The sequence below is a fragment of the Tamandua tetradactyla genome, chromosome 23, assembly GCF_023851605.1.
Source record: "Tamandua tetradactyla isolate mTamTet1 chromosome 23, mTamTet1.pri, whole genome shotgun sequence".
Classification (NCBI taxonomy): domain Eukaryota; kingdom Metazoa; phylum Chordata; class Mammalia; order Pilosa; family Myrmecophagidae; genus Tamandua; species Tamandua tetradactyla.
This window is the reverse complement of record NC_135349.1, coordinates 26,324,758-26,396,205: the sequence shown is the minus strand read 5'-3', so window position 1 is coordinate 26,396,205 and position 71,448 is coordinate 26,324,758. Positions and strand designations below refer to the sequence as shown.

General features: G+C 44.1%; 1 protein-coding gene, 1 long non-coding RNA gene and 1 pseudogene across 10 annotated transcripts; 2 read left to right on the top strand and 1 right to left on the bottom strand.

Annotated features, from left to right (window-relative positions):
* Positions 1 to 6,538: 6,538 nt before the first annotated feature.
* LOC143666571 (uncharacterized) lies at positions 6,539 to 7,177 on the bottom strand. Its single transcript, XR_013167684.1, has 3 exons — positions 7,136 to 7,177; positions 6,757 to 6,912; positions 6,539 to 6,630 (listed from the first exon to the last, which is right to left on the bottom strand). It is a non-coding gene; the product is annotated as an uncharacterized LOC143666571 (long non-coding RNA).
* A 36,623-nt stretch (positions 7,178 to 43,800) lies between these two features.
* Positions 43,801 to 70,858, top strand: KDM8 (lysine demethylase 8). Of its 8 annotated transcripts, none has more exons than XM_077141485.1 (9): positions 43,801 to 43,926; positions 50,266 to 50,798; positions 53,021 to 53,187; positions 54,427 to 54,559; positions 57,478 to 57,522; positions 68,390 to 68,539; positions 69,104 to 69,154; positions 69,584 to 69,676; positions 69,765 to 70,858. In XM_077141485.1, exons 2-9 carry the CDS (start codon positions 50,298 to 50,300, stop codon positions 69,927 to 69,929), a joined length of 1,305 nt encoding a protein of 434 aa, XP_076997600.1. In that variant the 5' UTR covers positions 43,801 to 43,926; positions 50,266 to 50,297; the 3' UTR covers positions 69,930 to 70,858. The 8 variants fall into 8 exon arrangements, with proteins under 8 accessions (XP_076997600.1, XP_076997597.1, XP_076997596.1 ...); XM_077141482.1 differs by lacking the exon at positions 43,801 to 43,926 and adding an exon at positions 43,933 to 44,055; XM_077141481.1 differs by lacking the exon at positions 43,801 to 43,926 and adding an exon at positions 43,933 to 44,073.
* LOC143667339 (heterogeneous nuclear ribonucleoprotein A1 pseudogene) lies at positions 54,481 to 61,223 on the top strand (annotated as a pseudogene). The gene is made up of 2 exons (XR_013167994.1): positions 54,481 to 54,559; positions 57,478 to 61,223. The product of XR_013167994.1 is annotated as a heterogeneous nuclear ribonucleoprotein A1 pseudogene (transcript).
* Positions 70,859 to 71,448: the final 590 nt, after the last annotated feature.

Genomic DNA, 71,448 nt, shown 5'->3' with positions numbered 1-71,448 from the left:
GCTCAGAATAGGGCTCCCATCCCCTAAGCAAAATACCTGGAAGATGCTGTCTTAGGCTCCAACCCAACGCAGCTTCCCGTGACCTGCAGCCACCTGAAGCCATCCTCCTGCCGGTCGGCAGGGTGGCAGGCGCTTCCTTGCTCTCTGTCTGTTCCTAGCGCTACCATAACAAAGGACCACACACTGGGTGGCTTAACACCACAGAAATGTGTTGTCTCACAGTCCTGGAAGCCAAAAGTCTAAGATCAAGCCATCAGCAGGGCCAGGCTTTCTCTTAAATCCTGCCCTAATCCAGTTTGGCCTCATCTTAACTAATAACATCTTCAAAGTTCCTATTTCCGAATAGGGTCACATTCCCAGGACGGGGGGGTTAGAAATTGAACAGATCTTTTTTGGGGGACACAATTCAATCCATAACAACTTCTATGCAGGCAGGTTGCAAAATTCAGCTACTGACACCCTTTGTCTCAAAGGCAGCTTACCTTGTGATCCCCCTAAAAAGACCTACCCAGCCCTCCCTTTCCCCCAGGCTCAAACTCTACATTCCAAGGTTCTTGTCAGCTTGAATTTGAATTCCACCTCTGCCATTTATATGCCCTATGACCTAGGATACATACTCAGAGCCTCAACTTCCCTCTATGTAAAAAGGGAACTTATTCTTTCATTCAATTATAAAGTCAACAAATATCTACTGTGCACCTACTCTGAGCCAGGCCCTGTTCCAGGTGCCAGCGATGCCAGTTGTTTAAAATTCCTGCCTCAAGGAGCATATATTCTAGTGGGCGGGATGGGCATTGAACAAAAGAAGGAATGAAAGCGTACAGAATGGGAGAAGAAAATTAGTGCTGTGGGGTGGAAATGAGAAGTGGGGGGTGTTAGGTTCACATAAGGTGCAGAGACAGACTGATCACAGGTGAAGGAGTTTATTCAGGCACCAGCATGGTGGGGGTCTGAAGTCAGCTTCAGCCCGCCCAGGGAAAACAATGGAGGATCTTTTATATCTGAGGGACTGGGCAGGGGGGATAAGCGGCTGGAGGCTTTGGCAGGTGCAGGAAGCTGAGGACTAAGCAATTCTTCATTAGTGGGGTTTAAAATGAAATGCTCTGCAGTCACTCAGGGTTGGTACTGCCAGATGGGCAGATATTGGGTAGGGGGTTATCATAGGAATGCAGCTGTGCGCGGGGGGCAGGTGTTATTGTGTCAGAGGGTTATCATAGGAATGCAGCTGTGGGGGGCAGGTGTAGGCTCAATTACAGAACTGCTGTAAGGGAATATCTGTTAAGGGCTAGTCATACCATGGGGGAAGGAGTCTTGCCTAACAGAGGGGAATACTGCATTTAAAACAAGATGTTTGGGGAAGGCCTCGGTGAGAAAGGGACATTTGAGTAAGGCCCTGAAGTCAGTCATATGGATCTGTGGGTGAAGGGAGCCCAGGCAAAGGGTGCGGAAATGCAAAGGCCCTAAGGTGGGGGTGTTGGAGGGGGGCAGCCGGGAGGCCACTGTGGCTGGAGCAGAGTGAGCACGGAGGGTGGTAGGAACAAGTCAGAGAAAAACAGGGAAATAATAATAAGATCTGCATCAAAGGGCTAATTCATTTATTCAACAAAGATTTATTCAGCATGGATTACGCATCAGACAGAAGGGCTGTCATAAGGATTAAATCAGATCAAGTAAGGGCAGCTCCTGACACAGAGTAAACTCTCAATGAACGTTAGCTATTATGACTGCAGAGAGAAGGGTTCACTGGCTCTTTGGGCAGATGGAGGCATCAGAAGAACCTGAGCACCAGCTCTGCTTTCTCAGAGCTATGGTTGCAGGGAGAGGGTCTCAGGAAGGTGGCCACTGAGGAGGAAACCAGGGTAAGGCCATGCAGAGTCCAGAGGTGCTGCTTCTGCCACCTCAGCAAGGACTCACTTATAGCAGGGCGTGTGCCTGTGTGAGTGTGGGCGTGCATGCATGCATGTGTGTGTGTGGTCTCTTCTCTATCTGAACCCCATCTGCAACATAACTGCCTATTATTTGTTTTTATTAGAGATGTTATGGGTTTACAGAAAAATCATGCAGGAAATACAGGGTCCCTTATACCTACCACCACCTCCACTATTGTTAACGCCTCTCATGGGTGCCGTATCTTTGCTGCAATTGATGAAAAATATTATTATAGTTGCACTATTATTGATAGTCATTGTTTACATTAGGGTTCACAGTTAACTTAAAATTTCCCCTTTTAATTACATTCAGATATAAAACTCGGTACTGTTAATTGCATTCAGTGTTCTGTTACCAATTGCTCATTGGCTGGGCTCCACCCAGCCCAGGCACCACCCAGCTCAGGCATCCTGTTCCCTTCACTACCCACATCCGCCACGAGGGGCGCTTAGTGCGTGCCTTGCCTCTCCCTCCCACCAGAGGATGGCTTTCTCCGTTGTGACAAAGGGTTAAACCTTCACTTTCCAAGAGTATCCACCTCCCTGCACCTCCCAGAAACAGGTAAACAAGCACACTCCCTCCACCATGCTCTTTCAGTTCTCCCTCTTAAAAGACCAGGTTCCAGAGCTGCCATGATAAGATGTGGCCTGAGGTTCCTCCTGCTTTTTAGGAATGTCCACCCTGGGAAGGCCTGGGGAGGTCATGCAGACCAAGTCTACTTAAGCACTGAGGCACATGCTCCCTTTTTCCTACTGTCCCTTGAGGTTGTCTTTCCTAACCCTAGAGTGATAAGACCTATGACGAAAAGTCACAAATGCACACATACATTTCCCGCTCTTGAGAGCTGCTGCATAGAAAAGATTGTCTAGGGAAACACCTGCTTCTCAAACTTCCATGCAGGTGAATTGCCTGGGGATCTCGTTCTGAGTCTGTAGCTCTGCGGGGGGCCCAAGACTCTGTTTCTAACAAGCTCTCTTGTGAAGCTGATACCGTTGACCCAAAGACCACACTTTGAGTAGTAAGGGTAGGGGCTAATGTGTAATTTCCATCCCAGAGGCTGGGACAATAACCCTTTTCTCCCAGACTCAGGACAGATATCAGTTATTCATTGAAACAACATTTATATTTAAAAATAAAAAAAGAATATTTGGAACAACTCAAGAATCCATGTACAGGAGACTGGTTAAGTAAACCCTAGTGTATCTGTACATTCAATGGTGTACTGATAAATGTTTAACAACCAGCTCTTTGAGGAGGAAAACACTGATTTATAGAATTTGCCCAGTTCTGTGGCTTTTAAGGCACCAATGTGTTATCAATCAGCTCACAAAAAATGGCTGAAATTTTAACAATCAACTTTCAGGGCCAATATGAGCTGGCTCCAGCATTCACCATTGTGCAGCTGTAAAAAAAATATTAATGATAATAATGAGGACGCTCTCTCTGGACTGATATAAAAAGATCTCCAGAATATACTAAGTGGAGAAAGCTAGGTGTAGAACAGCATGTATAATTTGCTATCTTTCATTAATGAAAGAGGGAGAAAAATTCAAACACACATATACATGTAATTGCTTAGATTTGCATAAAGAACTACTGGAAGAAGACACAAAAAAATAACAATGTGATCATCTATGGGGAAGAGGAAAACATGATGGGCCAGAAAAAGAGAGTGATGCTTTTTTGTAAATAGCTTTCTATGTTGTTTTAATTGTTGAGCTATGTACATGAGATATAAAATCTATTCAAAAAATTAAATTAAGCAAGAAAACAGATCTAAATGCAAACAAGTGGCTGACATTCAGGTGCAAGAAATAACCCCTTTCTTTATATTTTAAATCGAATTAAACACACATACACACCCATTAGTTAATGTAGGTAATAAGCTCAGGAGTTTCCATTTCAAGAGGCCTCTCCTGACTGTGAATGCCGCAAGCATTCCAGGGTTTAATCCAAAATAATTAGTAAGGGTTGGTCTTCAGATCCTGTTGTCATCATCCTTAGGATTACTGCTTGGGGCCAAGAACATGGGCTCTATGTCTCAAGTAAGTTCAAATCCAGGCACTGCCATTCACAGACTATGTGAACTTGGGCAAATTACTAAAAAAAACTCTCTTGCCTCAGTTTCCCCATTTGTAAGCTGTGGGTAATGACAGGACCTAGTTCACAGGGTTGTGAAGATTAAATGACTTAGTATTTAATACTGCAGAAAGAGTGCCCAACACTTAGGAAGTGCTTGGTAAATGTTTGCTACTGACAGCGTAGCTGCAGTGATGCCCAAGAACTGGTCTTTGGGGTGATGACAAATGCCCCTCGGCAGTACTCTCCACTGTTACAGGTTTATGCGGGCTCCCTGGGCACTCTTCCCAAATCCAGGACTTGCCACCTTCGAGGGCTCTTTCACAAAGGAGCCCGTCCACATCGCCGCCACCATCAGGACCTGGGAAACCTCCTCACCCAGTTCCAGAGAGGACAAAATCCCACCTTACCCTCCAAGCACCGGTCCCCAAGCTAGCTAGCTCCCTCCATGGAGTCTCAAACACACAACATTTTACACCCATCTCCTGAAGTGCCTGTTTAAAATGCAGAGTCCTGGGCCCACCTCCAATGCTGGGGAGCAGGACCCAGAAGTCTGTATTTTCAGCCATTTCCTGGTAAATCTTACACACCCGGAGGTTTGAAAACCTCTGCATTTGGAGCAAGATCATGGGGGAAATTGGAGGAAAGATTTCTGATGAGGCTAAAGTACTGAGAAAAAAGGGGAAAGGACATCAGTTTTCAATAACTTACACTGTCCCTAGCAATAACTTTGGATCAGTTCCAATTTTTTAAAAGTAAATCATTTCTCAACATGATTTAAAAAGCATTATTTTTAAAAGCATTGTTTATGACCAACCTAAGCTGTGATTACAGTCCCCACCACGTATTTGGGAGGCTAGGACTTGGGTCTAAACCTTTTTGACCCTTGGAAACCTTTCTGCTTACCAAATCTTGCCCAGAACCCCTAAACAGTATATTCATATTTTATGTAAATTTTCACCATGTGACTTGGAAATCAGGCAATTTAAAAGTATTAATAAAGACTCCCCGTATGCTCAGATTTTGAAATAATGCAGACCTTGCTTTACATTTATTCCCCTGGGAAATTTAGTCTTGAATAATGCATGGCTTTGGGAATGAATCCCTTGCATAAATCTGATAAAAGCATTTCTGTTCTAATGGGGAGAGGTGGGGAGGGGGGGCCGCCACTCAGTTCTTTCTATCTCCCCCATAAGAAACTGTGGTCTGGATATTGTTTGGGTGTGTCTTTAAGTTTTTAAGCTAAGATTTCTTGAACTACTTACCATACTAAGACCCGTACACTCATTCACTCAATACATATTTGTTAAGCTACCTACTGTGTGCCCACACAATAATCTGAGCATATCACGGAGAGCAAGATAGAAACTTTCCTGTCTTCATGGAGTTTATACTCTGGTCTAGTCCTCCCAAGAGGAGTCTTGAAAATAAGTAGGAACATTCCAATTGGGACAGGGGGAGTTAAAAAAAAAACAAATAGGTAAGCCTGCTCAAAAACTCAGAGGCAAAGAGGGCTTGTTATCTTTGGAGACTCAAAGAAGGAAGCAAGAAGGACAGGGCTTGGAGCAGAGGACAAGGCAGAAGGTAAAGCTATGGGCAGTTGCTATGAGGAAATATCTCCAGACTCTTCCATTCCCAGCAAGCAGGGTTCCAGATGGGAAGAAGGGGCTGTGCTTCTCATTGCACATGTATGGATTCTGCATACGGACATGCCATCCCCATGTCAGCATGTATTGCGCTGCCCATGGGTTAAGCCTCTTATTCATAAGGGCATGGAATTTTCTTCCTCTGAAAAATCTAGATGCTATGGCAACATTATATTTCATTCTGCTTCTGCAAAACTGACCGAAAGTCCTTCTTGTTCTTCTCACATTGAATTCTGCGTATATTTGAAGCCCAGTATTCTACTGCGGATAAGGAAACATGGCACTGGAATCTTTGGGGCGAGGGGTGGGGTGGTGTGAGAGGTATCTCGATGCCATGTCTGGTACATAGCAGGTACTGAATATCTGATTGTGGAACCTGGGGTTCCCTATGCCTACTTGCCTGACTAACAGTGGTGACTCAGAGATCTTGCTTCTACAAGAACTTTGCCCTCAAGAGTCCAATTTTCCCATCAAATGTATTTGTGGGATTCCCCAGAAGCTGGGCATATGTATTCACAAACAGTCTGAGCCCACTAGGAAAGAGTAGCTGCTACCTCACCAGGCACCAAAGTCCCCACAGCAAGATTTCCTATGTCACGCCACAGCCACCAAGGATACCTACCCACCAACTACAGGCTCTTGAAAGGGACTGAAATTTGCCTCCTTCTGACCAGTCACTGGGGGCAAGACTAAGGCCCCCAGGCTCAATACCTCTTCTCTTTCTTGCCTGGGTACGAGGAAAGAGTGCTTTCCTCAGAATTCCTACTCAGTCCCCCAAAAAGCAGCAGCCTTCTTGAGGCCCCACATAACCTTGGTGATAGGAAGATTTTTCCCATCTTCTGCTCCTAGCAAAATGGCAATTCATGAAGAGTCATAAAACCTACCTTACATATGATAAAATAACTGTGTTACCATAGAGGGGTTGGGACGTATTCAAGCCCAGTATCAAGGTGGTCACAGACAGGCATGCAGAGACCTGGAAAGGGATGGGAAACAAGGGAAAAAACTAGGAGTTTGCAGATTGGATTAGGAGTATAATGGGGAAAATGCAAGACCTGAATTTTGGAGCATATTTTGGTATTGGTTGAATTCACAAACTTACAAGATAGTATTCTGTTCGAAGCAACTGTTTAGGCAGGGACTAAAGATTCACGTGGTATTATTGGGGTTCCACTAAAAATTGGTGATGGTAAGGAGGTAACGTGGAATGATGGGCCTTTTCTTGAGCATGTTTTCATCTTCAGCATTCAGCCCAAACCTAAAATACAGGAGAAACTCAAAAAAAAAAATTTGTTTCTTGTACTGAATGGTGGCAGCGATGAAAGCAGAGGTGGTGGAGATGGCAATAGGGATGACAATGGTGATTACAAGGAGAGGAGAGTGGTAGCGATATGAATGAGGATGACGAAAGGGTAGTGTGAAGGGTGACAGTGAGTACTCCCATAGTACTCCCATAGGTGGAGGGGTGCTGGCCAAGTTACCGGTGGTGACGGCAGCAGTGACGGTGCTGGTGATAAAGGAGCTAGTAAAGGTGGTGATGGTGTCATAATGAGAGCAGAGATGATGGCATTGATGGTTTGGTGATGGCAATGGTCATGATGAGAATGATGGCAGAGATGGTGGCATGGTTTGGAGCTGACGTGATGATGGTGATAGCACCAAGAATGGTGATCTTCATGGTTATAATACAACAAGGACAGTGGGGGTGGGGGTGAACGGGGATGGCTATAATAGAATGGAGGTGATGAAAATGGTAAGAGAAGAAAAAGAAAGGATGGAGAAGGGAGGGGAGACAGGAGGAGTCTGGAGCAGTGTTCAGCCTTGTTCATAGCAGAGTAGTTCCATTTCTTTCCCTTTGGTCACTGGAAGTCAAAAAGCTCCTTATACCCCAGGCCAGGGGCTGCTAATCCATACCACCGCTTCATCTTAGCTTCTGTAATATACAGCCTTGACATTTGCCCTTCTTAGGAGGAAGATTGGCTCAAACAAGGTTGCATGCATACACAAATGCCCTTCCTCCCCACCAATGTCTCAATCACAAAGTAGGTTCTCATGCAAGCAAACAGAGCCGTATGATGTGGTAGTTAAGGATCTAGGCCTTGGTGTCAGCATGGATTTGAATCCTGAATCTTGCTATGTGACCTTTGATAAGTTACTTAACCTCTCTGAGCCTCAGTGCATTCATATAGTAAAATGAAGCTTGTAAGAGCACCTACCTCCTAGGATTGTTGTAAGGATGGTGGGGGACAATGCTGCGAAACACATGGGCCAGTGCTCAGTACTACATGAGGACTCAAAATTGCTGGTCATCATCATCTTCTTCATCTACCACTGCTGTTACACAAGTGGAGGGAGTTTGCAACCAAGGTACCAGCTCCCAGGATTCTGTGGGGTGGAAGGTTGACATCAAGAGGCTCCTTTCCCAGACTCTGCCTGCTTTCCAGTGCTCTGTCTATGGGAGCACACCCAACAGAACAGAAGATTCACCCAACTTTCACAGCAGCTGCTGCAGAAGTTACAGTGGGAGCCCCACATGACAGGCAGCAGTAAGGCAGCCAGGTTGCCTCTGACTGTGGATGACAGAGGTAGAGTCTCCACCTGAGCAGTCTGGTGGTGGAATTTTAAATTTTCCTGCCTGGATAGCCTCCAAGTCTGATTGTGACCCTCCAAGAAATTCTCTGCGCTATTGAATTACCATTTCATTCATTCTACCAAACAAAGTCTCGAGTCTACTGTGCATCAAGTCCTCACGGTCCACTGGAAAAGTCTAACAGTGTGAGGGCAGTGGAGAGGGGGATTTGTGTGTGACCCGTGCCCTGATGGGAGCAGCAAAAATAATAACAGTGATAATAATAGCACTTAATGCTTGCTCAATTCTTACCACATGCCAGAATTCTCTCTAAGCACTTTAACTCACTTAATTCCTGTAATAATACTATGAGATAGATAATATTATTATTCCTATTTTACTGATGAGGACATTAAGGCACAGGGAGGTTAAACCACTTGCCCCATACCTCATGACTTATAAGTAGCAGGCCAGCACCTGAAGCCAAGCAGCCCACCCTGAGTCTGACTCTTAACCATTTCCACATGGCCTCTCTGAGGTCATTTAGGGCACATAACAGACTGTTCTAGTTTGCTAGCTGCCAGAATGCAATACCAGAAACAGAATGGCTTTTAAAAGGGGGAATTTTTAAAATAAATTGTAAAGTTGCTAGTTTACAGCTCTAAGGCCGAGAAAATGTCCATAGAAGTCTATAGAAATGTCTAATCAAAGGCATCCAGGGAAAGACACCTTGGTTCAAGAAGGCCAACGAAGTTCAGGGTTTCTCTCTCAAGTGAGAAGGCACATGGCAAACACAGTCCGAGTTTCTCTCTTGGCTGGAAGGGCACATGGTGAGTAAGGCATCGTCTGCTAGCTTTCTCTCCTGGCTTCCTATTTTATGAAATTCCCCTGGAGGAGTTTTCTTTCTTCATCTCCAAAGGTCACTGGCTAGTGGGCTCCCTGCTTCTCGTGGCTATGTCATTCTTCTCTGCTCTCTCTGAATCTCTCTCATTCTCCAAAAGTTTCCTCTTTTATAGGACTCCAGAAACTTATCAAGACCTACCCAAACGGGTGGAGACATGTCACCACTTAATCCAGTTTAACAACCATTCTTGATTAAATCACATCTCCAGGGAGATGATCTGATTACAGTTTCAAATATACAGTATTGAATAGGGATTATTCTGCTTTTATGAAATGGGATATAGATTAAAACATACCTTTTCTAGGGGACATACATCCTTTCAAACCAGCACGCAGAGGCACCTAACCTAGTCTCAGGAAAGGGAGGAATAAAGGAAGGTTGCCTGGAAGCAGAGTTGGCTACCCTGAGGCCTGAAACCTTAGTAGAAGACAGAGAGGTGGAGAAATGTGGAAAGAATGTTCCTCACAGAGGGAATAGCTTCTGCAAAGGCTTGGAAGTGAGAGAAATCCTAGTGCGAGCCCAACTCACTTCTCAGAGCCATTCCAAACACAATAGTACATGGAGAGCGTAAAAATACAGAAAATGAGAGGAAGCTACCATTGAGGTTTGCTCGGTATGTTAGGATTGTATTCATCAGGACAAGTGATACTAGCTGCTGTAACGAACTGCAGCATATCAGAAGTTTACACAATACAAGTTTATTTCTTGCTCATGATGTGTCCAATATGGAAATTTGGAGCCAGCCTCGTGCCATCTTATGGCTCTGCCACCTTCTGAGGCAAGGAAGGGTCAGTGAATGCTTTCTATTAAGGACCAGATAGTAAATATTTTTTTTATTTTGCAGGCTATACCGTCTCTTCCACAACTACTGAATTCTGACATTGCAGCGTGAAAGCAGCCATAAAGAATGCATAAACAAATGGATGTGACTGTGTTCTGGTAAGACTTTATTTATAAAACAGGCAGCAGGTAGGATCTAGCTCAGGGGCCATCGTTTGCCAGCTCCTGTTTACGTTGTCAGATGTGTCTACTGCATCTTCACATTCAGTCAGTATACAACAGAGAGAAGGATCTCACATGGGAGGTTTGAATAAACAAGATTTGGCAGTGTGATGACATAACTTAGGCCCACATTCCACCGGCCAGAACCCAGGCACATGGCCATATTCAACAGCAAGGATGCAGGCTGTGTGCCAGAAGAAAAAGGAAAGGGATGTTGGTGAGCCCACAGCAGTCTCCGCCACGTGCAATTTACATGCATTCTCTTACTTAAATTTCTGAAGAAGATATCAGCGTCCCAAAGAGGATCACACACTGGCTCAAGGCCACAGAGTCTGTGGCAAAAGTCTGTCTTAGCATTAAACCTCCAAAAGCAGGGTCCCAAAGGAGGAAAAAGAAAAGGGACAAGTAACTCAGCAGGAAGGTCAGGGGAATCAAAAACTACTTCACAAAAGCGGACAAGTTTGAGCTAAAACTCATTTAAACCCAAAGCCTGGGAAATCACCCCTGATTTCGCCTTCTCCCTCACCTCGTTCCAGGCAAGAGTACAGAATTATTGCCCAGCTCCCCTCTGATTGCCACATCCTGCCACAGGACCCCAAAGAACCAAAGTCCCGATGTAAAGCTGTCCCTCTAGGACATTATAAAGAGAGATTTCCCAGGGTGAAACAGAACATGTTCCATTTAATAGTATTAGTTTAATTTATGACTTCAAATATGGAACCTATGGTCTGTGGGCCTCCATTCGTGTGTCAGGGTGGCCCATCCTTGGTGTCCTCCACCCTCACATCTTCGCCAAAGCAAATCCCATTGCCTCTATGCCCCAAATACCTCCCAAATCCACCCCACTTCACTCCAATTCCACCATTGCCAAACCTGCCCATACCTCCATCTGGACGACAGCTAAAGGGCCTCCCTGCTTCCTTTCTCAACTAAACCATCCTTTTCCCATCCAGCAGTCAGAGCCATGTTGATAAAACACCACTCAAATCCAGTTATTCCTCCGCTTAAAATCCCACAGCAGCTTCCTGTGGTTCTTCAAATATAATCCAGATTCCATGTCACTGTCACCTCTCAGGTTCATCTCCCACCCATTGTCCCCTTTCTCCTTAAGTGCTGGCTCTTCCTTCAACACACCCAGTTTGTGCCAACCTCAGGGCCTTTGCACTTTCTATTCTCTGTACTTGAATCATTCTTCCCCTAGATAGCCAAATGTCTTGTTACTTCAGGTCTCTGCTCAAATATCACCTCCTCAGGGAGGCCCTCCCTACCTTCCCAAACTAAGGATATCTGTCCCCTCACCTCATTCCCCTCAAAGCACTGCCTTCTGTGCTGTTTTGAAACTGTTGCGTACCCCAGAAAGCCATGTTCTATAATCCTCATTCAGTATAGGATCTTTTATTGTTTCCATTGAGATGTGATCCACTCAACTGTGGGCGGTATCTTTAATTAGGTGGTTTCTGTGGAGATGCATCTCCACCCATTCAAGGTGTAGCTGCTTACTGGAGCCCTTTAAGAGGGAACCATTTTGAAAAAAGCTTTAAAGCCTACAGAGCCCACACAGCCAGAGACCTTTGGAGATGTAGAAAGAAAAAGCTCCCAGGGAAGCCAAATGAAGAAGCTGGCAGAGAAAGCTGGCAGACATCACCATGTGCCTTCCCTGCTGCCAGAGGTGTTCTGGTTAGCATCAGCCTTTCATGATTGAAGTAACCTCTTGCTGGTGCCTTAATTTGGACATTTTCATGGCCTTGGAGCTGTAAACGTGCAACTTAATAAATTCCCTTTTTAAAAGCCGTTCTGTTTCCAGAATATTGCATTCCAGCAGCTTTAGCAAACTAAAACACCATCTGAAAGTACCCACTTTATTTATTTGTCTATGCTTATGGTTTTTCTCCCTGCAGGGCCATGTAAGCTCCAGGAGTGCAGGGGGCCAAATCTGTTTTTCTTTTTCTTTACCTTCCAACACAACCTCCGGCTTATTATATTTACCAGATTGAAAAATTCAATAGATATTTGTTGATCAGGGGGCTGCAGGTGGACGCATTTCCAAGAAAACTTTAAGAAGCAAGCAGCACAGCTAAGCTGACCCAGCAGGGTCCCTGCACTGTCCCTGCACAGAGAGCCCTGCAGCCCAGGAGCACCCTCAGTCCAGGGCAAACCACGATGGCCAGCCAGCACGGGTTCTGGACAGTGGTTACCAGACCAAAGGCTAAAGCCAGGCCACCTGGATCTGAATCTCAGTTCTGCCACTCCCCAGCCATGGGACCTTGAGCAATTCGCTCAGCCCATCCGTGCCCCCATTTCCTCATCTGTAAAATGAGCATAATAGTAGTACCAACCTCACAGGGTTAGTGTTGGAATTTCACTGAGTTAAAAATCTGTAAAGCACTTAGAACTGTGCCTGGCACATAGTCTATTAAACAAAATAAATATCCCCCTGCCCCAACCTGCTGCTGCAGACCCCACCTCTCCCCTCACCTCAAGGGAAACACCACATGAATACTCAAAGCTTGTAGCATCTCCTCTCACACTGAAAGTAATAGCCATGAGGTGGCAGTTACTGTCTCTTGCCGGTCCTGCAAAGCGACCTGTTCAAATGTCAACTGCTGCATGTCACCTTAGCTGGCGGAAAGTTGTTCTGCCTGGTAACAGCTCAGAAATTATGACATGTCCCTGTTCTACATGGAAGTACAGGCCCGGGCTGTTTGTAAGCTTTGGCAGCTGCCAGTCTCCACAGAGCAGATGGCAAGATAAAAATCCAGTGCTGGGAGCAGGCTGATAAAGAGCCGGCATTCCTCACACCCCACTCCCCAGCTGAGACGGGACTGAAATGTATCATCAACCTTTGTGCTCCAACACCTGACAGTCCTGCCTGCACTGGCCAAAGGGGGTTGTCACCTCCTGATGATCCAGGGAGAGTCTCCCTTAAAAAGAGGAAGTGGCAGGTGACCCAAGGAGAGTCTGAAGATCAATCCCAGCCTCAACCCAAATGCCTCCTCATATCAGAGACCCTGGACCCCTTCCTCCTTAACTAAAGAGATACTGGCCTGTCTGGTTGAAAGTCCATCATAGACAGTGGTTCTCAAATCTGCCTGCATAACAGAATGACCTCGGGAGGTTCACCCCAGGCAAATGATTTAAGACCCCTTTGGTAAGATGGTGCTCTGACACTGGTATTAAACACACACACACACACATAAAAGAACTCCCCAGGCACAGTCACAGATAAGAACCCTGACAAGAGATTTCAATTCAGATATAAGTAGCAAGTATTGAGTGCCTACAAGGACCAAAGTCTACTCTCTTATTTTGACCCCACAAATAACCCAGCAAGATAGGTATGGTCATTCTCTCATTCGCGGTATCACAATAATCTCAGGATTGATTGCTTGGGACACCTTTATAAATCTAATATTTTCAGATCTTTCCTGTTGGTTCTGTTTCTCTAGAGAACCCTAACACAAGCTTAAATAAAAACAAAGCAAATATTGGCAAAAATAGGCCCTACCTAATAAGAGTGAGGACTAATTAAGATATTCTCTGAACTAGTGCTTTTCAGACTAGCACCATTAAACATCACTGGGAACTTGTTCAACATGCAAATTCTCAGGATGCGCACAGACCATCAAATGAGCCTCTCAGGCTGGCAGTCTTCTAAATGATTCTGCTACCTGCTCAAATTTGAGAACCATCTTTGGAAGATAAGCTGGACCCTGAATATATGTTAGCAGTGTTGCGTCTCATCCACAAATTTGGGTTGCTCGAGAAATGTGTCATTGTTTAAGAATTTCTTTAACCCGCCAAGTCTCTGACTCTAATATTCCATTTTGTTACGTGGGCGTAAAAGGAAACTTCAGTCCTTCTTGACTTTACCCCTCCTTTCTGGTACTGAATTGATGATGTTACAGTCAGTTTCAGCAGTCTGTAGGTCATCTACCCGAATGATTTCTACCCATTTCTGTCCACACAGCCCCTTCAGAAGCAGCAACTCTCTGCTGCTTTCAGAACCTGCCTGGGGCCTCAGAAAGTTCGCTGAAGCTGTCTCTGGTGCCATCGTTCAGAGTTTGAAAACACAGATGCCCAGAGGGGGCTAGGCTAATCAAGAAAAGGAATGAAGGGAAAGTTGGAGATGGTGGCCCAGTAGAGAGTTCACACCAGGGGCAGCCTCTGCACAGTACCATCCTGTTGCCTCTTGGGAATACAGACCTAGTATTGCCAGTCCCTTTTTCAAGAGAAACTGCAAATCTAGATCTGAACTTTCAAGAGAAATTTGAATAATTCAATCTTTTAAATGTTGGCAACTCATTCAAAGAAACACATACAATGAAAACACTGCCAGAACCAAGCCAAGCATAACTGTGGGCAAGATTGAGTCCAAAGGGGGCTGAGTTATGGCCTCTAGCCTTAGAGGTGGTGTCTTCTCCCAGGTCTTACTGCCTCCTTAGAGAAGTGATAAGAAGTAGAGCCCAGAACCCACTGCTCATTACCCCATCCTTACCTCTCTCCCCCCTTCCCTCCCTCAGCCAAGGAAAATCACTTTCCAGTTTGGAGACGAGAGTCCTGTTCTCCTCTCCTTTCTCCAAGATGCTTTGTCTGTGTCATTAATTCCCTGCAGTCTCTTGGTTCTTCCCAGAATCCTCTAAGTTCACCTAAACGAAAAGAAAAGGCAGAAAGACTTATGAGCTCTTTCTTCTTCCCCTTCTGCTGTATCCCTCCCCTGAGGCCACAGCTGCCTACTGTGATGAGAAGAAGGAAAAGGGAGAACAAGAGGAAGGCAGAACAACAAAAAAGATATGCAGCTTCTTGTACATAAGCAGATGGAAGGAGGCAAGGGAGTGGACCAAGCAGCCAGAAGTTAGGTCCCTGGGACCTAATTGGGATTCAGTTCATTCCTTCCCATTGCATTCCTCTCTGGAGGTTGGGGAGAATGGAAGGAGGACTGGGATACAATTTAGATGGGATGGTTAGGAAGGCGCTCTCTCAGAGGTGACATCTGAGCTAATACCTGAAGGATAAAAGAACCAGGGAGAAGGCGTCCCAGGCAGAAGGAGCCCCAAGTGCAAAGGCTTCTGAGTATGTTCAGAGGAAGCAAGGGGGGCAGGTTGGCAGGAATACTGAGTGTGGCAAGAGGGCAGGCAGGGGAAGTGGAGACACGGGCAGGGCCAGGACAGCAGCGTCTTAGTGCACATGATGGGGAGTTAGGATTTGGAAGTTGGTTAGCAGGGGGATGGCATGATCTGCCTGATAGTTGTTGTTTTTTAACTTTTACTGTAGTAATACACGTATCACTCAAGCTTACCCATTTTAATCACTTTCAAGCATACAATTCAATAGTATTCATTACATTCCCAATTTTGTGTTTCCGTCTCCAATATCCACTACCCCCATGTTTTCATCACCTCAAACAGAAACTCTGCACCCATTAAGCAGTAACTCCCTCTTCTTCTTCCCATCCTCCCAGATTATACAATATTTGTCTTTTTTGCATCTGGCTTCTGTCACTCAATGTGACTCTTCAGGGTTCATCCACGTTGAAGCATGCATAAGAACTTCAGCTGAATAATATCCCACTGAGTGCATATACCACATTTTGTTTTCCATTCATCTGTGGACACTTAGGTTGCTGAATGATAGTTTGGGGATCACTTTGGCTGTTGTGTAGAAAAGTGTAGAGAGCGCTAGAGTGGCAGCTGGGACACAAGAGCTGTCATCATTGTCCAGGAGGAAGATGATGGTGGCTCAGGCTAAGGGGTAATAGAGAAACTGGAGACAACAATGCTTGGGTGCAAGACCTATTTTGGAAATTAAAGGAGAAATCTCAGGATGACTCTTTGTTTTTTTGCCTTGAGCATTGCTAAACATTGACTTAGGTCATTCAGTCATCATTTTAGTCAACAAAATTTACTGGCCACCTACTTTGTGCCAGGTCCTGGACTAGACCTTGAGGGGCTACAGAGGTCAAGAATAAAAGGTTGGTGCCCCTAAAGAGCACCCAAAATAACCTGAGCTTTCTTGACTTCTGATTTGTGGAGAGGAAGAATAAAAGGGGACAAGGTGTTCCCCAGAATGAAAAATCCATTCATTGGTTCAGCAAATATTTATTGAGCACCTACTGCATACCAAGCACTGTTCGAGGCACTGGGATTTGCAGTGAACAAGACAGATGCGGTCCCTGCCACCATGAAGCTCATATATTATGGAGCAGACAGAAAATAAACGTCTTTCTTAAAAGTATATGGTATGTTAGAAAAGAGGTAGGGACTAGGTAGAAAGAAAGGAGGGTGTGCTGGTTTGAAAGGAAGTATGCCCCCTAAGAAAAGTCATGTTTTAATATAAATCCCATTTCTTAAAGGTAGAATAGTCTCTATTCAATGCTGTGTATTTGGGACTGTGATGGGATCATCTCCCTGGTTGATGAGATTTAGTTAAGAACAGTTGTTAAACTGGATTAGGGGATGATATGTCTCCACCCATTTGAGTGGGTCTTGATTGGTTTATTGGAGTCCTATAAAAGAGGAAACATTTTGGAGAGAGAGACTCAGAGAGAGCAGAGAATGCTGCAGCACCACGAAGCAGAGAGTCCACCAGCCAGCGACCTTTGGAGATGAAGAAGGAAAACACCTCCCGGGGAGCTTCATGAAACAGGAAGCCAGGAGACAAAGCTAGCAGATGATACCGTATTCGCCACGTGCCTGTCCAGCCGAGAGAGGAGCCCTGACTGCGTTCGCCATGTGCCTTTCCAGATGAGAGAGAAACCCTGAACTTCATCGGCCTTCTTGAACCAAGGTATCTTTCCCCGGATGCCTTTGATTGGACATTTCTATAGACTTGTTTTAATTGGGACATTTTCTCGGCCTTAGATCTGTAAACTAGCAACTCATTAAATTCCCCTTGTTAAAAGCCATTCCGTTTCTGGTATATTGCATTCCAGCAGCTAGCAAACTAGAACAGATTTTGGTACCGGAGAGTGGGGTGCTGCTGCTGCAGTTTGCAAATACCAAACATGTTGGAACGGCTTTTTAAATGGATATGGGAAAGATTCTGGAAGAGTTGTGAGAAGCTTGACAGAGAAGGCCTAGAATGCTTTGGAGAGACTGTTGGTAGAAATGTGGACTCTAAAGATACCTCTGATGAGGCCCTAGACAGAAATGAGGCACGTGTTATTGAAAAGTGGAAGGAAGGTGATCCTTGTTTTAAAATGGCAGATAATCTGGCAAAGTTGGCTAATGGTATTGGCTGGAAGGTAGATTGTAAAAGCCATGAACTTGTATATTTAGCAGAAGAGATCTCCAAATTAAGTGTTGAAAGTGCAGCCTGGTTTCTCCTCACAGCTTATAGTGAAATGCGAAAGGAAAGAGATAAGCTGAGAACTGAACTCTTGAGTAAGAAGAAACCAGAAATTGAGGTCCCGGAAAATTCTGGGCCTACAGAAAGGGAGACTACAGAGTATAGTGTGGATTTAACCAAATGTGGAACCAGTCAGCCATTTCAGAGAAAGTCAGGATCGGACATGGAGTTATCCAGGAAAGATTTGTGGAAACTCCTTATGTCTGATGGGCATGATCCAAGGCTACTGCATAGAAAGCCGACGAGAGTGCTGTGGGACCTGTATAAACAGAGCCGCTGCCAGTCTGGACTGAGGGGTTCAGAGAAGGGACACATTGGAGGAAAAATAACTTCAGAGGCAAAACCGTGGAGACTGAGGTCTGAAGTCAAGAAGCCTCGGGCAAGGAGAGCGGACCCACCCAAGCCCATGGAGAGGGTGAGTTTGCCCCAAAGGCAGAGAATGGGCCTTCCACCTTGTTGCAGTGGGAGAGTCATGCCGCCTCAGGTCTTGGAGAGAGTGAAGCACGTTCCTTGGGGTTTGGGGAGAGCCTGGCTGCCACCACATGGAGGGGTTGAGCGTGTGCCCCGGAGATGGCAGAGAGCCCGGGTGTGGCCCCAATGCTTGGAGAGGGTGGAGCTGAGAGAAAGGTGGTCTCCCCAATATCCCCCAAGGTTGCATTCAGAGAGAGGCAGGCGTAGGCATTTGGAAAGGGTGGGACTGCCACTTTCTAAAGCCCTGAGGATAAATTACTCTCAGACTTTGAAATCTAATGGACTTTGCCCTGCGGGTTTTCGAAACTGTATGGGTCCAGTGACCCCTGTGTTCCTTCCTCCCTATGGAAATGTGTCTGTGTATCCTGTGAATGTTCCTTCTTTGTATGTTGGCAGCAAATAACTTGTCATGAGTTTTCAAAGGTCCAGAGTAAATGGAGAGAATTTTGCCTTAGGACAGACCATGCCTGTAACTGACTTGATGAGATTTTATACTGTCTCCAATTTTGTACTTCATTGTATTGCTACTGAAAGGTTTAAGGTTTCTGATATTGTTATGAAGTTAATATATTTGTATATGGGAAAAACATGTCTTTTTTAGGGGCCAGAGGGTGGAATGTGCTGGTTTGAAAGGAAGTATGCCCCCTAAGAAAAGTCATGTTTTAATATAAATCCCATTTCTTAAAGGTAGAATAGTCTCTATTCAATGCTGTGTATTTGGGACTGTGATGGGATCATCTCCCTGGTTGATGAGATTTAGTTAAGAACAGTTGTTAAACTGGATTAGGGGATGATATGTCTCCACCCATTTGAGTGGGTCTTGATTGGTTTATTGGAGTCCTATAAAAGAGGAAACATTTTGGAGAGAGAGACTCAGAGAGAGCAGAGAATGCTGCAGCACCACGAAGCAGAGAGTCCACCAGCCAGCGACCTTTGGAGATGAAGAAGGAAAACACCTCCCGGGGAGCTTCATGAAACAGGAAGCCAGGAGACAAAGCTAGCAGATGATACCGTATTCGCCACGTGCCTGTCCAGCCGAGAGAGGAGCCCTGACTGCGTTCGCCATGTGCCTTTCCAGATGAGAGAGAAACCCTGAACTTCATCGGCCTTCTTGAACCAAGGTATCTTTCCCCGGATGCCTTTGATTGGACATTTCTATAGACTTGTTTTAATTGGGACATTTTCTCGGCCTTAGATCTGTAAACTAGCAACTCATTAAATTCCCCTTGTTAAAAGCCATTCCGTTTCTGGTATATTGCATTCCAGCAGCTAGCAAACTAGAACAGAGGGGAAGGCTAAAGTTGGAGGGAGAGATTGCAATGTTAAATGGTAAGTTCTTAGATGTGATATTTGAGCACAGATTTGAAAGAGGGAAAGGAGTGAGCAGAAACGGAGAGCTCCAGGCAGGGGAAACCAAAGCTTCAGAAACCCTGAGGTGGGGACCTCTGGCATGTTGAAAGAGGAGCAAGGAGCTGGCATGGCTGGAGCAAACCAGTGAAGCAGCAGTAGGTGAGGGCAGAGAAGGAACAGGGCTGGGTCTGTAGAGCCTTGTGTGCTGGAGTGAGGCCTTTGGATTTCACCCAGAGTGAAATTGGGACTCCTCAGAAGGTCCAACTCGACTGGGGTCCACTCCCCTCAGCAATTTGTCTGTCCACCCTCCCTCACACTCATTAACCCCCTTAAATCCCAAGGAGGGCCAGTCGTGGCTGCCTACTCTGAATGGCTTCACCACCTCACCCAGCTCATCTGGTGTCTCTCCGGGCCTGGCAGTGCATGTGATTTAGAAGTCCCTCCCCGGGATTGTGTATTTGAGGACATCTGTTCTGTTTTTATTGCTTCTGGCCAGGACTTTGGTACTCCTTCACAGATCAAATCACTGCCTCCCTTCCCCGCTAATTCAAACAGCTGGTTACCGCTCACCGATTCCTCCACTCTAATTGCCAAGGGAAGAATTATAAATAAATGTGTACAAGCAAACAGATGCTGTCATTTTAAAAATCGATCTATCTAGCAAAAATGCCCCACTTAGGATTGAAGTGGCATACTGCAGAGCATGTGTCTTGGTGGCATTTTAATGAAATCAGAAAAACAATGACAGAGCTCGCGAATAGAATCCAAAGGGGCAAATGGACAAGGACAGAGGGAGGGAAAAGGGAGTATGAACCCACTTTGTAGCTTCATTGTCTGGGACCTGAGAGCCGTAGAAAAGAGGCAAGGCTCTCTCTCTCTTCAGCATTTGCTTCTTTCTTTTCTCCTTCTTCCAACCTTCCCCACCTCTTAAACTTGCTTATGACGTCAAGTCTGACTCATTTGTTATTATTTTGTGTCTCAGAAGCAGTAGATAAAGGTTCTGCCCTCGTTTTTATTTCTAGAAACTTCAATCCAAGATGAAGTGCTGCTTGTCTTCCTTATTTCCTGGGCACATGGTAGGCAACAATTTCCTAGCTTCCCTTGCAGCCAGCTATGTACAAGAGGCTGAGCGAGTGGGAACAGAAGTGATGGTTGCCAGGCTTGGCCCACAAAAACCTTCCACATGAGATCTGCCAGGGTTTTTCCCCATCAATAGCTGAAAGAGGAGGACCGAGAAGATGGAACCTTGGATGAAAGGAGTGTGGGTCACTGATTGCCTGTGTGCATCGCAGCCTCCTGCCATCCACACTGGGGTACAATGACAGAAATAAACATATATCAAGCCACTGAAATTTGGGGATAGCTTGTTACTGTCATTAGGGTCTTACTCTAATCCATGAGTCCCAGAGTTCATATTATTCACTCATTCATCCATTCAATGCATGCATATTAAAAACAATAACATCTAATTATCTCCTTCACATATCACAGCAATCTGGTAAAGAATCAACATGAGCCCATTTTTTTTTTAGATTGAGGAAATGAAGTTCAGGAATGTTAAGTAACCTGCTGAAAGATACAGCTGGTAATAATAATAACAGCTATCATTTATTTGACATGTGTATGTGCCAAAAACTTGCATATATAAATGTTTCATGCATTATCTCCTTTACTCCTCATAAAAATCCTCATGAGGCAGATGTTGTTATTATAGCCATTTTGAAGATGAGAAAATTGAGGCTCAGAAAAGGCTGCCTCATTCCAAAATTTAAATTCCTAACTAATAGACTAAAATTACTCTTGTTATATTAAGCACAATTTTAGAGATAAAAAAAGACTCCAAACCCAACCTCAAGAAACGCAGAATAAAGTCTAAAATGAAAAGAAAAAGAACTGAAAAAAAAAAAATGAAATATCTAGGAATTAATCTAACCAAGGATGTAAAGGACTCATACACAGGAAACATTGCTAAAGGCAATGAAAGAAGACCTAAATAAATGGAAGATGTTCCATGTTCATGGATTGGAAGCTAAATATTGTTAAAACGTCAGTTCTACACAAAGCAATTTACAGCTCAACGTAATCCCAATTAAAGTTCCAACAGTCATCTTTGCAGAAAAAGAAAAGCCAACCATCAGATTTGTATAAAAAGGTAAGGAGCCCTAAATAGCCAAAGTCATCTTGGAAAATATGAAGAAAGTTGGAGGCCTCACAATTTCCCATCCTAAAATTTACAACAAAGCCAAAGTAATCAAAATAGCATAATACTGGCACAAGGATAAACATATAGCCCAACGGACTAGAATTGAGAGTTCAGAAATCAACCCTCATGTTTATGGCCAACTGATTTTTGACAAGGCTGCCAAGTCTACTCAGTTGGGAAAGAATAGTCTCTTTAATAAATGGTACTGGGAAAACTAGATGTCTATGAGCAAAAAAAGAGAATCCTCTCTCAAAAATCAACTCAAAACAGATCAAAAACCTAAATATAAAAACTGGAAATATAAAACTTGTGAAAGAGGGTGGGCCGCGGTGGCTCAGCGGGCAAAGTGCTTGCCTGCTATGCCGGAGGACCTCGGTTCGATTCCCGGTCCCACCCCATGTAACAAAAACGGAGAAACAGAATACAATAAAACAAGAAAAATGTTTAAAAATGTTTCCCTTTCCTCCTTCCTTCCTTCCTTCTATCCTTCCTTCCTTCTCTCTGTCTTTCCTTTAAAAAAAAAAAAAAAAAAAAAAAACTTGTGAAAGAAAATATAGGAAAGCATCTTCAGGACTTTTGGTTAGGCAGTGATTTCTTAGACTTTAAACCCAAAGAATAAACAATGAAAGAACACATAAAAACTTTTGTGCACCAAAGGACTTTGTATGAAAGTAAAATGATGACCTATTCTATGGGAAAAAATATTTGCGAACCACATGTCCAATAAAGGTTTAATATTCAGAATATATGAAGAAATCCTACAACTCAACAATAAAAATACAAACAGCCCATTTTAAAAATGGATAAAATACTTGAATAAACTGTTTCCCAAAGAGGATACAAATGGTCAAAAGGCAAATGAAAAAATGCTCTCCTTCGCCAACTACTAGGGGAATGCAAATCAAAACCACGGTGAGAAGACTTTCACACCCACTGGAATGGCTCCTATTTAAAAAATGGAAAATTACAAGTGTTGGAGAGGACATGGAGCAACAAGAACACTCATTCATTGTCGGTAGGAATGTACAACTGATACGGACACTGTGGAAGACTGTTTCTCAGTTCCTCAGAAAGTTAATTATATAGTTACCATATGACCTGGAAATCCCACTTCTAGGTATATACCCCAAATAACTGAAAGCAGGGACTTGAACAGATATTTTCACACCGACATTCGTAGTGGCATTATTCACAATTACTGAAAGATGGAAGCAATCCTAGAGTCCATCAACTAACGAATGGATAAACAACATGTGGTACATACGTACAATGAAATATTCCTTCATAAAAAGGAATGAAATTCTGATACATACAACATGGATCGACCTTGGAGACCTCATGATGAGTGAAATAAGCCAGACCCCAAAGGACAAATATTGTATGACTCGTTAGTATGAAATAATTAGAATAAGCAAATTCATAGAGTCAGAATCTAGAATATAGGTTACTAGCAGATGGGTTAGGGGTAGGAAATGGGGAGTCAAGGCTTAAATTGTTTCTATTTGGGTCAATTGAAAAGTTTTAGTAATGAATGGTGGTGATGATAGCACAACACTGTGAACACAATTAATAGCACCTGATTATATATTTGAATGTGGCTAAAAGGGGATATTTTAGGTTTGCTATGTTACTAGTATAAATTTTTTTAAAACATAGGTCTGTACAACACAAACAGTGAACTCTATTGTAAATGATGGACTATAACGCATAATACAATTATAAAAATGTTCTTTCATGAATTGTGGCAAAAGCACCACATGAATGCAAGGTATTATGGTGGCATATGGAAACTTTATTTTATGCTTGATTTTTCTGTACACTTACAACTTCTCTCAAAAAAAAAGAGAAAAATGCATAGTAAAATCAGTAAGGTAAGAATGTGATAATGGCTCTTCACCGTGCTTTTCAGAACATTTATTGCACTTGATGCCCACCTCCAAATACCAGTAGAACCCACCCCTCAGTGTAATAATGAAAATTGCCCTCAGAAATTTCCATTTGACCTCTGGCAGGTGATACTGCCTTTGTTGGGTGCCACCACCCTAGATCAAATTGTGCCTAAAGTCAAACCAATTTCTTCGGACCTTTCAGTTAGATGAACCAATAAATTTCCCTTTTTAAAAGGTAGATTGTATGTGAGACCACTCTCAATTGCAACCAGAAGAATCTCGTCTGAGACCCCGCCTCACTCAAGATGGTGGAATGAGACACTTTAGTGCTCCAATCCCCCACAGAAGCTTTGAACAATCAGCAAGAAGCAGCAGAAACATTTTCTCAAAAGTTTGGAAAATAGTTAAAGAATTGCATTCACAGGAGGAGCACTGAATTAAGAAAAAGCATACTTTAAAGCGGTAGGATCTCATGGTGCCCTGGCTGGTCCCTCCCTCACCCCTCACGGTTCTTTGTGGAACCAGCCTATATTCCAGAGTGGATATCTGATCCCACTTCCAGGAAAGCAGAGTAACCCTCGTGCACATACCAGGCACTTATATGTCTGGGCCAGTCTGTCTGATGACGGCCTGAAGGACTCACCTCCCAGAACTTGCCCTGCATGCTTAAGACAGTTCATAGAGTTCTCTTACAAATTGCTCTGACACAGCAGTCAAGTGGATGCCTCGGGAGAAAATTGCTGGCTGTAGGATAAACAGCATAGTAACTGGAATTGTGAGGAAACTGTTTCCTAGGGAAAAGAGAGCAGTCATATCCTATCCCTAAATGGAGAAATTCCTGTACCCAAGAAAAGACACATGTGCAGAAAGGATCAGGGTGGCACCTATGTTTTTGGCCTGGAGCTATCCTCTAAACACACTGTATAGATAAACTCTGAAGGACAGCACTTGAGCAGGTCAATCTGCAAAGACTGGGAAAGGTGTTTTCTTTTTTCTTTTTTTTTTCCATCTTTTATTTTTTATTAGGTCCTGGCATTCAAAGAAAGCTGTGTCATGACAGTAGCTGGATATAACTTAATGAACAGATTCTTCAGTATCTAAATTCCAGTGATAACACACTAAAATATTTAAAAGTTTCAACAAAAATTTTCCAAAACATACACAGAAACAAAAAACAATAACTCAGGCAAAGGAGATTAAACTATTAGAAACCTCCCGATCAATGAGGAGATCAGACCAGACAAAGTCTTTTATTAAATGATCCTAAATGTGCTCAAAGAGCTAAAGGAAAACATGGGCCAAGAACTAAAGCAAAATCAGGAAAATAATAGATGAGCACACAGAAAATATCAATAGAATATCATTAAAGATGGAAATTTTGCAAAGGAACCAAACAGAGCTGAAGAACAAAATAACAGGAATTAAAGTTTCCCTCCCCCCAACAAAAATAAATAAACCAAAAAGAAACCTAAATCAAAAACAAAAAATATATAAATATAAAAATATTTTTAAAATAAAATATAAAAATAGCTTTTAAAATGTTTCAATGAAAATTTTTTAAAAACCAAAAAAATTTTTTTTAATTTTTAAATCTCTCCAGATGTCACCAATGACCAAATTCCTTTATTCTTTCTGTTCCTCCATTTAAATGCATGGTTTGCATCCTCAAGGTTGTCTCATGGTCACAAGATAGCCCCTGGAGCTCCAGCCATCCCATTCATGGTTGAGGTATAAATAAGGAGAAAGAGCAAACACAATCACATGCCAGTTAAATCCACCCTATTTTTAAGGCACTTTCCCACAATCTCAACATACTTATGTTTTATTGGTAAGTAATTAGTCATATGGCTGTCTTAATCTTCCAGAGAGACTGGGAAATGTGTTTTTTTAACTAGACACTTGTCTACCCACAATGAAATCCTTGGAAAGAAAGAATGGGAGGATGGATATTGAAAAACCATTTGCATACTCTGTCACCCACTGTATTGGAATTGTCAATTTATAATTTTTGTCTACACTAGATTGTAGATTCTTTAAGGGAAGGAACCAAGTGTGGTAGGGTCTCTAAATGGCAATGCATTTTCATGGTTTCTTTTTTTTTTTCTATTCCTTTGGACACTGAATGAGAGTACATTCTGTATCTTGTTCCTTCGGGTCTGTTCTAGTTTGCTAGATGCCAGAATGCAATATACCAGAAACGGAGTGGCTTTTAAAAGGGGAATTTAATAAGTTGCTAGTTTACAATTCTAAGGCTGAGAATATGTCCCAATTAAACAAATCTATGAAAATGTCCAATCAAAGGCATCCAGGAAAGGTACCTTGGTTCACGAAGGCTGTTGAAGTTCAGGGTTTCTCTCTCGGGTGAGAAGGCACATAACAAACAGGTTCAGGGTTTCTCTCTCATCTGGGTGTGGCGAACATTGCATCATCTGCTAGCTTTCTCTCCTGGCTTCCTTTCATGAAGCGCCCCAGGAGGCGTTTTCCTTCTTCATTTCCAAAGGTCGCTGGTTGATAGACTCTCTGCTTCTCGTGGCTATGTCGTTCTGCCCTCTCAGAATCTCCTACTTTCTTCAAAATGTCTCCTCTTTTTATAGGATTCCAATAAACTAATTAAGACGCGCTCAAATGGGTGGAGACACGCCTCTACCTAATCCAATTTAACAACCACTACTGATTAAATCGTATCTCCAGGGAGATGATCTAATTACAGTTTCAAACATGCAATGCTGAATAGGGATTAGAAGAAGCGGCTGCCTTTACAAAATGGGATTAGGAGTAAAATATGGCTTTTCGAGAGTACATACATCATTTCAAACCAGCACAAGGGGCTAGCACATAGTAAGAGCTCAATAAATATCAGAACAGAGGCAGGGAAGGAGGGAGAAAGGTCATATAACATAAACGAGAGAGCTATGGTTTTCTGTTTCTTCATGCCTATGCAGGTTTGAAATTATTATGTACCCCAGAAAAGGCTTGTTCTTCTAATTCTGATTCAATATTGTAGGGAGGGACCCTTTGATTAGATTGTTTCATAAATAGATACAATCCACTCAATGGTGGGCATGACCCTTTGATTAGATGGAGGTGTGACTCTGCCCATTCAAGGTAGGTCTCAATTAGGTTACTGGAGTCCTTTAAAAGAGGGAACGTTTTGGAGAGAGCTCAGAATCAACAGAGCCCATAGAGCCAACATGAGATGCAGACATGTGGAGACACAGAAAGATGATGCCCCCTGGGGAAGCTGCTTGAAACTAGAAGCCAAAGACCCCAGCAGATGCCAGCCACCTGCCTTTGCAGGTGACAGAGGTGTTCTGGCCCCCTCGGCCTTTCTTAAGTCAAAGTGTCTTTCTTGGGATGACTTAGTTTGGACATTTTAATGGCCTTAGAGCTGTAAACTTGTAATGTAATACATTCCCTTTTTAAAGGCCATTCCATTTCTGGTATATTGCATTCCAGCAGCTTTAACAAGGTAATACAATGTTCAAGATGGAGTCTCTAATACGCTAATTACATTGAATTTTAAAATAGCAGCTTACCTCAGATCAGACCATTCCTAGGGAACACACATACACCCATGCACATACGTGCACACTACTACTTAATGGTTAAAACTATTGCATCAAAATAAAACATATGGCAACCCAAATATGCATTTATTACATCTAATTGGGAGGGACATAATCAAGTACATGAATATTTTAGCAGTTCCCAACATGCAGATCGCCATGCCAAGACCCATTCACTCGCTAATCAGCACATGCCCAACTTTTTGGTGCAATGGGTTGGAATGACACTTCATTCTTTACCTCTCGGCAGCAGTATTTGGGTGGTCTTTCATTTTGAGTCAGTTATCATTTGCTTCTGCTTTTAAATAGTACCCCATGAACAGAAAGGCTTGGGAGCTTCCCTCCCACCGGAGTTTATAGACTTGATAAGTGTCTGTGAAACACTGTAGGCAAAGGCAGGCTGGGTCTGGCTGTAAAATCAAATAGAAAATTCTGATCTTTTAATGTAATCTCTGACTAATCAGCTTTAATGAAGAGATTTTGGTGATTGTTGTTTAAGCCACAGATTGAGTGGTGAACAAATGGGAATTAAGGGAGATTTATTTTCTGGCCAATTTCAATAAAGACCAGAGTTCCCATGCAGAGAGTAAAGTGAGAACACACTGACAGTGTTCCCCCAATTGTTGGTGATTCAGATCCTACCCTCAGAATTTGCCACAGGTCTGAGTTTCACCTAGCAAATTATTCACCTGTATTTTTCTTTATGTCAACTCAGTTCACCTGTTGTTGTTGTAAATTTTGCATCATTATGTGAATGAAAATCAAGTATCGCTTGCTTTAGTTAGAAGATATATTCATCAGGAAAAGCTAGTCATTGCAGGAATAACGATTCACTCCAAAAACTCAAAGATAAAACACAACAAATGTCAATGTTTTGCTCAAGTTACATATCCAACATGGGTTAGCAGAGGACCTTGCTCCACTCAGTGACTCTGGGACTCAGGTAGAGGCAGGACATGCCATCTTAGAACACGGAGCCTCCTCAGGCATCAAACAGGAGATGAGCGCTCAGAGAGTCACTAGCTGGTTTTTAAACCATTGCCTGAGACTGGTTACAAAGCCCTGACTCATTGCAAGAGACCTGGGAATATGGGGTGGACGTGTATTGGCAGAGGATAACTGCAAAAAAATAAATTAATAAAAATAAGGCAACATTATTAAATTCTACTTAGAATGCTAAGCTGTGTGATAAAGAAATATGTTAAAGGCATACCTAGCTACAAGCTGAGACTTTCTCCTTGATTCCAACAGAATGATTAAAGGAGAATTCAAAAGGAAATAATTTCGTTACATTGTGACTCAATGTGTTCTGTATCAACTAAAATCATCTTTAAAAAGGCCAAACTATGGAACGAGTTTCCCTGCAGCAAATAAGAAACCAGGCAGGGCAGAAAGAGGTTTCATGGAAAAATAAAAATCCTTGAGTGTGCAACAACATCAGTAGTGAGGCAGGTAGTATTTTCCAAAGATGATCATAATAATACATCCCACTGTACATATTCTTACAGTGGGACAATGACAGACCTCCATCGAGGGAGGGGGGTCTGCGTTCTGTCCCCTTGACTCTGAGTGAGCCTGTGATCATGGCAGAAATGAACTCCATGACTTTCAAGACTGTGTTTTTTAAAAAGGCAATATCCCCCAGTAGCAATGAGCACACACCACTCCCAGACTTGGTTTCTAATATCATTCTCCAATAAAAGGAGAATTGTATTTTCATACAGTTTTCCAATGTCTAATACCAGCTCCTTGGAGAAATGGATGGTTCTATGGCAGGAGTCCAGGACAGGAGCAAGAAAAATACACTGTGAGCCCAGAACATCTTGGTAGCACCATAAACTTAAGAAAGTGCTCAAATACACATGTGTGTGCATGCATGCACACACACACTAATGGGGATATATATATGAAAGGGAGCCAACTGAAAAGGTTCCCAATTACCAAAGCTAGAACAATATTGAAACAAAATACAATTTTATACTCATATAAAAGAAATGATTGACTAAATACATAAATAGGAGAGAAGAGACAGATCTTCCATGCAGAAGAATTCTAAATAATTTATGTAGATACTTTCCCCGCAAGACGGTCCATAAATGTGGGCTGGGCACTGTGACTATCTTCCAAAGAAAACAATTTGGAAAGGGGAAAAATAGTAGTTTTATGGTAGAGAAACCTAACAAACACTGCCTCAGCTGGGTCATCAAGATTAACATCAATAATGATGTCACTGTGATAATATATACCCTTGATACGATGTTATGAAAAAGCAGAGCACTCACCTCTGTGATTTTCTTCCCCAAAACCCATAGCCCCAACCTCATCAGACAAATCCCAGGTGAGGTAAATTATACACAAGACATCACAATTACTCCCAATCTTATCAATGTCATCAAAAACAAGGAAAGTCTGAAAGACCATCATAGCCAAGAGACACCTAAGGAAACATGGTGAATAAAAGCAATATAGTTTCCCTGATGTGATCCTGGAACAGTAAAAGGATGTTAGATTAAAAAATTAAAAAAAAAAGCAAAACAGGAAATCTGAAGGAAGGATAGACTTCAGTTATAATAATGGGTCAATATTGATTTATTACTGATGACCACACTAACATAAGATAATAATAATAGGGGACACTGAGAGTGGGGTGTGTGGGAACTCTGTTCTATATTCACAATTTTTCTGTATATCTAAAACTATACTAAAATTAAAAGGCTATTTTTAAAGTGATGCTTCCTTCTGATGCTCTCTTTCTTGGGACATGAACCCTGAAAGCCCCAAATTGTCATGTAGAAGTCCAACTCCGTGAAGCCGTATGTTGGAGAAACCATATAGAAAGACAGCTTAGAGCTACAGCGAGAAGCCCAAGGAGCTCCAAGTGTTCTAATCTTCCCAGCCCAGAAGATGATTCCATCCTTGCCCTTCGAGCTGTCCCAGCTGATTCCAAGTGGAGCACAGATAAGCTGTCCCCTCTAAGCCCTACTGAAATTGGAGATTTATACACTAAATAAATTTTGTTTTGTTTTGTTCTTTTTTAGTTTTGCTTCCTTGTATTTCCTCTTTTTTTATTAAGGAAATTATAAGTTCACAGAAAAATCATACATGAAGTACACAGTTCCCATGTACCACCCTATTATTAACATCTTGCAATAGTGTAGTACATTTCTACTGATGAAAGTCCATTTTAATAATTATATTAATTATAGTCTGTGGTTTACTCTAGGGTTTACTCTTATGTTGTATAGACAATGGATTTTTTTTTATTCTAGTAACATACATACAACCTAAAATGTCACCCCTATAACCATTCAAATATATAATTCAGTGCTGTTACTTAAATTCATAATGTTATTTTGCCATCACCACCATCCATTACCAAAACATTTCCATCATCCCAAATAGAAATTCTGTACAATTTAAGCATTAACTCTAATCTCTACCTCCACCCCAGCTCTTGGTAATCTATATTCTAGTTTCTGACTCTATAAACTTACTAATTCTAATTGTTTCATATCAATGAATACAATCTTTGTCCTTTGTACCTGGCTTATGTCTTCAAGAGTCATCCATATGGTTATATGAGTCCTCCAATTTCATTCTTCTTTTTCCAAGTGGTTTTGGCTATCTGGGGTCTCTTCCATATAAATTTTATGACTGGCTCTTCCATTTATGCAAAGAAGGCTATTCAAAATTTGATTGGAATAGCGTGGAATCTGTACCGTCACTTTGGGTAGAGTTGCTATCTTAACAATGTTTAATCTTCCAATCCATGAACACAGAATGTCCTTCCACTTATTTAGGTCTTAGATTTCTATTAGCAGTGTTTTCAAGTTTTCTTGTACAAGTCCTTTACATCTTTGGTTAGATTAATTCCTATATATTTCTTTCTTCTAGTTACTTTTGTAAATGGAATTTATTTCTTTGATTTTTTTCTTCCAGTTGTTCATTACTAGTGTAAAGAGCACTGACTTTGCTGAATTCGCTTATCTTTGTTGTAGATATTTTAGGACTTTCTGTATATAAGACCATGCCATCTGCAAATAGGAAAAGTTTTATTTCTTTCTTTCCAATTTGGATGGCTTTTATTTCTTTCGCTTTCCTGATTGCTTCAGCTGGAACTTCCACTATAATGTTGAATAACAATGGTGGAAATGGACATTCTTGTCTTATTCCTGATCTCAGAAGGAAGGTTTTCAGTCTTTCACAATTAAATATGATTTTTTAAGTATATTTTCTTTTCAAGTTGAGAAATTTTTTCATGTATGCCCTTTTCAAGTTGAGAAAGTTTCCTTCTATTCTTAGGTTTTGTCAAGAAGGTTGATGGCTTTTGTCACATGATTTTTCTGCACCAATTGAAATGATCATGCATCTTTTCTTCATTCTGTTAATGTAGTGTATTACATTAATTGAGTTTCTGATGTTGAGCCATACTTTATACCTGAGATAAATTCCACTTCATCATGGAATACAATTCTTTTAATGTGCTACTGGATTTGTTTTGCTAATATTTTGTTGAAGATTTTTGCATCTGTAATCACAAGAGATATTGGTCTATAATTTTCTTTTCTTGTGGTATCTTTATGTGGCTTTGGTATGAGGGTGATGAGTTAAGAATTGTTCAGTTTTTTGGAAGAGTTTGTGTCCTCTCCAGTTTGCTTGGTTTTTTGTTTTGAGTTTGAGCTGAAATGGTGCTAATTCTTCTTGGAATGTTTAATAGAATTTACCTGTGATGACATCTGGCTCTGGGTTTTTCTTTTTTGAGGAGTTTTTGATGATTGATTCAATCTCTTTACTAGTTATTGGTTTGTTCAGATCTTCTATTTCTCCTTGAGTCAGTATAGGTAATTTGTGTATTCTAGGAATTTGTGCATTTCATCTAGGTTATCTACTTTGTTGGCATAGAGTTATTCATATCATGTTTTGTATATCTGTAGGGTCAGTAGTAATGTCCTCCCTTTAATTTCTGATTACAGCTTTGTCCTTTCTTTTTTCTTTGTCAGTCTAGTTAAAAGTTTGTCAATTTTATTAATCTTTTGGTTTTAATGATTCTATATTGTTTTTAATTCTCTATTTCATTTATCTCTGCTGTAAGTTTTGTTATTTCCTTCCTTCCATTTCTTCGGGTTTAGTTTGCTCTTCTATTTCTATATACTCTAGTATTGAGATCAACCTCTGATTGGAGATATTTCTTTTTTTAATATAAGCATTTAGAGCTATAAATATCCCATCAAAACTTCCTTTGCTACATCCCATAAGTTTTGGTATGTTGTATTTTCATTTTATTCACCTAAAGGTATTTCCTAATTTTTTTAGTGATTTCTTCTTTGACCTATTGGTTGTTTAAGGGTATGTTGTTTAAATCCCATATATATGTAAATTTTCCACTTCTCCCTCTGTTATTGATTTCTAGATAAATTCTACTCTTGTCAGAGAAAGTACATTGTGCAAATTCAAAATTTTTCATCTATTGAAACCTGTTCTGTGACTTAAGAAATAATCTGTCATGGAGAATGAGCTATGTGTACTAGAGATGAATGCATATTCTCTTCTTGTTGAATATTCTATATATGTCTATGAGTCTAATTGGTTTAGAGTATTGCTCAAGTCTCCTATGTTCTTATTGATCTACTCTCCAGATGCTTTATCCATTATTGAAAATGGTGTACTTAAGCCTCCTACTAATAATGCAGAGCCATCTATTTCTCCTTTCAAATCTGTCAAAATTGTATTCACATATGTTGGCACTCTGTTGTTAGATGCATATATATTCATATCTATTATATTTTCACGTTGAATTGACCTCTTTATCAAAATAATGACCTTTTTTTTCCTTGTAACTGTATTTGACTTAAAGTCTATTTTCTCTAATATTAGTATAGCTACCTCAGTTCTCTTTTGGTTTCTGCTTGCAAAGGTATGTTTTCCATCTTTTCTTTTTCAACCTACTTATGGTTTGAATTTAAGGTGAACCTCTTGTAGACAACATATAGTTGGATCTTGCTTTTTATACATTCCTCTAATCTTTGCGTTTGACTGGAGATTTCACTCTAACTGGGGGTCCCTTCTACATAACACATTGCTTTTCACTTGCAGCTTTCAGAGCTCTCTCCTTGTCCTTTGCATTTGATAGTATGATCAATATACAATGGGGTGCATTTTTCTTCGTGTTTATCCTGTTTGGTATTCTCTGGGCTATTTTGATGTGCATTTTCATGTCTTTTGCTAAGTTTCAGAAGTTCTCTGTCATTATTTCTTTGAATATTCATTCTGCTCCTTTCTCTTTCACTTCTTTTTCTGGAACTTCCATAATGTATACGCAATGGTGTCTCAGACATGTCTTAGGCTATTTTCACCATATATATATATTTTTTTTCTGCTCCCCACTCTGACTCATTACAATTGTCTTGTCTTTGTGTTCACTAATTCTTTTTTCTGCCAGCTGCAATCTACTCTTGAAACCCTCCTGGAAATTTTTCATTTCAGTTTTTATGGTCTTCAACTCCAGTAGTTTGGTTTGGCTCCTTTTCAAAATTTCTATTTTTTTTATCGAAATTCTTATAGTATTCATTTGTTGCCTTCCTGACATCCTTTAGTTCTTTCTCTGTATTTTCCTTCTTCTCCTTGAGCATTGTTAAGATCCCTTTTTTAATTCTTTGTTTGGTGTATCTACGTTCTGCTCTTCTTTGTCAGCGTTTTCTGGATTTTATCCTCTTCCTTTGGATGGACCGTCATTTTCTGTTTCTTTGTTTGTCTTGTACACTTTTGTTGTACACTGTGCATTGTAATATTTGAAAATGTTAACTCTGGGATTTATTTCCTAGGATTTATGTTGAATTTTGTAATCAGCTGGTAATAAGAGAGATTTTCCTGAGCTTCAGCCTTCCTATCAGGAATGTCTGCCCCAGGTAAATGTAGTGTACAACGTCCTCCCTGTCTTTTCTGGGCCTCTGTCTTGTCCTGGGCATGTGCTTGTTATTTGTTTTGTAATTTCCCTATTTTGGGGAATTTGAATGCCCCCTCTATTTCCATGGAGACCAAGTCTCTCTCCAGTCTCTCTCTCAAAATATAGTTCTTATATTCCTTTCTTTGTCTCAAGCTGCCTTCTACCTTGAGGACAAATTCTGGGAGAGAAGGCACACTGAAGAGGAGTTTCCAGAGTCAGTTTTCTCCAGCCAAAACAGGGCTACGGACTCACAAAGGACATGCAGACTAGCTCCAAAGTTCCCTGGGGAAGGGACCAGGAAAGGCACAAGAGCTTCTTCCATGGCTCCCAAAAGCTGAGTTTTCTTGACCTGCAGCAAATGCCATGAGGCCCTTCAACTAACTATCCCCACAGCCCTAGGATGCAGAGCATCTTTAAATCTCCTTCTCCACCACCTTTCTCTAGGGTGAGTGGAAACAATGACCTCCATCAAAGGCAGGCTTCCAGAAATCCAAAATTGCTACACAAAAGTTGTGATCAGTGATCAGACAAGCCCACGCCTAATCTTGGGGAAGATGATTTTCACATCCCTTTCTCTCACCAGCCAGCTAGCCAGGGGCTGGACCTCATGGTAATCTGCCACGAGAGTTGGGGGTGGGTGCCAGTAACCACCAGATGGAGAGAGTAATTTACTAATCTTTACTGTTATTTACCGGCCTCTTCCTCCTGCTCTTCTCTGGGTGCTGTACAGTGTTTGACTTACCTCCAGAGTGTCAAAGTAGTTATTTTAAACAGTTCTTGCCTATAGAATAGGAATTCTGGTTGAAGGACAGAATCTTGGAGCTTCCTACTCTGCCATCTTTCTACAATCCTCCCAGCAGCCATTGGGAGCTAGATCTTAAATTCCACCTTGGTACCAGAAAGCTGGAGCAGGAGTCAGGGTTGACTCACTGCTTGCAAACTGCAGGGCTTGGGGATGGGCCATGGTAGCCACTGCATGAAAGGTGCAATGCATTGGTATTTCTGCACTTCGCCAACCTTCTCTTCTATTTTTCCCCAGATACTGCAGTGTTCTGCTAGACTCAAAGTTTCAAAATAGTTGATTCAAACATTTCTTGCCTGTTTAATAGTCATTCTGGTGGAGGAACTGATTCCTGGAGCTTCCTACTCTGCCATCTTCCCACAATCCCCTCAAATATTATTGTTTTAAGTCACTATGCTTTGGAGGGGTTTGTTATGCAGTTATCAATGGGACAAATAGCTTGCAAAACCAACTTTGGCAATTTATTTATATATTTATTCTACACATATGTATTGACCTCTGCTGGGTGCCAGGCAATGGGAAAGAGAAATTCACAGGATGTGGTCCCTACCCTCAAAAAACTCACATATTTGTGAAGAAACTGAGCTCTGTGAAAGTAGAAGCAAATTATAACAACAGTGGAATAAAGTGATGGATATAGTATTTGGGAACCAGAGAGAAGGGAGTGAATGACTCTGTGGGATCCTGGAATGCAAAAAGAAGAAGGAAATAAGCATTTATTGAGCACCTAATATGTTACACTGTGCTAAATGTGTTACATATATGTGTCTTAATCCTTCCAGTTAACACTAAGAGGTTATTATTATAACTCTTTTAGAGACAAGGACACTGAGGCACAGAAATGTAAAAAGATTGTCCAGGGTCTCATAAGTGGCATAAATGATATTTAAAAGGTTCTCTCAGTTTTCCTATCTGTAAAACGGGGACATTGGATAGGATACACTCCAAGGCCTTTTCTGGCTCTGAGGCTTGTGTATGGACATATGTGGTTTTTGCCTGCCCAAGCATCTGTTCCACTTCTCCAAGTAACAGCATTCCAAATTTTGAGGGCAGAACCACCTGACCTCTTACGCTCAGTTTGAGGGTGGGCACATAACCTAGTTTGGCCAATCACAGTATCACATCCACCTCCTTACGGTGATAAGTTCAGGAATACAGACACAACTCAAGTCAAGCCAATGGGAGCATTTGCAGGGGGGTTGCTAGAACTCTTGAGAAAGAAGTTTGTATTTTCCCTATGATTACCAAACTGTTAGAATGTACACTTGGAGTTGCCAGGGGCCACTATAAGAACAGAGTACGCCTGGAAATAAAGACATTTCCAAAAGAAATAGAGGCCAACAGATGATAAGCATGGCCAAGACCTGACGATATCATCTGAGCATCTAGGTCCAGCCTTACCTGAAGCCCCACTAATCTCTGAGATTTTCTTATGTGTGATTCAATAAATTTTTATTACTTTGCTTAAAGTTAGATTTCTGTAATTTATGATCAAAAGATTTCCATATAACAAGAATCAGTTATGATATGTACATATAATTTTCCCTATTAATTGTAAGATCCTGGGGGCATAACAATGGATCTTTTTCATCTTTGTAGCTCCCTCCACCTATCAGTGTCTAGCAGTACCTGGAACAAAGTAGACGTTTGGAAAATTATTTGTTGCATTACATTGGTAGGCATCAGTAACCACTCTAACTTCTATCATATGTAGTTCCCTCTGAAGATCTGAAGTTCTGATTAAGAATCAGACTTCATCTGATTCTTAAGGAACATGAGGATCTAAGTAATTAAAGTGGCTTCCTGCAGTTTCTTCAACAAGACAGAACTAGACTCTGGATATGTCTATGACAACATGTCAAAGCAATGTTTTTTAAGAACATGATTTTTGAAATCGGCATATCTTAGACCACCTCTTTCTCATGTCTTACTAGTTGTGTGATCTTGGACAAGTTACTGCCTAAGCTTCAGTATGCTCATCTTTAAAATAGAATGACTCATGCCAATATCTCTAGGATGAAGTCAAGATAAAATAAGAAAGTGCATATAAAGCACCCCTGGTAAGCACTCAAGAAATGACAACTATTTCTATTGCTGAAAATCGTCATAATCACAATCACCATGGCCACGATGATGTGAAAGGCCCTTCCAGTCCCGGGGAAAATCAGCTAACCTCTTTGTCTCTTTCCACTCCATCTCCACTGAGCACCAGCTCTCCCAGTGGGACACAGGATGAGGACAGGACATGTTGTTCTATTTTTCCTTCTGCTACATCTTCAAAGGTTAACATGCCAGGATGGGCACAGCTCCCAGAAATCTGCAACCGGGTGACAGCAGGGCAAAGAGGCAGCCAGATTGAGATGCCTTTGTGGCACCGTCCACACGGAGGGTACAGGAACGCTCTGTGAGGAGCAGAGCCCAGGCTGTTCCCTCTCAAGACAGCCCAGAGCTCCGAGCTTCCTCCCTCCCCCGCTCGCAGTCTGGATTGCAATTCAAGGACAAAGATGGACCAGTGGGGACTGCAAGATCCTGGGCCTGTTCAGCATCTTCACAAGGAGACGGTGGTGGGCACTGAATATGTGAAAAGCACTGAACAGAGCCTGGAGGCAGCCAGATCTGGTTCTGGCACCTATAGGCTGTGGGATGGTTTGCAGCGATTCCCAGAAGCCCCTCTCCCTTATCTATTGCCTCACCTTTTGCCACTTGTCCTCTTCCGAGCCACGCATTTTTCATTTTTTCCCAAACTTCGCCCACTCACAAATCACCCACACAACTTTCCATATTTTGCCAACCCCTAATATTATTATTTGTCCACTCTTTATTCTAAAATGCATGTCTTTTTCACATTTTAACATCTGAAATCGGAATGCATCTTACAGACAATGGTGTCATGCAATTGCTGTAGACTAACGGGGTTTGTGACGTAGAAATCACTGCCTGCACATGAATAAACTTGGTGGCTCTTCTTGGTGGACTAACTGGACACCAGTAACCTTTCAACATTTCCATGACATGGAAAAAAATGCATCCCACAGTCACCCCTTGTACCACTGGCTAGAGAACCTTGCTTGGGAGAACTTTGCACTAAGTCACTGCCATAATCTCTTCTGCCTCCACTCCTGCAGATGGGTGCCTCAAATGATCCTCTCCTCTGGGCAAGTTATCTGAATTCCTCCCTGTGACAGTTTGAAACTGTTGTGTACCCCAGAAAAGCCCTATTCTTTAATCCTCATTCAATATTGTTGGGTGGGATCTTTTTTATTGTTTCCATGGAGATGTGGCCCACCCAATTGTGGGTGGTACCTTTTGATTAGATGGTTTCCATGGAGATGTGTCTCCACCCATTCAAAGTAGGGCTGCTTGCTTAGAGTCCTTTAAGAGGGAACCATTTTGGAAAAAGCTTTAGTGCTGACAACCCACACAGCCAGAGAAATACAGTAAGAAAATGCCCCTGGGGAAGTCCTTTGAAACAAGAAGAAGAAGCCAGAGACCCCAGCAAATGCCAGCCATGTGCCTTCCCAGTTAACAGAGGTGCTCCAGACCCATCAGCCTTTCTTTGAAACATGGTATCTTTCTCTGGATGTCTTAGTTTGGACATTTTTATAGCCTTATAACTGTAAACTTGCAACTTATTATTAATTCCCTTTTTAAAAGCTGTTCCATTTCCAGTATATTGTATCCTGGCAGCTTTAACAAACTAAAATATTCTCATTTATTTATTGCTGTGCTACCCTAAAACTCAGGGGTGTAAAATAACCATGATATCATGCTTGCAGATTCCATGGTTTGGGAATTTGGAAATGGCCCAGCAAAGATGGCTTGTCTGTGTCCAGCCCTCAGCTGGCAGATCACATGGCAGGAGCTGGAATCATCTGAAGGCTTGTTGAAGGGTTTGGTGCCTGGGCAGAGAAGACTCAAGGCTTCAGGGTGAGCAGACTTCTTATATGGCAGCTCCAGGCTCCCGGTTCTCCAGCATATAAAGCTGCATCATTTTCTAACACCTAGTCTTAGAAGTCCCGCACCATCATTTCTACCATACTCTATTTGTTGACACAGTCACAAGCCTGCCAGACTCAAGGGGAGGAATGCAGACACCACCTCTCGATGGGAAAAGTGTCCAAGAGGTTACAGTCAGTTTATTAGACTGCCACACTCCTCCTCATCTTTGGTCTGAATCTATGACATTGTAACCGAGACATCAGGATTTAAGGGATGACTTTCATTAGTGAATTATTATATAGATATTCCTTTTTGCTTTCTGGTATATTGGAGTAGACAAAGGGAGATATCTGAAATCTCTAAATTGTAATCCAGCTGTCTTGATCTTTGATCGTGATTGTATAGCCCTTATCTTCTGACCCTGTGATTGCAAAAACCTTGTGAGTAACCTTCATTTGTACCCAGTTATCCAGTTTTTCAACTTTAGAGTCTTGTAATCACTTAAGTCAGCCCCTAATGTTTATTAATGAAGGGTCTTGGGCCAGCCCAGAACAAAACTACCCCAAGGCCAAGGTTATCTTGATGACTGAAACTGGATCTAACCAAAATGGGCCTGCCTGACCTGTGCAGTAACTTAGACTTTAACCCACAAGTCACCTATATTCATTCTGCCATTTTCTTACATACTTCCTGTGACTAAGCATGTAATCAATCTGCGCATGCTCAATAATTAAATCACCTCTAATCACATCATCTGGGGCCACAGTGCTCATTATTCTAAACCCTACCCATCTTATTCTCTAATAAAACTATCAGAATTACTGCAGTTTCAGGAGACAGATTTTGGCCAATAGGCCATCTGCTCTCCTACTATGCACCTAGTAATAAACTCTGTCTTTGAAACCCCAGTGTCTCAGGAATTGGTCATTGAGCACATTAAGCAAAAGACTCCACAGTCTTTATCCAGCAATATACTCCTTATACTTTGCCTACCATCACCTTCCTCACATTTGTTGCTATTTTTTCCTTTGTCTGCTTTTCCCTCTAGATCATGAGCTCATAAAACCTAATATAGATTACATTATACCTCTTCCTGAAACCCTCCAAGGGCTCCCCATTTCACTCACAGTAAAAGCCAAAGTCCTAACAACAGCCAACAAAGCTACATAACTTAAACCCCACTTCTTTCTCTGACCTCATCTCCTTCCACTCCCCCACTTGATTCCCTCCACTCAGCCATTCTAGCCTCTGTGCTGTTCCTTTAAATACTCAGCACACACTTTACACTTGCTGTTCCCTCTGCTTAGAACTCTTTTCTTGCAGATAACCACATGACTTACTACCTCTTCTCCTTCCTAAAGGTCTCTGCCCAAATGTCCCTTTATCAAAAAGGTCTTGACCATGCTGCGTATAACAGTAACCTCCAACCCACACACATTTGGCACCACTGTTCTCTCTCTCCCCTGCTTTATAAGGTTTTAATTTTCTGTTTCCCATCACTAGAATGTTGGAAGGATTCTGTCTGTCTTGTTCACTGCCATAATTCTTTCACTCTTCTCTGTATCCAAGCCTTTTGCAATGTGACTGAGAGATCCTCCTATCAAGCAATGGGTTCTCTTTCCTTACCCCTTGAATCTGGCTTAGATTTGTGACTTGCTTTTATCAGTGGACTGTGACTTAGAATTTGTGCCACCTATATGTCCGGTCCTCAAGAGGTTTGCAGCTTCCGTTTCCTCTTTTGGAATCCTGACTCTGCCAAGTGAACAAGCCCAGTCTAGCCTATTGGAAGATGAGTGACCAGTACTCCCGTTGCTTGTATTGCCCTAGCCAACAAGCTAGCCACCTGACACGTGAGCTAGCAAACCACCCAGAGGATCTAGAGACTTAATATTTAAACTATTGAGTTTTGGGGCAGTTTGTTATGCAGCATTACTTGTATAATGATGACTGATATAAGCACTGAGCCCAGGGCCTACAATGGAATATGTTCAAAATAAATATTTTCAGTACAAATGAATCAATGAATGGCAAAAAGGAAACTGTCTTGTGGGTTGTTGTTACTCTAATATCTAGCACAATGCTTGACCCATATATGCTGAATGAATGAGTGGAGGGTAAATTGGTCTATTATCAGGCATAAAGAAACCAAATAAAAGACATCTGTCTTTCAAGGGCACAGGGAAGGAGTAAAGGTAGTAGCAGCAGTTAGTATGTAGGGGAGCTAATGCTTGAGTCTGTCTTAAGCAGGAGCTTTGGACTGGCTGTGGCCTGGGTGATGGCTCAGTGTGTCAACAGCAAGAGAGATGACCCAGCCCCAGCCATAAAGCTCTGAGCCTGACAGGTCCGCTTTTACGCAGCTGCCAACATCCTCTACCACCACTCCCACCCCACTTCCCTCAGACATCTGAAAGCCCCAGGGCTATGCTTCTCAAACTGTGATTGCCATTTGCAACTGAATCACCTGGAAAGCTAGTGAAAATGCAGAATCCTGAGTCTGACTTCAGACCCACTGAATCTAAGTCTCCAGGGATGGTGTGCATAAGCCTGTACTTTAAGAATTTCCCAAGTTCCCTAGAGGATCTTTGGACACAGACCAGGTAGGGGCACAAGTGCCCTTACCAGCAGGTGAAGGGGACGGGCATCGGAACATATGGGTTCTGGGAATGCTAGGGGAACAAGGAATATAGCTTGAGATGCGTTGCTGTCTTATTTCATCCTCACCACTAACTTGGGAGGCAGGTTATCATACCCATTTCCTGGAAGAGGACACTGTGGCTCAAAGAGGTAATAAGTGTCCCAGTCTGCTTGACTTCGTCAGGGGCTTTTTGCCTGAACCTTGCTCAACAAAACCCCTTGCTTTTTACTTCTCCATCTTCACACAAAGCATTTTAAGCACACTGCCTCCTTGCTGTGGCAGTGAAGGTCACGCACCGAAATGGAATGAAAGCACAAAATAGATGGTGACCAGCCCCAGGTCTTCAAATTGGTGGAGGACGCAAGACGTGGGAGGTTTTCACCCCCATCTTTAAGCTGTTGGAGTAAATTAAAAGCCTCCTTCATAGCCAGGCTAAATGTTGTTTTCAAGTTTGGGGTTTTGTTTGTTTGTATGCGCGTATTTCAAATAAATTTGATAATTACGCCACAAATGTACCCAGCACACTTGGATATATCTAAATTACAGGCTTCCAGTCAGATGGAGAAAAATCTCAACGGTGGACATAAAGGATGCCTTTTGTTTGTTCCGTGCCTCTTGCAGCCCTCAGATGAGTCTGTCAGCTTAATGGCCAATTCCAAGGCTGCCGGGAATGAGCTGGGGGAGGGGAACACGGAGGAAGATTGGCAATGAGATTACAGGATGTGAGACCCCATGGTAAAAGATGGTGGGGTTTTTTTTTCTTTTAAGAAAACATTTCATCTGTGCCTGTACTTCGTCTCAACAAGCCAGTTTTGAAAGCACAGATAAGCTGGCAAAAAGCAGTGCTGGTCTCTGCCTGGCAGGTGGCACCTCCATGCTCGCTATTGATAGCCAGAATCTCATTCCTGGTCACCGCAGACGAGAGCTTCTAGGATCAAGGGGTCCTGGGTGCAAATCTGCTTTGGCACTTGCTGTGGGGTCTGCTCTGGGCTCCTGTGGACCTAGTGCCTACCCTCCTGTGCCCTCTGTGTGGTAACTATCCCTCCACTCCATTCAACAGGGAGGAAACCCAGCACGGTGCCTAAGCCGGTGGACCCTGGAGCTGGGCCTGCCTGGCTTCAAATCTCAGGATCCTAATGAACCTGAATGCATTGTGAAGCCTTTCCATGCTTTACTCCCCCTCTATAAACTGGGGGTGATAAGGATAATAACAATTACCTATGAGTTTAATATTTTAAGAGGGCTTTGAAAGTGCCTGGTGGGTAGTGAATGCTCGATGAGCATTCTAGTTTGCTAGCTGCCGGAAGGTGATACACCAGAAACAGAATGGCTTTTAAAAAGGGGAATTAATTAAGTTGCAAGTTTACAGTTCTAAAGCTGTGAAAATGTCCAGATTAAAGCACAGATATAGAAATGCCCATGGTTCAAGAAAGCTGATGACATTCACGGTTTCTCTCTTAACTGGAAAGGCACATGGTGAACATGGAGATATCTGCTAGCTCTCTTTCCAGGCTTCTTGTCTCATAAGCTCCCCCAGGGGGCACTTATCTTCTTCATCTCCAAAGGTCTCCTGCTGCGTGGGCCCTGGTGGCTTTTTCCAAAATGCTTCCTCTTTTAAAGGATTCCAGTAAACTAATCAAGACCCACCTGGAATGGGTGAAGTCACATCTCCCTCTAATAAAAGGTTAATACCCACAATTGGGTGTTTCACCCCTCTGTGGAGATAATCTAAATTTCCAACCAGCAGTACTGAATAGGGATCAAAAGAAACGGATGCCTCCACAAGACGGATCAGGATTAAAACATCGCTTTTCTAGGGTACATAATCCTTTCAAACCGGCACAGTGAATACCCGTTAAACTCGCTTATGGGTGAGATTCTTGTGAGCAGGAGTTAAGTGTGTGGTATTTTGGATATTGCCATAGGATCAGATCTACTATCTGTTGAACTGGTCTTGAACGAGCCACTTAACCTCTCTGAGCCAATGTCTCTTTGTCCCTAAATAATATATAATAATCTCCACCTCACAGGGTGGCTGAGAGGATTAACTGTGATTACAGAGTCTAAGCAGCCCAGAACACAGTGTCCCTGATGACCAGTAAATTAATTCCCTTCCCTTTTCTACTCAACTCTTAACTCAATGTGAACAGAACTTTCTACTGCCTCCACTCAATGCTGCAAAATGCTTGCTGCCTCCTTGGAAATCAAAGACATCGTGTGGACTCAAAAGCAAAAATTTCCCCCCATACCACTCAGTGTCAAGGCAGACGTGGCAGAATTGTGGGTCCTGCACTTGGGGGTTCAAATTCAGGGTGTGTGACTTTGGAAAAATCTAAGTATTCGGCCACTTTATTTCACCCAGCTTCAGTCAGTTTAGCGCTCTGTAAAATGGGGAGAATTCAATCCTAGTTGTGGGGAATAGATTGAACGGTGGATGCCAGAATGCTTTGTACACGAAATTACCATCATTGCTGAGGAAGAAGAAAGCGACACCCGACAGAAAGAGGAAACAGAAAGAAAAATCCAACCTATCTAGGGGCCAAAACGCTCCCGCCAGGTAAACGGTGCGAGGCGGAGCCACGGCATCGATCACTCGGCGCTCCGTCAGGCACTGGGCGGTGTTACGACGAGCCGGGAGCGATCTACGCTCATCGTGTAAGCCTTGACTATTTGAGGAGGGAGAGAACCGAAGTGTTGGGACGAAACAGAACACGTCTTCGCCAGCTCTGGGGCAGAGCGATAACATTCACTCTCAAAAGAAGTCCGTATGAGCAATTTGAGAGGGCGAGTAGCTCTGACTCGGTACAAGGGAAGAGGGCTGGCCTGGGAGGGGAAGGCAAGGGTTTCGTTTTGCGCGTGCGTGAGACCAACCATGTCGCCCGCTGTTTTGCGCCTGCGTAGCTCTGCGCGGCGCGTCGGTGTGCTTCTAGTGCGCTTGCGCAGCTGTCTGCTCCCTCTGTGTTGGCTTGCGGGTATTGTTCCCCCGCGTCGCGACCGAGGAGCTAGGCCTGCTGGAAACTCTTGAACTTTCGGGTTCCGAACGTGGACCGCGAGAAGGCAGCTCTGGGGAGGGCGCCGGGGGCGTGGGAGGGGGGAATGCATATGAGGCCTCAGGGTGGAAGGTTGGTGTGAGACATAGAGTCCGCCGGAGCTTGTGAGTTGGGAGGGACCGGATGGGGCTGCGGGCGTGAAGTCCCTCGTGGTCTGTGTGGTGTGCGGCCGCCCGAGGGGCCCCGGCCAAATGTAAGTCAGTAAGCATTAACTAAGCGTCGTTATCGTGTCCAGCCCCTTCCTGATTCAGCAAAGTGGCCTCGGTCCAATTTCCAAGGTAAGTCGACGTGCTCAGAAAGAATAACTAGCAAGCCCGAGGCCAGGAGGTAGGCAGGTGTTTGGGGCCCCAGGGACGGCCCAAACCCGGGACTCAACGGAACCTGCAGACCCAACGGTATCCTTATGCCATCGGATAATTTTTCAGAAAATTAATCGAGCCTCTGGAAAGTTGTACAGAGCCCTTTAGAAAGGTTTCGTTTTTGCGCAGTTTCTTTGGAGTGCCGCCATAAAAAACGTCTAAGAAATTGCGAAACTTTCTGGGCTGTCTGTTCTCTGAGGTTCAGATGGAAGCTGGTGATACGGTGGAAGCCCCCTAGCGTGATGCTCGCAGAATGGCTGTTTCAGGAGGTCAACCTGAGACCTTTGTGGGGTTCTCAGAGTGGCTGTTTCATACCACAAACTTCAGACCGTCTGGGAATCTGGATGATGACCTTATGAAATCAGGACCCGAGTCCACTTGAGCGTGACATGATCAAAACGAAGCCTTTCACAAGGCTTATATGTGAGGGACTCAGGGAAGATGATTTATAAAATCAAAAAACAAAAGCCGCTGTGAGACCTCACAACCTTTATTTGATCCCCTTTCCAAGAAGATTGTTTCATCTATCTTTAGGTAAGGAGCTTGGTTGGTCTTGAAGCCAAAACAGTTCACTGAGAAAAGTTGTTTGATGCAGTCTGTACCTGACCTTTACCTGAATCTGTCCCATGCCATGAGGAAAATATGTGATCCTCTGGAAAGCCAATTTACAAAACCAGGACACAAGACCACTCAAGCTGTTTCTGTACCTCACTCGCACACACACACACACACACACACACACACACACACACACAAACTTTCTATGACTAACAAGATCTTTTAAGATCAATACCTGTTGAGATCAGGAAGACTGACTTATAAAGTTGTGGTACAAAGCTGCTTGTGCCGTTCTGTATGGCCTGTATTTAGCATGACCATGGGTGTCAGTTTGCCTAGAATAACCCCAGTTTATGACTTGCCCAGGCATAAATATTGATAGCATCCTAGTTTGGATGATAAATTATACCATTAATCCACCTGTATCTGGCCACCAGAAGGCTATTTATAAAACCCACAATAAGCCCTGGTTATGTGGTGCTCTGGGACACCACTTTAAAGTTCAGTCTCAGTACTGCACTCTGAAAGGCTGTTTTGTACCTCTTATACCTGACTCTCCTTTCAAAGGCTGTTTACTTGATACAAATAAATGACCATTCAGTGAGGAGTTCTGGGAAGCCACTCAATAAAGCCAGGCCTCAAGCCTGCTCAGGCTGATCCCTTTCTCTAGAAAACTGCTTGATGCCACTGTCAAGAGGCCTTTTTATCAGACTGCCCCATGGGGTACACTGGAAAGCTGATTGTAAAGCCAAGACATGAAGGTGTTGAGAAAGGCAGTTATACCTGGCCTTGCCTGAAAGGCCATCTGGAATGGCTTGCTGTCTAAAGGCTGCTACTTAAAACCCACCGCAGAAGGTGTTTCATACAGCCAAACTAAGGCCCTTTTTCCTAAGAAGCCATTTCACTTAGCTAATGGGAGCAAGTATCAGGCAGCTCCCAGGAGGGTTAATGGATACAACCAACAGAACACTCCTGTGACTGAGACTGGAAGATTGATTTGTAAAACCAAGAACCTGAGGGACTATCTCACCTGGCCCACAGGCAAGTCCTCAGAATATAAGGAGATCAGTTTTTAAAACTGGGCATCAGGCTACTTTGGAAGACTGTTTCCTATAGCAGCATGTGGCTCTTCCTGCAGAGGTTGTTTGACCTGACAGCTATTTAAAAGGTGAAACCACAAAAGGTTCTGGGTCTCAGGCTGTAAGATCACGTATACTGATGTAGCCAGTGAGCTTCCTGACCCTGGAAACTTGCTTCATGCTACCAGCAGATTCTGGGACACCAGTGTTTACTGTCAATCATGAGGGCCTTTGGGAGCTCGTTTCAAGGGGCCATTTGAAAACTGGAACTCAAACGGCTGTCCTGGAGCTCCCACCCTGAAATATTTGTACAGTATCAACATAAATATCTAAATGCTTTTTCATAAGGCTATTCACTGAGAAACTCTGGATTAAACCAAAGGGGGAAAAACTACTAAGACTATCTCACATATCAAGAGGAGCCTGTTTTGTGCAGCAAACTTGAGGCCTTTTCCCAGGAAGCTGTTTCACAAGATCATCAGGAGGATATGTCATTGTCAACACGTGGGCCCCTCCAAGGCCAACTTGCAAAGCAGTGCATGAGGCCACTAAGGGAGGCTAATTTTGTCATTGCCTTACAAAGCATGATTTTGCAAGGTCACCCTGGGCAGCCAGTTTATAAAACCCATAATCTGCATCCCAAGGAAATTAGTTTCTAGCTCATTTGGAACCCTCTAAGAGGCTGTCCTATAAGATTGTGCAGAGACCAATTTACAAAGCTGGACATAGACCCCTGTGGAAGTCATTTTTGCAGTAATGCAAATAAGTGGCCTTCTGGGAGACCTTTTTATAGTTCTTTGTGAGAAGCCAGGATATGAGGCCTATGAAGTCTTGGAGAGGAAGCTCAAGAAGAGGCTTCTTGTGGCTGCTTTATCAGGCTCATAGAACCTGCTCTGGGAAAATGACACATGAGGCCACCCAGGGAGGCCAGTAGATGGGCTCCTTTTGTAAGGCCCACATGCTGTCTGCATGAACAGTGGCTTGTAAGGCTAGTCTGAACCTCTCCAGGAATGCTGTTAATGCAGCCAATGTAAGTCATTTCTGAGCAGCCCTCCAGGAAGCTAGGCATGGAAACCATCTGGCTGGGCCAGGCTGCTTGGCTCTGTAGTCTTATCACTCACCGAGCAAACCAGGGAGGACATCCACTGCAAACCAAGGACTGAGCCAGGCTCTGTGGTTACAGTGATCAGAGAAACTGATGCTATCCTCACTCCTGAAGCCAAAGAGCATTCTGAATAGACCCTGCCACTTAATGTATTAATTCGTGGCAAATTGCCTAACGACTCAAATCTTAACTTTTCTCACTTATAAAACTCACATCATGGGATTGTGAGGATACACTAGATAATGTGCAGCTGGGAAAGGGCACTGAGATCAATGACTGGAATTTATGTCCTATTTCTGCACAAATAATAGACCATGGGGCTTTGGGTAGGTAATTCATTTTTTTCTGGGCTTTAATTTCCTCATCAGTAAAATAGGGTGGGGTTGTAGGGAAAATGATCACAACCCAATCTGCTTTACAGTAAAGAGAAGGCAATGGTGTGCAACCTATGATTAAGGCTGTAGAAATAACTCAGAATATTGCTAATGACTTTAGAACAGGCCCAGGAAGTGAAACTTCAAAATTAATAACAATTGAGAAAAATGCATATTTCTCTTTTGTGTAAAGGGGGTAATAATTAAATAACCCAGGTTCCCAACTTCATTACATACTGGCTCCTGATATTGTAGCTTCGTTCCTTCATCTCTAAGATTGTAGATATAGAGCCAGACTATCTGGGTTCAACATTTCAACTCTCACTTAGTAAGTTGGTTGCGTTGGGGAAGTTAACGTCTCTCTAGTTTCCCTATCTGTAAAATGGGAGTGCTAATACTTTCTTAGAGTTTCTTTAAGGATTAAAAATGTGAAGTGTTTAGAGCATTCCTGGTTTAGGATAAAATGCTTTTTAAGTGTTTACTTTCTTTCAGCTTTGTTGGTTGATTGTGAGGGTTGAATGCAAGTCTTTGTAATACTTTCAGTCCTGTGCCTGATTGAAAATGTGAAGTGTTTAGAGCATTCCTGGTTTAGGATAAAATGCTTTTTAAGTGTTTACTTTCTTTCAGCTTTGTTGGTTGATTGTGAGGGTTGAATGCAAGTCTTTGTAATACTTTCAGTCCTCTGCCTGCTGTTGTTACTTCTGATATGGAAGAAATAAGCTTGAGTGGAGATGAGGTTTCCATCCCACCTTCAGGGACCATATCTATAGCATCCTTCATATCTTTTTGTTTCCCCATCTGCTGTTGATGCCTTCATACACACCAGACCTAAAAGAAGCCATACTTTTCTCCCATTCTCGTGCATGTTGGGGGTTGTCCTTGAAGTCTAGATAGGGTGTTTGTTAGTTTATCTATTGCTGAGTAACAAATTGCCAGAAACTCAGTGGCTAAAAATAACATATTTATTATCTCAAGGTTTCTTTGAATAGGATTCTAGGCAGATAAGGCAGCAGGAGGGAAAGGAGAAAGGATTTTGGGCTGCCAGATACCCACTACATTGTCTGTGTGTTTTCTCAACAACAGAAGTTACTGTATTAGGGCAGACTAACTGTTGTAACAAGCATCGCCAGCATGTTGGTAGCTAAAAATACAATGCAGGCTTATTTCTCATTCGTGAATTATTTGCCACATGGCCTTGGTTGGCCTTCCAGGGCAGCTCTTTTTGTAGCTCTGTCACCTCCTGGGCCTTAGAGTCCTTCACTTCCAGCCAGTGGATAGGGAGAGAGGATGGTGCAGGATGTGTTCATGGGCCAGGCCCCCGGAAATGACACTCTCACTTCCATTCACATTGCTCCACCTTAGGGACAAGGTCACATCCATCCACGAGGGAGACTGGGACCTGCAGTCTGTGCTCCAGGGGGAAAAAGACCGTGTAGATTTTAGTGAGCTTTAGGTGGGGATTGGCAAACTACAACCCTTGGGCAACACCTGGCTCATCTGTTTTTGTAAATAAAGTTTTGTTGAGACACAGCCACGCCACTTTGTTTATAGCTGCTTTTCTATTATAAAGGCTGAGTAGTCAAACTGACTTTATGGCCCACAAAGCCTAAAATATTTACTCCCTGAGCCTTTTTGGAAAAAGTTTGCCAACTTTATGCTAGCAACCTAGCATAAAGCAGTCTCTGGAACACACATGAAGGTTCCTACATCTTAGGGTCAAGTGTTATGGGAGGTGTAGCATAGCACCTAGAACATAGCACAAATAATAATGCAATTGTGAGCAGCAGAGCCTGATCCCATAACTACTTATTCCTGAAGCCTGGTCTACCGTCCATGCACAGACCCCAGGTTAATGTCACCACAGACACCAACAAGGATGTTTTTTCTTTCTACGTATTCCAGATTTCTTCCTGACAAGTTAGGAAGAAACTTCCTCACCCCTTCAACACCTTTATTGAGTGCTTGCTATGTGCCAGGCCCTGACTGTAGGCTCTAAGGAAATCAAAAGAAATGAGATATGTTCTCACCCTGGATGAGCTCACTGGTACTAGAAAGACAGCTATCAAAGCAGGTATTTGTAATACATTTGTAAACCCAAGGGCTGTGGGACAAAAGACACTGTTGGAGCCTCACGGCAGGTTCCACTCAGCAGGTCATTTAAAGTGGTGTTAAACATTGCATAGGAGTTTGCCAGGTAGAGGAAGGGTGCTGGAATCGTTCCAGACAGAAGGAGAATACATGTTCCTTTTGGAACAAGCACTTGTCCATTTCACGCTGTGTGCCAGGTGCTATGCCAGGAATAAGTAGTTATGGGATCAGCGACGACGCACAGCGAAGGTCCAGCTTGTGCAGCGTTTGGGCCTCACAGAGAAGCCTCTTACAAAGGACAGATACCAGGACTGGTGGGGACATGCGTCTAAGGGGCCATAGATGGGCACAACCTGTAACTTTGGCTTCTTTCTCCACTAGGCATATGTCAGATTGGGCGGGCAGCAGGGCAGATGGCAGAAGGCACCTGCCATCTCAGAGACCCCTTGGTGGAAGCAGATTCTCTTGGGGAGGCCCTGAGGGCACTCTTGCCGAACACTAAAGAAGACCTGACCTTGGACCTCGGTGAAAAAGTGGAGAGGAGTGTAGTGATGTTGCTGCAGGAGGCCACCGAGCTCTTCTGTGGGGGCAGGAGTGCTGAATGTCTGCAGCTGAGTGAAGTGATCCTCGACTACTCCTGGGAGAAACTCAACACTGGCACATGGCGGGACGTGGACAAAGACTGGCGCCGGGTTTATGCCTTCGGCTGCCTCCTGAAAGCGGTGTGTCTGTGTGAGGTGCCTGGGGATGGTGCTCCCGCACAGGCAGCCCTGAGGATCTGTGACATGGGCCTGCTGATGGGGGCGGCCATCCTTGGAAACATTCTCATCCAAGTCGCTGCTGTTCTGCAGAGACACCTGCTGTCTGGAAAAAGGCCTGCCCCAGACCTGACCCGGGAGCTGCCCAGCCCAAAGGTATTTAGGGAAGGTTGTTGCTGACCACAGCTGTGTAATCCAGCAACCCCCACTTTCCTGGAAGTGTTACGTCGTCTCTCCCGGAGAGAGGTCCTGTGGCAAATGCACCTTTTCTCTGGCTGAAAATAGTGTGTCTGTTGATGAGAAAGTGAAGGAGCTCTGTCCATTTGTCACCAAAAAAAAACTACTTTTTTTTTTGCAGTTTCTGCAAAAGCCAGTGCTGTCTCAGGGGAAAGGGAGGGTGGAAGCTTTGTGGTTCCTGAGAGAAGCAACTCAGAGGGATTGTGGGGGGTGAGAGCCATAACCAGCTGTAGCTCAGCTTTTTCTTGGCCAGCTTGTTGCATCACCCATGTTTCTGGCTGCCTGTGCCTCTGGGCTGCTGAGCTTGGATGAGATTCTGTAACTGGCTAAATTCCATGTGATGTGACCAGTCTGTCACATCCTTTAGATCTTTTCAGGTGTTGAACTGTGCCAGAGAGTACCTTACAGGCATAGAGAATGGTTTACTCAGAAAAGCCCAAATCCCAGTGCTGAAACACAGACCTCATGTTCAATACCTCTGGACAAGATAGCTAATTCCTCTGAGCCTTGGTTTTCTCGTGTGAAAAGTAGCAGTTAAAATACCAACTCCAAGGAAGAAAAGAACTAAAACCATACTTGACACTGAGTATTTTTTTTTAAATACTTTCCTGTATTTTCAGAGTTTTCTACGGTGGGTATTATTTTTATATCAGGGCTCTACATGGGTGTCATTAATACACATTCATGTAGCAAAATAAAATGAAATCCTGCACACTGGCAAGAGAACTTGGCAGCTAACCTGTCTGAGTGAATATATAAAAAGTCATTGTACAAATTGATAGGGGAAAACCTGGGCCTCCAGAGGTAGAAGTTAACAAGGGGCAAATTGTTCAAGAGGAGGAACTAGAGCTAGCGAATAGATATAGAGGGGGTAGGCGATGCCACCTCTGGTCAAAATAGAAAAGGTGCAGGTAGCAAATGCAGCCAGGCCTGGCCCCTTTTTGGCTATGAAATTAGGCATTCCTCAGGGTGCTATGGGCCCAAGGTCGTGGTATTGGGTAACCTTTTCGAGGGCAGGGTGACATGCACCAAGAGAAGCAGATATCTATCCCCTTGAACCCTCAGGTGTTCTCTTCCCCGCACTGAAGCTGTCCCAGGGAGCACAGAGGTGGCTTTGAGCCGGCTGGTCCTTGCAGCATGGAACCATGTCTGGCAAAGGGGGAGCGCAGGCCTGGAGTCAGCCAACCTGAGTTCAGATCTCTACCACGTGTGACTCAGGAAAGTGCCCTGGCCTTTCCATGTCCCTGTTGCCTTGTCCATAAGGATGGGGTTTGTTCAGCTTTCCTGAGCACCAGCAAAGGCCCAGACACGTCCGGGGCTGAGAGCACAGCACAGAACCCTACCCTGTTCTCCTGGAGCTTACCTTGTGCATCTAAGGATTTCTTTTTTGGGGAGTGCGGTAGGTATAGGGGAGGCTGCTTCAGACAAGGTGGCCAGGGAAGGTCTCTGATGAGGCAAGGACAAGGCCTTAATGCCTCAGGTACAGGTAAGAGTATTCCCTGCTGCTGCTGACTGCAAACGTGCAGAATTGGTTTGGAATCCTACAGAGGGGAGTAGACACCAGCCAGACAATAGTCCTGGGTATTTCACATGTGCGATCTTGTCTCCCAGCTGTTTAACAGATGAGGAATCAGACTCAGAGGCAGCAAGTAACTTGTCATGACAGTTAAGTTATGATATAGCCACTCAAGGAGTTATAAGACTGTGTGGCAACATGGAAGCAGGTTTGGATAAATCCTTGGATAGAGGAGGTGGTGTTGCTTATTCCCTATCAATATATAGTCAAGTAATTTAATTGCCTAATTAAATAGTCTAATTTAATACCCAAACTATTGAGAAAGAATATTTTATGTTAGTGGAGTTTGGAGTGGTAAGTTTCCCTCTATATTGCAGAATTTCTCTGAAAGCAGTATTACTTCTGTAATTTGAACAAACTTTTTTAATGAAATGGTAAAGAAAAAGCCTTGATCTAATGAGGAGTAAACAGTAATGGTTGCTAAATAATAATAATCAATTGTATCTTATTATTATTGTTCTTACTGGTACCTAAGCTGTCCTACCACTGATGCAAGTTCTCAGTGCTGACTGCCTCAAGTTTTAACTTTCTGTGGTTGTTGCCATTTGGTTTTGTTTTTAAACAGAAAGCAAGGAATGACCAGGTGTCGGCCCCAGATGTGGAGCTAGAAAGAACAGTCCCCCGGCTCCACTGCCCATCCCTCGAATATTTCAGGAAGCACTTTTTGGTTCCCCAGAGGCCGGTGATCATGGAAGGCGTTGCCAGCCATTGGCCGTGCATGAAGAAGTGGAGGTGGGTGGCCACTGATGGGCACCAAGGTCTGTCTTCCCATTCACTGCTGCCAAGGACTCCCCATATCCGTCCATTGGCCCCAAGTGCAGCCTTGCAGACACTTCCTCCCAGCCCCTGGGAGTGTTTAAACAAGAGGAGTTAAACAAGAATAAAAAGGACAGCATTCTGAAGTTATGCCAGAAGTAGAGAGATTCTTACCTTCTACGGCTTGCTTGCCCTCAGCGGCTTTTTAATGCATGCATTATGCCCATGTGAAAGATATGCATATGTGAAGTACCTGAGACTATGGCAGGCAGTCTAATGTTAAATCTGTTGTGCACTTTTGTAGGCGCTTAGAAAGTCAGTGGACCTTCTCAGGGACCCTGGGTCTCGGGAGGAGAATTGAGAACCCAGCCGACAGCCTCCTCCCCTTCAGCAGGGTGCATGGTGTCTTGTGCTGGCTGTCCCTGGCCTGTCTGCTTGATCATCCTCCAGGCCCCTCAGATTCTGGGGGTTGGGTGGGGGGTGGATCAGTCCCTGGAGGGAGGCTGTAACGCCACAGCTGTGCATAATTTGCCAGTGAGACCATGTTGCTTGAGAGCCATCCATCAGCCTCCTTGTGGTGGTCTTGTGGAGGGAGTGATTCCCACAGAGACTTGCACATGGATGAATTCATACTGCAGGTGCCATCATCCTAGCAAACATCTGTTAGGTGTTTCACTACATACTGGGCACCATGACAGACATTCACCATGTTTTTATATACTCATTTTATCACCCCCATTTTGCAGAGGAGGATCGGGGGGCCGGAGAGGTTCAGTAACTTGCTGAAGGTCCTCTGGTGTGTAACTGATGGCCCTGTAGCAGAACCAGGCCACTGGAGGGCAGAACCAGGAACTTTACCACCCCCTGCACTGCTCACTGTTGGCTCAGAGAACCACAGCTTAGTGATGAGGTGAGCAGAGACAGAAGCTAGAAGATTTGTGGCAAGCAGGAAAATAGCACAACTCAGCAAGAATTTTGGCAACCAGATTTCTTGGATCTATCTGCCAAGCTACACAGCACCATGTATTATCTCTGTGTTCCTTGGGCAAGTTCCTTCACCTCACTGCTCCTGAGTTTCCTTGTCAGTGATGTGGTGGTTTGGGGAGGATTAAATGAAAAACTGTAATAAAGCACACTTAGCACCATGCCCACCACTTTATAGGGGCCCAACAACTGTTAGCAATGAAGATGATAAGAGTCATGTTTTTCTAATAGTTTGGAGTATATCCAAGAAATTGCTGGCTGCCGAACTGTTCCAGTGGAAGTCGGTTCCAGGTACACAGATGAGGAATGGTCCCAGACACTCATGACAGTCAAGGAGTTCATCAGCAAATACATCGTCAATGAGGTGTGTCCTTTTGACTCATTTCACCGAATGCTTACAGGAGAGAACACACATTATGTTTGGGCAAATAACCTCCACGTGAGAAGTCAGCCTATGAGAGTCTGGTCGCTAGGATGGCCAGAGCGAGGAAGGCAGGTTGCTGGGTAGGCAGATAGGCAGAGATGTGAGAGATCCATCTCAGACTCTCCCCACCCACCCCCTCTTTTTTTTTTTTTTTTTACACAATTCAGTGGTTTTTTAGTTTATTTATGAGATTTTGTAGCCATCACCACTAATTCCATAACATTTTCAGTATCCCCAAAAGAAACCCCAACCCCCTTAGCAGCCACTCCCCATTCCTTCTTCTCCCCTAGCCCCTGGCAACCACTAACCTACTTTCTATCTATGTGAATTTGCCTATTCTAGACATTTCATATGAATGGACTCATACGACATCTGACCTTTTGTGTCTGGCTTCTCTAAGTTAGCATTCTATTTTCAAGGTTCATCTGTGTTGCAGCTATGCCAGTGCTTCATTCCTTTTTACGGATTAGTTAATAGGCCAGTGCTTCATTCCTTTTTACGAATTAGTTAATAGGCATTGACGTTTCCACTTTTGGGCTGTTTTGAAAAATGCTGTGAACATTCATGTGCAAGTTTTTATCTAGATGTGTTTTCAATTCTCTTGGGTATGTATGCAATACCCAAGACTGGAACTGCTGAGTCATATGGCAACTCTGTGTTCAACCTTTTGAGGAACTGCTAGGCTCTCTTTTCCATAGGAGCTGCACTATTTTATCATTTCGAATTCTTACAGTAAGTACAGTGAGTATCTTCCTCTTCTTGAAACCCAGGTCATAGAGAGTGCAGTTTGCCAAGCCCTGGAGGGGCTGAGCTAGTCCTGTTGGTTGAGAATGAGGGATGCCTGTAGTGGGTGCACGGACCCCTAAGGACATGTGCCCCCAGGATCTGTGGTTCCTGCTGCCTGAGGACAGAGTCCTTCACAAGGTGTGAGAGAATTTAGCACCAATGGTTTGCAAGGCTTCCATGCTGTTCCAACAGCTCCCTTCCCCAAGGCAGCCCTGGCCCAGTCACTGAAGTCCTGGTTGGCTTTATTTGTGCTCCTACTTCAATGAGGTAGGTGACCATGCTGGTCTAATGGCTCTTCACTGGCCTTCCCAGCTTCGGAGGTGACTTCCTGAGGACCCCACCCTCCCCTTGCTCCCTTCCTGCCCTTATCTTTCAACCTGAATTCCTAGTCTCTTCCACAGGCACGCAGTGTCATCCTCCTGCCTGGGGCCTCCATCAGCGCACAGATATCTCTCCATCCTCGCCTTCTCCTGTATTCATCCCCGCCCACTTTGCCCCCACTCACTTCACTCTTGCCTGGAGGTCTGAGAAGGGGAACCTGGATTAGAAAGCCAAGGTGCTGGCATGCCTAACTCTGCTTTTCGGGACAGACCTGCTAGAAAGAACTGACGCTGCTGCCCTCTGCTGGGACGAAACATGGTGCCTGGAGAAGAGGCGTAACCAGAGTAGACAGGAAGGGGGTCCTTGGGTTCAGTCAGAACTGGGTTGAATCCCAGCTCTGCCCCTGCTGGCTGTGGGGCCATAGCTGGTGATTTAACTCTCGGATCCTCAGTTCCCTGACTTGTCAGATGAGGTTAATGAGGCCTACTTCATCCAGCATCGTGAGGGTTCCAGCATGCACTGCCCTTGCCACGGTCCAGGCATCAGCACTCAGTAAGTGTGAATAGCCACCAGGTTCTAGGCCTGGATGATCTGTGAGGGCAGAGTTGGCCTCAGAGCTGCCATCCCTAGGGTTTAGACCTGGATCTTGTAAACTCTTAGTAGCAGTTGCTGGAAAGAAAAAAGAAATTGGAAAGAGTGACTCATGAGAAATTTTAGAGAGGGACATCACTTCTCCTTCAGTGTCTCCAGTATTGCATTATTCTCAGCTCTTTGGTCCATTGCAGGTTGGCTCTGATTATGGTTTAGGGGTGAGAGGGAGACCCAAAGCCTGAAAGCTCTACCTCCACTGCCTCACACCCAACCCCAGAAGCCCTCAGTCCTCTTTTGAGAACCCCTCAAGCATGAAGGAGCCCAGTTTGAAAAATGCTGAGTCTTTCACCCAGCTAAACAGAAAAGTTTGTCGAAATAATAATATCCAATAACATCTTGGGCAGGCAAAGACAGAGAACAATGAGCATGCACAGTAATTGCTGGTGAGAGTATAAATGATTAAGCTTCAGATAAAATAACCTGGCAGAAGCTATTAAAGTTTAAAATGCACATAACCTTTGTCTAATAGCACCTCTTTTGGATGCCCTATACCACAAAAATATATAAGAATGTTTAGTGAAATATTATGATAAAACAACCTGAATGTCCATCAGTAGGGGAACACTTGAATATGTTCTATGAAACAGTGATATGTTCTATGAAACATCCTAGCCATCAGAAAAAAAATGAGCTAGATAATGTCTGTATTGCCCTGAAGAGGTAGTGACAATTATTTTATTTTATATTATTAAATGTAAAAAGCAAGTTTCAAAGTGATATGGATGGTATGTTCTCATTTTTATTTAAAAAAAAGAAATTCTTATATGTGCACATCCCCTTCATTTCTCACTTGAGGATCCTGGGCCTCAGGGGGCACGTGGTGACTGCTTAGGGCAGCCGTCTGCGGTGAAGGCAGAACCAGGTGCTGGATCTCCTTCTTCTCACCCAGTCCTGCTCACAAGAGAGGGGATCACATCCCCCCTGGGGCTGGAGGCCCTGTGGTGGCAGTGGAGGACAGTCAGGCAGGAGAAGTCGGGGGGGGGGGGGTGGCAAGGGAGATGCCATGTGCCAAGAACCAGCTAAGCAGTGGTAGTACCAGGAGGATATCATCCCAACTAACAGAGCTTTCTGTCGCTTCTGGTTCTTCTCCTGTGGATTAGCCGAAGGACATTGGGTACCTGGCCCAGCACCAGCTCTTTGACCAGGTAAGTTGGAGACCACATCCCTCTCTCTTTCAGCTTCCACCTTTTCTCCCCCAGGTTGGGGAGGGACAGGGACAGGAAAGGGTGTGGCATTGCTCACCTACCACTCGCTAGTGCTGCTCTCTCCTGCGTTGAGGGAGACTTCTGTGGCTCCCTGTTCCCTCCTCACAAATGGGGAGGAGCAGAGCAGAGCCTGGGCAAGCTAAGTCCAGAGACCCAGGTCTTAGGAGAGGCTAGGGGCCTGGGGCCAAGGGGGGCCATAGGCAGATCAGGGGGACCCAGGAGTGGGGGTACCAAGTTAGGAGTTCGGGTGTGGTCAGGATTCAGGAATAGGTTCTGGGTGGCTAGGCTGAGGCAGCAGGCTCCAACCTGATCCATCCCAGCCTCTCATCCACCCCCGCATTAAACAGGCTATACCTGAGTCTTCCTTTCCCCAAGAGCCCAGGCCACTCTCCACAAAATGCCAGACCACAGCCCCTAAATATGATGCTTGGGAGGAGGCTGTGCTAACTCGGGACTACCTGTTTCTTGGGGAGAATTGATCAGGATTCCTGTGTATGTATACTAAAGGATCTTAATCACATTAGGAAGGGCAGGAGGCAATTCCACAAAAAAATTAAAATGATTGTGGATTGTGGAACCATGAGCTTTTTCCTTCTCTTTACTGTAGTTTCCAAATCTTCTCTGATGAGTATGGATAATCATCATAGTGAGAAAGCAGGCTTTATTTTTTAAATGTAAACAAAGCAATAAGAAAAGGAGGTGTACTAACAATCAGATTGCATTTCACATTACCATAACTGGCTAGTTAAAAAGCTAAGATAACAGAAGCAGGGCTCATCCTGGGGAATTATTTAGCGGTTTGGTGCCCCCTTGCTCTAGTCCGTACTCCCTTCTCCCCTTCTGAGCTTGGGGTGTATGGCCAGGCTTTACCTGGGAGCACTGCCCCTGTGAGTCCCCCGTCTATGCCAAGCACAGTGTGAACCACTGGGGGTGTGAGGATAAAGGAGATAGAGCTGCTGCCTGGCCCCTGTGGCCCCCTCAAATCAAAATGCATCAAAGGGGATAGTTTTGTTAGCTTACTCCTTTCTGCTCGTGGGTGCCACTGAGGAAGCGTCATTGAAGTCTCCTCCCACTGCTGTCATGTCTAAGTCACAGTCTCCTAAAGATCCTAAACAGCTGCAGAAACTCTTGATCTGAGGGTTAAAACAATCGGCCAGAGTCTGAGGAGCCATTTTGAGCAATAGGGAACACTCACAGACTGTGGCAATGAGAGATCCAAACACCGAGCGCCCCAGAGGCTTTTGGTTTGCCATCTATGCTGCTGTGGAGGAGGTGGATGTATCCATGAATGCAAGGCCACACAAGGAGAATGGAAGAGCTGTGGAACAAAAGAGGGCTGTCTCAAGAGAAGACTCTCAAAGACCAGGTGCCTACTTTACTGTGAAGAAGGTCTTTGTTGGTGCCATTAAAAGAAGAATATCACCTAAAAGATTGTTTTGAGCAGTATGGAAAATTGAAGTGATTGAAATCCTGACTGGCCAAGGCAGTGGCAAGAAAAGAGGCTTTGCTTTTGTAACCTTTGACAACAGTGACTCTGTGGATTAGATTGTCATTCAGAAATACCATGCTGTGAATGGCCACAACTGTGAAGTAAGGAAAGCCCTGACTAAGCAAGAGATGGCCAGGGCTTCATCTAGCCAGAGAGGTCACAGTGACTGTGGGGACTTTGGTGGTGGTCATGCAGGTGGTTTGGGTGGGAATGACAGCTTCATTTGTGGAGGAAACTTCACTGGTCACAGTGGGTTTGGGGGCAGCTAAGGGGGTGGTAGTGGATGTGGTGGCAGTGGGGATGGCTAAAAGGGATTTGGTAGTGATGGAAGCAGTTTTGGAGGTGATGGAAGTTACAATGATTTTTGCAGTTCCAGCTATCAGTCTTGAAATTTTGGACCCATGAAGGGAGGAAACTTTGGAGGCAGAAGCTCTGACCCTGATTGTAGTGGAGGCCAATACTTTGCCAAACCACAAAACCAAGGTGGCTGTGTTAGTCAGGGTTCTCCAGAGAAACAGAACCACCAGGAGAGATCCGTAAACATGACATCTACAAAGGTGTCTCATGCAACCATGAGAATGGGAGAGTCCAAAATCCATAGGGCATTCATGAAGCTGGCGGCTCCAATGAAGGGTCTTAACTAACTCCACAGGAGAGACTCACTGGCTGAAAAAGCGGTGAAAGAGTTTTTTTCCGTAAAAGCCTTCGACTTAATTATCTCGTTGTGGGAGGCACATCTTAGTTGATCACAGATATAATCAGCACAGTTGCAGTCAACTGATTGATGACTTAATACACTGACCTTCCAGTTTATCACCCACCCATGAGATATCCTTGCAGCAGTAGTCAGGCCAGTGCTTGCCTGACCAGACAACTGGGCATAATCATTTGGCCAAGTTGACCCCAGAACAACCATCACAGTGGCTATGACGGTTCCAACAATAGCAGTAGCTATGGTAGTGGCAGAAGGTTTTAATTACTTCCAGGAAACAAAGTTGAGCAGGAGAGGAGAGCCAGAGAAATGACAGGGAAGCTACAGTTTACAACACATTTATGAGCTCAGCCAAGCACAATGGTGGCAGGGCCTAACTGCTACAGAGAAGGCTTGTTTTAGACAATACTCGTGTGTACAGGCAAAAAACACACAAAAACTTTGTGACTAATTGTATAACAGGTTGTTTTAGTTTCTGTTCTGTGAAAAGTAAAGCATTCTAACAAAGGGTTTTAATGTAGATTTTCTTTTTTGGCACCCATGCTATTGATTACTAAATGTAATAGTCTGATCAAGACACCGAATAAATGTCTTTTTACAACGTGCTGTGTAAAGTTAGTCTACTCTGAAACCATCTTGATAAACTGCCCCCTCATGTGAAGTTAGACTTCCTTCAGGTTGATGCCAGTACTATTCAGAATTCATTTAAGATCTTAGAAGACTGCTGTGGGCAGAGAAGCCTTTTGTCTTCAGAAACCTTGGTATAGTTGAACTGACAATTACTGTGTTGTGACCTGGAGTTAATCACTAAAAAGGGTCCCCAAGCAAACTTACGAAATTTCATTTGGTTGTAAAAATAATTGTTCGCACATCCTATGCAATATATCTAAATTGGATAAAGGTATCAGGTTAAAATTATAGGTGGGAAATGACGCTTATCTATCATCCATTATCATGTGTGGCCAATAAACAATTTGATATTCTCTTGAATGAAAAAAATGCATCGGATGGTGGTGGCACATGCTTCAAAGGAAATAAAAGAGGTGGCATGATAGAGGTTGATGGGGGCAGAAGAGGGGACTGTTTGAGCAGTGACTTGAAAGATGAGTGGAGCCAGCCTATACGGAGATGAGAGATGGGGACTGCCAGCCTGGCAGAGCTCCAAGTTCAAAGTGGCAAGACGGGAGTGAGCATTTCACAATCAAGGGCAAAAGGAAGCAGTGTGACGGGAGCAGAGAGAATGCAGAGAAGGCAGGTAGCAGATGAAACCCCAGAGCGAGGGAGGGACTGAGTAACGGAGGACATTTTTCTGAGTGTGATGGAAAGCTTGGAAGGTCTGAAGTGTTCCCTGGCTCATTGGGCCATTGTTTCGAAAAGGAATCAAAGAGAGGCAAACATGGAAGCAGGGAGACCAGTCGGGAGGCTGTTACAGTGGTCCAAGAAGAAGGGATGCTGTGAAGGGGGAGAGGTTTAAACTGTGTGGGCTTCAGCACTTGGGGTCAAGTAGCTGTGAGGGGCTTGAGGAAAGGGAGCAATCAAGGAAGAGGACTAAAGTCATTATTGAGGACTCATGTCTGAGGAGTTTTGCTGGTGTGGTCTTCTCAGGCCTGAGCTACCCCTGGAGGGAGGCCAGTATGGGGCCCTGAGTCAGTTGGGGGTTAAACCCCATGGGAGCTAGGACCGTTTCTCTGCAGGGTTTGTGGCAGGGGCCCAGGGATATTTAGCTTCCAGGTCCTGCTAGGCTGGGTCTGTTCTCACTCCCTGTTCTGACCAGTAGGACCTGGTCCACTGGGGGCTGTGCCAGGATCAAGGAGCCTCCATGACCAAAGTTAATGAGCTAGGGAAGCTGGGGGGGAGGGGAGGCTGTCTTTCCCCCCAGGATGCCACGTCATGACTTAGAAATCCTCCTGTCCTCCCTAGCTAGTGATGAGAAGGAAGGTTCTAATCAGTTGGGACCCTATTGTGTGATCCCAAGACCAGTCTCTCCCCTGACCTCAAGTCAAGAGAAGGCCCTCCTTGTCCCCACTATCCATCTCATCTTCAGAGGCAGTCAGCCCAGGGCCAGGGCCCCTTGAAGCCACTGGCTGCCTGTCCTGGAGCAGCCACTTCATTGTGACAAGAAGACACGTGTCTAGGAGTAGAAGGCAAAGTGCATGATTAGTTTCAAGATGAACCAGGACTTTCAAGATATCTCAGCTGGTGGAAGCCCACCTTGTTGTTTACCTCAGGTCTTCAGAGTTGTGTTTTCACCTCCTCTGCTGTTCAGACTGCCTCGGGGAGAGGAGAGGTCTGAGGAGCCCCGAGTGTGGAGGGGACCCTTAGCAGCCTCTGCACTGTTTGGCATTTTAGAACTGCCTTCACCTGTCTGTTACTTCTTGGGGGCCTGATTCTGTGGCAACTGAATCCTCGGTGGCTCTGATCGCACTGATCTAGCCAGCCACTTGCCTTTCAGGAATCCTGAAGATGTCATCAGGAACCAGTCATCTGCCCAGGGCCCGTGTGATTCCAGTCTGATGGTAGAGAAGGAGAGGTTCTGCAAGGCCTTTTCAGTCTTGGAGATAGCTCAGAGATCCTCATATTTGGACCTTCTGCATTAACGAATGCAGCAGCACTTTTTTTTTTTTTTTTAACATGGGCAGGCACCGGGAATCGAACCCAGGTCCTCGGGCATGGCAGGCAAGCATTCTTACCTGCTGAGCCACTGTGGCCCGCCCTGCAGCAGCACTTTTACACAGGCTGTTTGAGACTGAATCTTAAAGCACAGAAGAGCAGCATCTGGGCCTGAGCTTCCCGCGGGGAGAGCATCCCAGTTGTTCTGAGTGGTCTCTAGTTTTTTAACCGGAAACCTGAACTCTCAGAAAGTGCTACTGCAGGAAGGGCAGAAATCTACCACAGGCAGCCCTTCAGACAGGGGTGCTTACTCTGAAAACACCTGAGCAGACTTGGTCCCCGTTGCAGCCCTGTTTCTACCTCTCAGGCCTGAAAAATGTCACTTGGTCCAGAGATTTTCCCACTAGGGGCTTGCAGGGAATCCAGATGTCCTGGGCATGAAAGTGGAGGCTCTTTTCTGGAAGCGTCAGCCCTGGAGTTAGCTGTGGTGCCTTTCACAGGTCTGCTCATGAATGAGTGGGCCCTTGACTCTGAGACCCAGGTTTTCCCAGGCCATACCAGGGAGAACCACAGCCCCACCTGGCCTTGTTGCTCTGAGACTGAGGCACTGGCCGAGGGCTCTCAGGCTTTGAGAAATTCAGTAGACATTTAGGTTTGGGCCCGGCAAGCGTCACTTGTGTTGAAGTCACAAAAGTAGAAACAAGCAGATGATCCAGTCCTGAATCTGCAATGTCATGTGTACGGACACTGAGTCTGGCTGCAACATATGGCTCAGAGCCTCACTCCACCATGGGTCTCGGTCCACAGGCTCAGGGATGCACCTGCTTTCCTTTCTCCTCAGGTGAGGCCTTTTTGTGCCCAACCCCAGGTGCTGCTGGGTCCACACAGCACACTCTATGCCCACCCTCTCTCACCCAGCATTTTTTTGTAATAAGCTGATAGAAAGTTTATTAAGAGCACATGTGAGAAGACATGGCAAACAATCTCACAAGAAAAGAAAGGTGAGAGGCAAGAGGTCCTGATACATAGAGCCATCTGCTTTTATAGATTTTTGTTTCTTGTTTAATTAACTATCTTACTACCCTCCCATTCTTCCTTGGGAGATACTCGATGGTAGATGGCTCAGGTGGGGTTGGTAGGTTCCACCCTTCTCCATAGATGACTCAAGTTGGGGTCCCTTGGCCCCTTGGTGCTGTTCTTCTCAGGGATATCTTTCTCCTCATGGCCTGACTACTCTTTGGAATTTGCCTTTTGTTCTTCAGCCAGCCACTGCCCCAATCTAACCGTGCTTTATATCCTCCTAGAGATATCTAGCTCCCTTAACCTTAAGGGAATTGGGGCCAATGGTCCGTCTTCTGTAGCTGCTCCAAGCTATCAGTGGGTCACAGGCTCTACTTGTGAGAGCACAGAAGTCTCTAGCCATGCTATTGAGGGTGGCTGGTTGAACGTGGGGAACAGGAGCCTAGCCTCTGGTGAGAAGATTGTTGTGAAAAGCTTCTAATCTGGAAGAAACAAACTGGGTGAGAAATTGTATGAATGGTCTGAACAGAAGCAGTAGCAAGATGGAATTCAGGATATTCTCTAGAGTTTTTAGGTACATTGTTGGTTGGGGCTTGGCATGCTGTGGAAGTTTCCAATATCTGGCTGAACCTTGCATAAGAAAAACTTATAGATTGACTTCTTGACTCTATTTGAAAGTTCTTAGCCCCTGAAATTTCATTTTGCCTTTTTACTCTGCAAGGGCCAGGCTCATCTTTGGGAGTCATGTCTTACATTGCTAAGGAGACTTATACCCCTAGAAGTCATGTCCCACATTGTGGGGAAGGTAGTAAGTTTATTTATAGAGTTTGGCTTAGAGAGACCACATTTGAGCAACAAAGGAGGTTCTTTGGGGGTGATTCTTAGGTATTAAACATCAAAAATGATATTATTTTGATATAAAATATTTGTCTTTTTTTTTGTCATGGGCAGGCACCGGGAATCGAACCCAGATCTCCGGCATGGCAGGCAGTAACTCTGCCACTCAACTATTTATCTTTTAGAAAGAGTACTCAGATGGTTTAAATCCATTCAGGGCTTGTAGTCAGTAGTGACCACAAACAAACAAAATTTACACTCATTCTAGGAGTATGTTAGTTTGCAAAATTCACATATGGCAAGACTGCTCTGAGGCAATTGAAGGTCTGCTAGAATTGGGTGCAGACAGGGGCTACTAGGAGCGATGGGGACTATTTTGAAACCCTTGGGGAAGTACTGTCTTAAGTGAGCAGAGCAGGAATTCTGTCCTTAAGTCCCTGCCATTTAAAAGCGAATCGGTATTGAGAGGGTGAAGAGGGATACAAAAAAAATGCATCTTTAAGATCTAGGACTCAGAACCTGAATGCAGACAGGGGCTGCTCAGTGGGCCCACCCATATGGACAGGTTTATTTGCCTGAGGATCTTCTTTAAGATGCCAAAAGGCCTTGATCCCGTAGGGTCCTTGGGGCGAACAAGGAGTAAATACTAGTCTGGTTTACTAGTAGTCTTCAGGTGGCCCCCATGGAGTGAAGAAGATCCTTCTCTATAAGGGCATGGGGCATTTAGGGACAGTGAGAAACTGATTGGACCCTAGAATGTTTCCAAGCTTATAAAGACTTAAAAATGGAGAACCAAGAAACTGTACCTGTGTAACAGGAATTCTCTCTTGTCATTGTTTCCCTGAAGCAAAATGAGAGAATGTCTAGCTGTCAGGAGTGGGCACGAGGACTGGGGAAGGGGTATAAGAAAACACAAGGGAGAAAGGTGACTTACTCTTTTAAACACCATCCTGTTCATCACTGCAGACCCCGAGGATACCCTAGACAGGTGAGCCCTCCATGCTTGCCCATCTGGTGAGCCCCTGACTCACAGCATCCTCAGGAACCCCCAGGCGCCTTACTGGCAGTCAGTCAGCCTCCTAAAGGAACATGGCACAAACTCAGTTCCAGCTGGGTCAAAGAAGGTGATGGTGTTTAAGGCTTTTTTCCACATTTCCAAGTTGCTATCTAGATAGCGTTTTACCAATTTATGCCACCAGCAGCCTTGCCTGAGCGCACCCTTTTTACCACATCCTCACCACCACTGGGTGTTACCATTTTTTAAATCTTTGCTAATTTGATGAGCAGGAAGTGATGACTCATTGTTTACTTAATTTGGGCCTATTTGCTAATGAGACCGAGCACCTTTCCTTCTACCTAAGCAGTTGAACTATCTTTTCTTCTATGTATTATCTGATTTGTGTCCTTTGACAGAATCTTGGTGTTTTCCTTATTTTATGTGCTCTGAACATTAACCCCTTATTTACAACAGTTCAGATATATTTCCTAGTATATTGGCCTTTATGATAATTATTTAAAACATACCAATTGTGATTTCTTTACCATTAATACATTTCAGAAAATTTTCTCCTGGGTGTAGAGCAGACACTTATCAATTTTAAGATTTGATAAATTCATAAAAAGAAATAAAACACAATGGATATGGCCAAGAGATTGAAAATGGAGACAGGAGGTCATTCTGGAATGATGCAGATCTCGGTGAGATAGCGCATAATGGCGAAGTATGCAAAGCTTCAAGCCATAATGTTCCTCAAATCTTTATCTGGATGGATAAATGTTCCATCCATCTTTATCTGGATGGATAAAGACATCCAGACTGTAGAACAAACCACAAGATAAGAGACTCAGTAAAGTATCTTACCGGAAGGACATTTGGAGCATCCTAAATATCCACCAGTCACAAACATGTTATGCAGTCTTTTTCTTTCTTTAAAACCCTTGCCTAGGTTGGGGCCAAGATGGCTGCTTAGTAACGTGCACGTTTTAGTTCGTCCTCCAGAACAACTACTAAATAACCAGAAACAGTACAGAACAGCTCCCGGAGCCACGATAGTGACTGGACACACAGCATACCCCAGTCTGGACCAGCTGGACTGGCTGCGAGTCTCCGGAACAGTGAGTTCCCTAAGCTGCGGCGCCCAGCGCCCCTCCCCCACAGGCGGCTTCCCGAAGGGAAAGGAAAGAGACTCTAACAGTAGCAGGGACTGAGTCCAAACAAACACCAATTGTGGCATTAATAAACAAATTCTGACTACTAAAAATAGGCCCCCAGCTCAGGCGAAACTGGTCAAGGCGGAGGTCGCCTATTGGGCTAACCGACAAAGAGGAAAGGAGATGAAACAGAAGCTTTTGTGGCTGTTTCTACGGAGGCTTGGCTGCCTCTGGATTCAGCAGCGGGATTACACAGGCTGAAACTGCCCCAGGCATACGCAGAAACAGGCTGCTTTCAGGGCTGTCTCCCACCTGTGCCTTCCCCAGGGGAGGGGTGAAACGCAACTCAGGTGAAATCCTTCTCAAGGAATTCAGACCCCAGGGCTTGGCAATTTGAAGCCATTAAAGCCAGCCTACAACCTCTCTTCTGTCTCCACCACGCCCCCAGCAGGGAGAGCTTTCCAAAGTTAAAGGAGCCACAACATCTTTTGCTGGTGGGACCTGTAGACAGACAAGCGCCACATACTGGGCAGGATAAGAAAAACAGAGCCCAGAGACTTCACAGGAAAGTCTTTCAACCTGCTGGGTCTCACCCTCAGGGAAAACTGATGCAGGTGACTCTTTCCTCCTGATAGGCCAGTTTAGTCCGGGAAAACCCGGCTGGAGTCTGTAATACCTATGTAGACCCTCCTAAGGGTGGGGAGGGAAAAGGCACCTTACAAGTAAGACAAGAAACAAGAAAGCAAGAACTGAAAAATTACCCTCTGTTAAACAAAACTTAAGCTAGAGGCCCAGAAAAAGCTGAACTGAAGGTCAAAGTACAGATAGACAGCAAGCTCATCTAGCAAGAAAACCTTAGGTAAGATAAGTGAAAGCAATCTCCAGAATAAACTAATTAAGGTAATTAAATGTCCAGACACCAGCAAAAAATAACAAATCACACCAGGAAAATTGAAGATATGGTCCAGTCAAAGGAACAAACCAATAGTTCAAATGAGATACAGGAGCTGAAACAACTAATTCTGAATATACGAACAGAAATGGTAAACCTCTTCAAAAACCAAATCAATGAATTGAGGGAGGACATGAAGAAGGCAATGAATAAACAAAAAGAAGAAATGGAAAGTCTGAAAAAACAAATCACAGAACTTATGGGAATGAAAGATACAGTAGAAGAGATGAAAAAAACAATGGAAACCTACAATGGTAGATTTCAAGAGACAGAGGTTAGAATCAGTGAACTGGAGGATGGAACATCTGAAATTCAAAAAGAAACAGAAAATATAGGGAAAAGAATGGAAAAATATGAGCAGGGGCTCAGGGAATTGAATGATAATATGAAGCGCACAAATATACATGTTGTGGGTGTCCCGGAAGGAGAAGAGAAGGGAAAAGGAGGAGAAAAACTAATGGAAGAAATTATCACTGAAAATTTCCCAACTCTTATGAAAGACCTAAAATTACAGATCCAAAAAGTGCAGCGTACCCCAAAGAGAATAGACCCAAATAGATGTTCTCCAAGACACTTACTAAAACCCTTGCCTACAAGTACCTGGACGGGACAGAGTTCAGGTTGCCACCGGAATCTGTGCTCCCTGAATTGCAATTCTAAGGTCCCCAATAAATGCCTTGGTTGCCTTGCAGCTTAGGTTTGTCATTTCTTGGTTCACAATTGCATCCCATTTTTCTTTTTGTTTAAAAATATTTAACTCGTAAAAATTGTAAGCTGGCATATTTTAAAGTATAAAGCACTGAAATCAGGCTTTTTAAAAAGGAAATGTAAAATGGATACATCATGGAAACAAATCTGAAAATAAAATTAGAACTCTTCCTAATGTGTATTTGTTTTAAAAATTCCTATATCCTGAACTAGGGATCTAATCATTTTCTCACAAGCAGACAGTGTGCGTTTGGCTCAACTATCAGGTGGGCAGTTGATTTCCTGGCTGGGGTGCCTAAGGCCTGCCATGTCTGCTCTACACCCACAGATCCCAGAGCTGAAGCAGGACATCAGCATTCCCGATTACTGCTGCCTGGGCGACGGGGAGGAAGAAGAGATCACCATTAATGCCTGGTTTGGTCCCCAAGGAACCATCTCCCCTCTTCATCAGGATCCCCAACAGAACTTCCTAGCCCAGGTTAGCATGGCAGCCCTCTCCCTCCTCCGAGCCCAACTGTTTTGTACATGTGTAAACACCAGGCTCTTCAAAAGAGAATCCAGGACCACCAATGGGTTGTGGACAGAAATGACGAAGGAGAGATGGTACCAGGACCCCGGCTGCCCTCTGCCTCTCCTCCCATGCTCTGTACATTAACCCCTTACTTACCGCAGATAAATGGTCTGCCGGGGGGGCCTCCCAGTGTCAGGGCTGCCGTCCAAATGTGGTTCCCTGGCCCAGGGTCACCCTGAGATCCTGGCCACCTCCCCTTGGGCAGGGGGGCAGTTTTAGGAGTAGAGCAAATGTTCCTCATGGCAGTCTAGGCTGCCCTCTGCCTCTCCTCTGCCCTCACCCTGCTTCCTATTGTTCAGAACCAGGCCAGCTTCTCCCCACTGGAACCCAGATGTGGAGAGAGCGGGCTCTTCACTTTCATCAGATGCTTTCTTCCTAATCCCCGTGTGGAGGAGTCTGTGTGCATGTGCGTGTGTGTGTTGGAAGCTAGGGAAACCTTACAGCTGCTGCATGACCACTTTATTTTCATAGACAGGAGGCTTCATAAACTACAATTCTTCTAGCCAAGCTGACCAGCAAAAAGTAAGTACAGTGGAGAGACTCAGAGTTTGGGTTCTGGAACTGCCTGGCATGAACACCAGTTCTGTCACCTATCAGCTTTGTGAACTTGGGCAACATATTTAGCTGGTCTGTGCCTCAGTTTCCTCATCTGTAAAATGGGCGTGATGCTAAATCACCTCATAGGGTCATCGTGAGGATTAACTGGATTCGTACACACAAAGCACCCACAACAGTACTGCATTATCATTAGGTGTAATGAGGCTGTCATGAGGTAGAATACATTTGGAAGGAAAAGGTAATGCTCTGGCTCTGGTCTCTGAGTCCGTGTATATTCGGACCAGGGAGAGGAGAGGGTGAGTGCCGCAGGCAGCAGGAGCAACTGTGGAAGGTGACACCACTCCACTCTCCAGGTGGACCCTCCTAACTGGCTGTCGGATTCCCTTTTCCCAGGTGATCGGGAGGAAATACATCCAGCTGTATTCTCCGCAGGAGTCAGAGGCTTTATACCCTCATGACACACACCTTCTCCATAACACGAGCCAGGTAGGTGCTTGGACAGTATCCCCCAGCCCCACCCTGCCCCTGAAACCTGCCATTTCCAAAGCAAGTGACTGGTTTTGCTTTTTTTCAGGTTGATGTAGAAAATCCTGACCTGGAGCAGTTTCCCAAGTTTGCCAAAGCCCCATTCCTATCCTGCATCCTGTCCCCTGGAGAGATCCTGTTTATTCCAGTTAAATACTGGCATTATGTGCGAGCTCTTGATCTGAGTTTCTCAGTCAGCTTCTGGTGGTCATAACCAGGGTGAAAGAGGAAACGGGTCAGAAAGCAGGCAGCATTTGTTGAGCCCCTTGGTTACTGCTCTGTGCCTGGCCTGTGCTGGGTCCTGGAACCCAAAGAACAGCGAGCCTGAGCTGCCACGTGGCAGCCCTGGGGGCCAAGCCCTGGTGGGTGATTGGGCATACTCCAGGCAGCAGGGCAGCTGTGCCAGCAGACACAAAAGGATATTCCAGGAAGACTGGACAACCTCTGTGGTTGTCTATCCCCTAAATACATCAGGAAACCTAATGTTTATGCCATCGTCAGAAGCATGGAAGCATGGCTCTGAGGTGGGCACTTGGATTCCAACTCCAGCTTCACTCCTTAACTGCTATTTTGATCTGGGGAAAGTGACTGTACTTTCCTGGACCTTTGTCTCTATCTATAAAACAGGGCAACACTGTCCTCCTGCAGAGGGCTCCAGAAGGAGGTGCCTGTGCAGTATCAGCCCTGCTGCCTTGCCCCTGAGTTGGCCCTGTGGCCCTTACACACTTTATTGCCATGCCTGGGTCTGACAGTCTCTCCAGCAGACTCTGCAGAGAGCTGAGCATGGCCCTGTTCACAGGCAGGAGTCTTCTGTCTGCGTAGGTGCTCCCACTTCTGCTGGGCACTGGGAAGGCATGGGGAGGTTTTGCCATAATTCCAGTGTCACCTCCCTGGGAAGGCATGGAGAAGTTTTTTGCTATTATTCCAGTATCACCTCCCTGCAGAGAAGTGCACATTATCTACCTTGAGGATTTTCAACTGTGCGCATACCCTATAGTCAGTTCCCAAATCAAGAAACAGAGCCATCTGTACCACCCAGAGGCCACCTCCCATCCCTTCCAATTTCCCTCCCCACCAGTGATAACTACTCTCTGGGGGAGGGTTCCAGGCTTTCAGTAAAGGCTAAGGCTATTTGTAAACCTGCTCAAAGCTTTGGTTTGCTTTGTGTTTTGACCAGTAAGACTTTTCCCAGTCTGTGATTGAAGGCAGGCCTGCACGTCCCAGCAGGTGGCACGGGTGAAAGCCCTCTAATTAGGAGAAACACTGGAGGACATGTACACGAGGATTGGCTGGAATGTGACAGTCACAAAACCAAGTGACCACAAGATAAAGATTATTTAATTCCAAATCTATCACAAAAGAAACCATTTTAAAAGTGAATAAACATAATTATAAATTTTAAAAAAAAGGTACAACATCAGCAGAACTCGGAGATAAGCAAAGTAAAACAAAAATACCTATTCAGTTAGTGAAGGTCTTTAAAACTCTGGTACTCAAGGGCATGAGATTTTGTAGGTTTGTCCAGAGTGATGCCCCGATAAATCCCAGAGTGATTTGAACAGTGAATAAAAAAAGTCCCCTTTGAGGGGACTTGGAGGGAATGGTGAAAAGGGGGGGAAATTCAACTTGCCCACGTGGAGAATTCTTGATATTCTCACAAGCGGTAGGGACAGCCAAAGCAATAGGCTGAGCCCCCAATCTTGGGGTTTTTTCATATGAAACCTAACCCCACA

Excerpts from the sequence above, each read along its gene's own strand:
- KDM8 (XM_077141477.1), top strand. The coding sequence starts at position 49,807 with ATGAGATATGTTCTCACCCTGGATGAGCTCACTGGTACTAGAAAGACA. Across the intron at positions 49,868-50,265 it reads AAAGACAGCTATCAAAGCAG|GCATATGTCAGATTGGGCGG; the intron begins GTATTTGTAATA and ends TTTCTCCACTAG. Across the intron at positions 68,540-69,103 it reads AACAGAACTTCCTAGCCCAG|ACAGGAGGCTTCATAAACTA; the intron begins GTTAGCATGGCA and ends TTATTTTCATAG.